We start from the raw sequence: 72,089 nt of genomic DNA, 5'->3' as shown, positions 1-72,089 counted from the left end.
TTAATCTTTGCAAAACCTCATCTCCTCAGATATATAAAGGGTCTGATGATACCCACCTGCTTAGCAGGATTGTTATGAAGATCAGAAATTATTAGCATGGAGTACAGAATGGTTATTACACAGAGGGGTAAGGGAGGGCCATTTCCATAGTCCTCCATTTAAGCAGGAGAATTTCGGAGTGGACGCTCCTGCAGGCCATTGGGAATGGGCAGAGTGAGTCCTGCACTGCAGCCTGAGAACCTGCTGTCTTTGAGTTGTGTGCCTGACGGGAAGCACACAGAATGCTCACCAGATGGGTGTTGTATAAATAGCGTCTTTGCCATGCTATTGTTACTGCCCAAACTTCCTTACCAAGAACTAGGTTGTGTCTGCACTTCTGGGTGCCCCAGCCTCTCACCATGGCTGACTGTGGCCCCTGGTCACCCTGAGGAACACGTCCCTACACATGGATTCCAGGGACTCCATGAGCTGTGAGTGGCTCCCTGGCTGCAGCAGTCTATTCAGTCAAAAGAGAGCAGCACCAGCGGATTTGGATCCAAGTGTGCAGGCGCGTCTCCATCTGGCCAAGCATCTTCTGTCTGGGACGCGACCACCCACACCATTCTCTTCTGATCAAACAGTCGGGCTTGCCATGATTCAGCTTCCATTCCAGGTCTGCAGGACCCACTCTCCTCCAAAGGACTGGAAGGCCTGTCTAATGAGCGAGCAGGAAGTGTAGGCTGTGCAGTCCTCCCATCTGAGACTCCGGGAGAGCCAACTCACATCTGAGATGTCGGTGGAATTTTTCTCCTGTCATTATTTTTAGCCTTATTAGCTTTGCATTGTTTTTGAGAGATGAAGCACAAAGACGGCATACAGAGAGGCAGTCAGGCAGCTCGGCTTCGGGTTCTGATGCTGGCTTGTGACTGTATGACCTAGGACATTTGTTTTTACTTCTTTGAGACTCAGTGTCCTTGTCTGTGCAATGCCAATAGTACTGCCTGCTCATTTTGCCATCGAATGTTGTTGCTAGACTCGAAAGAGAGAATAATGAAAGTGAAAGAGCTTTGTCAGCTGTAAAACGCCAGTGTTTAGTGGTTATAGCTTACTAACCCCTATGAAGATACTTTCTTCTTTCCTAAAACTGCTCCTTTTAGATGTCACCTGAGTGTAGATTGGAGGCAGGGGTTGTGACAAAGCCTCGAAAGATTAGAGGGAGAGAGGGAGCTGGAGTTATCGGAGTAAACAGGGGCAGATTCTAGGTTTCTGGAGTTTGCTAAACTAAACCCCTTCTTTCCCATCTTCCCTGCTCCCTACTCCCCCAGCGTTCCTCCTCACTGAGCCTCTAAGCATTGCTTTGCCAGACACTGATGCAGGTGCTGGAGACACAATGTTGTGAAATCTCCAAGGAACCAAAAGTGTAAAAGGGAGACAGAACCAAAAAGGGAACTCAAACATGTTGTATGAGGCTATCTCAGAGCAGATGCAGGATCTAGGAAGCCCAGGGAGAGAGCAACGGATCAGCTTTAGGAAAAGGAGCTAACGGAAGCCTCCTGAGAGAGGTAATATTTACTCTATTTTACAGATGAGGAAACTGATACTCAGGAAGGTTGGATGATTTGCCTAAGGTCAAAAATCAAGAAGCAATGTAGCCTGGACTCAATTGTGTTCTATTCAAAGGTTCTTCTCTTTCCATTTCACCATTTTGAGCGAAGCTGGCTTTATGGGAGGAAGCATGATGCTATTAAAATAAAATTCTGCATCAAGGTTATTGGAGTGAGGAGATAATAATCCTCTTTATAATACCCTAATTCACATTGAGAGGCTTTTTATTCTAAGGCCTCAATCCCAAGGGTAAGCCTTTAGCTTCTTAGATGAAGACCATAGCATTTCTGATGCTAGAGCTCATCTTTTATCCTCATAGACATTCTATAGACTCCATCAGGTCAGTGCTTGCAGGAAAGTGATGTAAACTTGTAAGCAACTGCTAGGCTCTACTCTGTTCTCTCTGCTCTGCCTAACTGGCCCCCAACTTTCTCCCAAATTCACGCAATGAAACTTACTCTCCATTCTCATTTTCCTGAAGTCCTGCTACCTGAGGGTTGGAGAAGTGAAAAGAACGGCCCACAGAGTCAGAGACCTGGACTCTGTTCCCAACTCTGCCATTAATAGCCTGTCAGCTTCAACAAGGTTACTGAGGTCTTTGAGCCTTGATTTCTTTGTCTCTAAAATGAGAACATTAACATTGACCCCTGTAGGCATGATGCAAGGTTCAAGTGATGTGATTTATTAGTGATAGCTAAGTGAAGTGCAAGACATCCCATTGTTACTAACACATAGTGCAATCTGCGGCTATGCTTCTGATCTGGAGGTCTCTCATTTTCTTTAAAGGAAGGACCATGTTGAATGCCTTTAATCCTATAGGCCTTAAATCATCTCTTTTGCAAAGATCATCTTTCAGGCAGATGCCCCTTGCCTTTAGGCTCTGGAAGTGTATATCAATGCAACCGCAGACCTCAGTCTGCTGGCAATCAATGCTTAGTTTTTCTTCTTCTTTTTCCTGCAAAATGTGTTTCTCTTTTCTAATGAAGATTCCCTGCCGATAGCTGTTTGGGGCCCAAGAATTCAGCACTTGGAATGAGGTTCTGTGAACACATGCTGGAAAATGTGGGCCCAATATCAAAAATGATCGCCTCCAGCACAGTCTAGACTGTAGAGCCAGCCTCCAAGGGGAAGTGGTGGTAGCAGTGCTGCCTGAGTCATTAGGCAGCTGTGCCAGAACCCAGGCTTACAGCAAGCAGCTTGCACATTGTCAGGAGCGCTCTGTAGCTAGAGGGAACCAGCACAGCACAACTTTACCAAGGTGGACTTCCACCTGTCATTTCTTCGAATCTTTCATTTGTGTGACATTGTAACTAACTGGCTGTGGTTTTCTCTGTAAAGTTTCCCTGGAAAATTTAGAGAAGTAAGCGGGGGAGCCCTCCGTTGCCAGGTTCTTTACCTACCCAGTCTTTAAGCTCTCTAAGCTTACACAGAAACATGGGGAGGGGATACACAATGCTCCCCTCCTGCTAGAAACAGAATTTGATATCTGGCATAGTTCACTGAACCCACTGGCTCCATTGTGTGTCTTGGGGGAAAGTCTGTGTAATTTCCTTTCAGCATGAGAGTAGGAGAAGGTCAGAAAGACATAGGTTTAACTGCAGTGTATACCACCTTAGATGAGAGGCCAGCCTCCCCTGAGCTTGTATCCTCAGCTGTAGAAAGTACATAATTATGTTGCATTACTTAAATCCAAGATGCCATTATTTTATGTCATCTAAGAAAAAAAAAAGCAATGCTGCCAGTTAGACTGAGACACTATTGATAATAAAATGCATCCTAAAATCAGAGATGTTAAAGTGTCTAAATAAGAAAAAAAGAAGTCTGAGAACAAATGAAACATAGCACCTACCTCAGAGGGTTCCTGTGAAGATTAATTAAGATCGTGCATCTGAAAGTGTTTTGAAAACTGTCAAGTACTGTAGATATTCTGTTATATTTCATGAAGGGAGTGCATTGTCATGGAAAAGCACCAGCTTTGAGGTCAGCCAGACTTAGTTCTAATTCCACGGATACCACTCCCCAGCTGAGGGATGTAGGACCACTCTTTTAACTCTCCTGGATCTCAGTTTTTCACTCTGCAGCAAGAAAACCTAATCCTTCTCTGTTTCTCTTGCAAGTGTGGGATCACAAATATGCAGAAGATGTGCTAACTCGAAAGATTATTTTGTTTAACTGGAAATCTTGCATTTTTATTTGCTAAATCTAGCAAACCATATAAACGAAAGTGATCAACAAATGTAAGGTGCAGGGCAATCTGGGGCACCGGAACAAGACCTGGGAACTTTAGAAGAGCAGGAAGGAGAACAGGTGAATTTATACTGATCTAAGGCTGGGGATGGATGTAAGCTTCCCGCGGTGGGCTAGAGACAGCAGGAGGGGAGCCTGAGAGACGACAGAGACAAGAAGGCACTGCCTGTGAAGGCTTCAGCCTTGGCTGGCAGGAGTCTGGAGGCGGGTGCTCAGATCCACACTCTGCCTGATGGTGTCTTACAAAAAGCCAGGAGCAACAGACTCCAAATAAATGTCTTTACAAAATGGAGATGACTAAGTGAGTAATAGCTGCGGGAAGAGAACTCAAGAGTTGCATTGAGTAAGAACATGTTCCAATGTTTTTCAATAAACCAAGGGAAAGTGTAAATTATTCATTTGTTATTTTTGTAAGGATTTCAAATCTATGATTTTTTTTTCCTGTTTTGTCTCCAGCTGTTGTGTCCACAAGAATGTCTCTCCACCATTGAAAGGAACTTCTTTTTGCAAATGGAGTCTCAAACCTCACCAAAATTGCAAATGTAAAGTTCATTTCACCCTACTCAGGTCCCACTGGATAGAATCCTAGGTAGGCTCTGGGCTTAATACCACCACCTTGTTCCAAGTAGAAGGCAGAGTTTGTGTGGCACTTGGTTTGTTTTGACTTTAAGAGTTGCTGAACTCAGGTCTTTGATATTTGACCATGTTTCAGAGCTATTAAAATAGACGGGTTTTGTCAATAATAAATGAGTGGCATTTGTGTTTTCTCAGAAGACACTCCTAGCTGCGAATGAGGGACCTGGGATTATGCTTTCTGGTTTACCTGCAGGGCTACTGCGTCCCAGGCTGCACAGAGCTAGCCCACGATCCTGCAGTAGGCTGGCGAGAGCTGGACCCTGGCCGGACTCCCCATTTCTTACTAGCTGTCTTGGCACTTCAGTTAAACCACCTGGGGCTCCATTGCCTCATCTAAGAAATACAGCAAATACTGCCTATTTGCCCAGTTGTTTGTGAAGGTCATTCGAAGTATTATGTATAGAAGGGTGTTGTATACTACAAAACAGTTTACTGGTATTAATAATTCTTACATATTTAGCTAGTTTATTAGCAGAACTGGAAGATGGATCTCAGCCTTCTCAGATAAATCCTCTGTTTACCATTTTCAACATACCACCTTCATGAAGGTAGAAGAATCAACTGTACAAAGTTAAATCCTCTTCTTATGCAGGGGTCTCTGGCCCCTTCTCTGGAGGCTTGACTTTGGAATGTACCCTTACAAGGTGGATGGGGCAGAACAAGTCTCTTTGACAACTGATAGACCAAAGTGCATGTCAAAAAGACAAGCTACAGAGAAAAATAGCTTTAAGGAAACTTTAAATCTCTCATTATTTCTTGTATATGAAGGAAGAAGATTACTCATATAAAGCAAACTATTAGGAGTGAGGAATAGTCAACAACCTTCTCAGCAAAGTGTGAGTTTTGTTAAGAAAGGAAGAAAAGGAATATATTTTTAGAAGTATGAGACTTTGTTACTAAGACTTATTTCCAAAAACTAAATATGAAAACAATATTGTCATGTAACAAATGACCATAGTGTTCTAAGACCAATACTATTAAAATATGATCCATATATGACCATTTAAAGCCAGAAGAAATCCTAGTAATTAATTATACAAACCAGGACTTGGTGTTTTACAGATTTTGAAAACAAAGTCCTAATAAGAAAGGGATTTTGACAGGGCCACATAGCAAAGAAGACATCGAGCTAGAAACAGAATTTAGGTTACTTGACTGTTAGGATCATTCATTTTTAGGCATGTCAGCTCTTTTTGCCTTTTTATAAAATTTTTATGTATTCTCCTGTTTGGAAGGTGGAGGGATTGCCTCTGATCATACAGCAATAATGCATCCAGAATCATCATCACCGATGTCAGAATTTTCTATAGAAAACTTTGCAGTGACTTTCTCAATTAAATTGACCTTATTTACAAGTCGTCATGGTTCCATCTTGTTACAAGACAGGAAGGAAACAGTCCTGCCAAAGGGAAGATGGTTGTAGCTGATCTTCCTCAGGGGTCTGGTAGCACCTAAATTGATTACTTAATTCGCAACACAGTCATCTTTCCTCAACACTCTCAGCTCTCTTAATAGCCTAACCCTCTCATTTAAATAACATCTTTAAAAGATGATGGATGGGTGCATTTTTCACAAAAGACTGATAAAAAGGCCACCCAGAGTGGTAGGGATTTGGTGGAAGGGCCATCTGCTGGTTCAGAAAAAAAAAGTACATGAATGCCTCATAGGCAAAAGTGGTTATGGCAAACTAAACAAGATTTTAGGATTAGCAAAAAGCGTGTCGTATGAGCAAAGCGCAATGAAGACAATAAGAATCTTGTACCTACTCTTTTATTTTTTGCCCCTAAAGGGTAGAAACTCAAGGCTGAAATTGTGTTCTCAATGTTCATGTCTTTTCCCAGCTAGGACATCCAGTATAGTGCAATGAACACTCCATTTTTGCCTTTTACATTGAGGTCAGCTGTTTGAGTTTCATCTTTTCTTTGTGTTATTTTGAGCTACCTGGAATCATCTTTGCTATTAATTAATTTTGAAGAAAACAATAAGTAGAATAAGCTCATAGATATCTGTATCAACTTAAAGAGAAAGAAAACATGTAATAGACCTTTGGTCTTCCCACCGGCCTGCACATTTTCAACCTGTCTTTCTGTAAGACTATTCTGCTGTTCTTTTTGATCCTGGTGGAACTGTCAATAAGAGTGCCCTGTCCCCCCTCCACAGGTGTTGACACCTGAGCACTAGCTAACTAGTAAGGGCATCCCTATACGCTTGCCTCCAGTCACTTGTCCAGAGATAGGCAAGCAACCCAAGTGGAACCCACAAGATCCTTCCCTGGCAGTGGTATATAGACATAGGGAGAGGATTTCTGCTGGAAGGTTGTAAACCTGGGGCTGCCAACAGTCATACTGTCTGTTATTTGCAGGTAAATTGTGACTGGAGAAGCCAAGCAGAGATAATCAGAATGGCAAGGCAGAGAAAAAGGGAGAAAGAGAAAGTCCTGATGTCCTCATTCAAGTTATTGGATCTTGACTTATTTGATAGAATATTTCCAATATAACATCATTTATGTGGTTGTTGTCAAGATAATTTAACTTTTTGCACTTACAGCTTGAAGATTTTCTGAGTAGTATAAGGAAAGAAGCATGAACTCATTTAGTGCATTAACCAAAAAAAAAAAAAAAAAACATTCTGACCTCAATGGCCTCACAGTAGACCTCGTGGCATCTCTGTGAAACTCTAGTACTTCAAGTATCCTATTTTAATAGGATATAAATATATCCTATTAGGATATAAATAGGTATAAATAGATATAAATAGAATATAAATAGATATAAATCGGTATAGTATGATTTATATCTACCTAGAATCAATACGATTCCAGAACTCACCAGATTGTAAACTCAGTGACAGCAAAACTGTAGCTGGTACCTGTCTTATTCTCTACCATATTCTTGCGCCTAGCGCAGTGGCTGGTTGTAAATGTACAGGTATTTTGTATGTAGAGCAAATGATGGTGCTATTTTTTATTTACATATTCTGAACAGAGTGGCATATTTCCCTTCTTAAATGTGAATTGCTTTAAGAGCTGCTGAAGGTTAATTTGGAGCACAATGCATATGATGTCTAGCACTGTTCCCTTTGCCCTTCCTCCCTCCAAACTTCAGTAGGTGTCTGTTGCATTTACTAGAATACACATGAGGTGGAATCAGACCTGTACTTTAGGGCCAGCTCCATCATGGTATCATTTTATGTAAGTCCTTCTCTTCACAGGGCCCAAATTTCTACAGTGGTGACATGAGGGGGCTGAGCTGGATGAAACCTGAGGTCCCTTCCAAGTCTGCCATTCCATGGCTTAGTATAGAGCAGGATATTGATGACTCACTTAGCAGGATAAACAAGTTCTCCCCATGTGCCGTCTGCTAAAGTAATGAGCGGAACTCTTTCTAAACAGAAAAAAATTTTCACACCAGACAGAATCCAAAACCTCTGAGGGTTAAATGAGGGGAAGCATAATACTAAGCAGATGAATCCTCTAAAATAATATTGCAACACCTCCTGGCATCCCATCCTAGTTTCCATAGGATCTCTCCTGAGCGATTTAACTGCTATGCATGGGGACACCTGAGGTCACTTCCAGCCCTGGCCCTGGCTCCACCGGTTCAGCATACCTTCTGCATTTTGTTGTTTCTGCCTATCAGGCTCATTAGGTACATAGAACATAAGGACTCCATTACAATGGACTCCCAGGGAGATTATGGGTCCACTGGCAGCCAGTTTGTAATTACACCTTTTTTTCTCCTGTAAGGAAATGTCTATCCCAGAGGTTCCCAGGAAGCAAATTAAGATAGACTAAAATGGCCATCTAATAATAATAAAAATAAAAATAAATCATTATTGGATCTCTTGTGTATACTATGCCAAGAAAACATTACATTAGGCATACACATATTATCCCCAAGTTACAGATGAAGAAACCGAAACACAGAAAAGTTAAATAACTTGCCTAACATTATTCAGCTTCAAAGAGGTGAAACCAAAATTCAGACCAAGAAAATTTTACTCTATTCCTATATTTTCAACCACTGTCCTAGTCCATTCAGACTTCTAGACACAAAATACTACAGCTTAAGTAGCATAGAAAACAACAGAAGTTTATTTCTCATGGTTCTGGAGGCTGGAAAGTCCAAGATCAAGACACCAGCAGATTCCACGTCCAGTGAAGGCCTATTTGTCATAGACAACTGTCTTCTCACTGTCACCGCACATTGCTCAAAGGGTCAGGGGTTGCTCTGGAGTTTCTTTCATAAGGGCATTAATCCCATTGATGAGGGTTCTCCCCCCACCATGACCTAATCACCTCCCAAAGGCCTCACCTCCTAATAGCATTGCTTAGGAAGTTAGGATTTGAACATATGAATTGCATCCCCTATTATGTCTACAGTACTTGTGAAGCTATGTTTTCCTTAGTATGTATAAAGACATAAGCTTCTGGATTTTTTTAAAGGAAGAAACAATTTTCTCCAGGTAGTGTAATACTGACAGTATAAGTTACGAATCTTAGTGAAAGCAGCCACTTCATTAGACCTGGGATCCAGGGGAACAGGCCCAAGTGCACCAAGTCCTGTTTAACTCCCTGAGCTCATAGCATCAGATGGAATCCACTGTAAATGTGCCTGCACTGATTCTGCCCCATTGAGGCTAGCCTTTTGGGGTGCTCTACAACACGAACATCTCAAAACTCAAGGCTCAGGCCCTTTTGGTACGTATTTTAATTTTAGGAAATTAATCAATGCTCAGGGATAGAGGTATCTTTCCAGAGAGTCTTCCCAGAAAACCCCAGACCCCATGGAACTATCTCCCTTCCTTAAGCATTTATACTCTCTGGCATGTTGTACCACCCATTTCAATGCTGAGAACATGCTTTTCAGGGTCTCTAAAAGACTATAAGTTGAATCAGGCAAAATTTATATCTATGTCGATGACAAAATTGATCCTGAGAACTTTGCTTATGATATCACTGTATGCTCTTCATAATTCTGAAAAAGGATTGTTCAGAGTTTAAAAACCAAGAAAGTGTACTTTTCCTTGATTATTAAATAATTTTTATTGATTCAAACATGATGCATTTTACAGCCAATTGATTTTCTATTTGGATAGCAGCTGCCTGAAACATACCATAGCTTCATACCTATAGGCCTTTGATACCTTTACCTAAAAATACTCATTTTTTGCCTCACAAATGCTTACTCATTCTCCAGGACTCAATTTGGCCATGATCTTTTCCAGTGAGTCCTTCTTTATCTCTGTGTAGGCTGGATCAATTCTTCCCATACTCCTCAAGTGCACCTAAGGAACAGAAGTTCCCATGGAGCACAGTGATCATGTAGTTTGTTAGCTTTTCATTATATCCTGATCTCAGGAATTTTCTGGATATTCTAGTCCTTACGCCTGTATTTCCTGTGCAATGTGTGGTGCAGAAAAGTTTCTCAGGGATATTTGCTGATTGATTCTCTGACTGAATAAATACACAAAGGAAGGGACGGAGGGAGGGAAAGGAGAGAGGGAGATGAAGTTTGAAATGAGGATGGAGGAGAGACAGAAGTATATTTATATTCAGTCCTAAGGATTATCACCTTGGATTTTTAAGCTATTTACTTTTTCCCCCTTTATCCTTTTGATCTTTTGATTTCTATTCCTAAAGTCACATATAATTATTTAATCAAGAAAAAAGTGGAGTAACAAGTACATTTATAAATATGCATAAGATCTCTGTGGAATGACATCAGTATCATGATAAATACGATGACCATGTTGCGAAAACCCCAGAACTAACCATACATGGAAATGAATTGTTTGTGCACCTACACCATGGGAGTTAAGTTACTGTTAGCAAATGGGCTGCAGGGAAACTGAGTCAATAGCTTTCATGGATGAAAACTGCAAAGCTGTGTCCAATATCAAAGACACAATTTCCAAGCCCTTCTCCCTGGGAAAGGTATTTGCAAGCCAGTAGAAACGTTGAAGACTTTGAGAGTGCCTCTTGGGACAATCTGCAACTAAACAACTCAGACTAAAGAAGAAGGCAGGGCCATATGTCAGCCTGGCCCTTTCCCCACTCCTTGATGTCTGTCGTTCTTGCACACCACGCCTACCAAGCTAATCCCATCAACAGATTATTTTTAAAATCAGGAAGAAACTTATCAATATTTCAATTTTATAAATGAGAGTTGGGCTTAGAGAGTCTGATTGACAGCCAAATTCACATATTGGGAGAGTTGCAGTAGTGAAATATGAGACATGGCTTTTTTGTTCTAAAATCCATGTTCTGTCTACATCATACTGCCTTTTAATTGCTAAGAACCACTTAAACCTCTGTAGGACTGAATGGTATGGGTTATGGAGTCCAGTGGTCTGCTCTGGCCTTCTGGTAGGTTAAGACTCACAGAAACATTTCCCATGGAGTAAAGTCAGAATCTCATTGGAGATGGACGATATGTGTATGGCTTAAAAAGTATTTTAAAAAACCATTGCAAGTTCATATTTGGAAAAGGAGGGATGTGCAAACTACAGAAAACAGAGCTTGACGTATTTCTCCTTATAATGACAATAAGCTAAAAATAAACTCTTGAGGGAAATATCAGAAAATCCAGCTAGATGGGTGGAGTTGAGAGATTAATAAACTTATTTAAAGGAGCACAGTCCCATGGGAGGCTTAGCGACCAGGAGCAGTTGCGTTTGGCCCTGGGTTGAACACCCCTGAACCGGTCCTCTAAGTGTCTCTAGAAATTTAAATCTGACTCTGGTTAACAATGTGAAAACCAAACACATTGAGACAACTTCTACACTATCCTCCTGAGAATTGTTCCTGGCAAAAAGACATCAAGACACATCCGCTTTGTGAAGGTGCAGCACTCTGCTAAACTTAATATTTGTCCATTCCACCTATATTTGTAGATGGCCAGTCACTGACCAGATCCTATGTGAAAGCTCAGAAACAAATGTTACAGCTGCCTGTTTAGGAAGCTCACATATTCTAGATTTCTATCTTTCAACTGGTATAAAGAGCTTAGACATTCAGTCAGATCATGACTATACTTTGTACTGTTTACAGCTTTGTATACAATCCTAGCTGCCAGCAAGATCCAATATATTAAAAATGACAAAGTCTCCTAGATAATAAAGAAGGCTGTGTGCAATCTCCAACTCACCAGTTGCTTTTTGCTTTCCTCCCCCATAGCTGCCTTCCTGCCTTTGGTATAACCAGCTTGGCCATGAGATTCTTATCAGACTCCCGTGCTCCAAGTAACTGTCAGACTCGTTTCTCTGGTTTGACACTGAGGATATCTCTCGTTTCTTTTCAAACATTTAACATATTTTTGATGAGCACTGCTTTGCCAGGACCCTTGTGGACCTCTGGTAATACAGAAATGAAGGCAAGCATGATTTTCTGGAGGCAGCTCCACAGCTGTCTGGAAGAATGATGTGAGAACAGCCACTATGTCTATCCCCTTCCTCAGCCTTCTGTGTCCTCATCCTTATAAATGGGCGTCCAAACTAGATTACTGTTAAGCTCCTTTGCCAGATGGGGACTATTTAAAGACAGCACCTGCATGGAAAGGCACATAGAAGACTTAAGATCAGTGGTAGTTTTTGTAGTTATTAAGGATATTATATTTTTAAATTTCTTGTTATGCCCTCAGTCAGGTTTTGTTAGATGACCCATATACTTGAAGTCAAAAGACCTGGTCCCTGACCCTGGCTCAGTGACTTCTGCAGAAGGATGATGTGAAACAGAGAATATCTCAGGCACGCTGACCTCACAGGGCAAATCTTCTCATCTCCCTGTCTCTTCTTTTCAGGGAACTGTGGGGCTAGGAGTAGTGCTAGCAGAAAAGGATACACTTCAGCAATTCTCATGCATGGATGTGTATTCCCTCTGCAACCCTTCTAGGGTCATTTCCAGGAGATTCTCCATAGGCCACTTTTCTCTGCCAGGGCAGAGGGAGGTCCTGGAGCCTCAGATTACTGCCTGGCCCATGGATCTCACACTTCCTTCCCAGAAGAGGAAAAGCTAGCCTAAGGATGTAACTCCATTGTTTCTCCTTCCTATGGGCCAGGCTGTTCCAGGAAGGATATGTACTTCCCTTTGAAGTCTTAATTTATTATGATTATTTTTTAATAAGAAATGATCATAGACCTTGGAATCCTATTGGCTCTGAAAACATAATGCCTTAAACTTGTGTCTTTCCAACTAGCTTTTAAGCCCCTTCAGAATCTGAGCCATCCCTCACATCAACCTCACACAGAAATGAACAGGACATATTTAAATTTGGAAACTATATCTTCAGGGTGGAAATTATCTTCCTAAGAATTATCTGCATTGGCATATTCCACAAATGGTGTGGATCAAGACAGCAGACCCAGGAAGGTGCAGCTCGGGTTCCACTTCAAGAAAGGATAAGTTGAGTGTAACTAGTTAGCAGCCTCTAGCAGTTCACCCTTTCAGGTCCATCTCAGCACTGGAGTTAAAATTGTACAGTTCTCAGAGTGGCCCCACCAATGACCACGTGAGGGATGACGTCACAAAGACCCTGTCTCTAAAGGGCAATATTTGCCATGGAGCTCCCTGCTGGGCTGAGAGAGACTTTTTCAGCTCTGCATCAATGTCTGACAGATCCTGCCCAGCCCTGCTTCCTCGGTTTTCTTTCCCAGGTATTTCTTCCCAGTAAGCACCTGCACATGTGATTCCAACTTAGCTTTTACTTGAAGACTCAACTGACACAGCGACACCAAAGTGGGATGATCCAAGAAAGCAAGTGGTTAGATGGATTTTGGAGACTGGATCACTTGCCAGTCTGTGGGCAATGAAGACCCCATGCCAGGTAGTATGTGGGGCACAGATAATCCCTAGCATAAAGGGGTGGCTCAATTGCTAACACCTCCACAAATAGTAACTTTAGAAAAATGTTCTGGTGAAGAGATATGACCAACACATTGATTCAAGCATTTAAAAGATATGGAAAATACAATGCATAGAAGGACAACAGGATTGCATTGCAGTACCACAGGATAATGAAAAACCAAGGACAGTTAATAGTAAACTTAATAGTGAACTTCACACTTCAAGTAAAGTGTGAAGTTAAGAGGATCTCTTGGGTAGCTTACAGAAAAGTTCTTAAAATTAGTGGATATCTTAGTCCATTCAGGGTGCTATAATAAAAATATCTTTAACTGGATGGCTTATAAATAACAGAAGTTGTCTGACATTGGAGTGCCAGCGTGGTCAGGGTCTGATGAGGCCTCTCTTTTTCTTTGCAGACAGATGCCTGAGTGTATCCTCAAGGAATAGAGGGCAAACTAGCTCTCTGGTCTCTTCTTATAAGGGCACCAACACCATTCATGAGAGCTCTGCCCTCATGACCTAATTAAAAGCCAAAGGCCCTACCTCCTAATACCATCACCTAAGGGGTTAAGATTTCAACATATGCATTTTGGAATGACATGAGCATCCAGTTTTTTATGGTGGGAAAACACAAAATGCTGAAGTTCAAATTCAGGACTTAATACTTAGTGCAGAGCGTCAAAGCAGCCAAAGATTCAGCCAACGCAGGTCTATTTTGCCAAACTCATGGCCCTACTTGGGAAAATCTGCATTCCTGATACATCTTGGTGAATTTTCCCCAAAGATTTTTAGCTCCCAGGAATCCTGGAGCCTCAAAGCCCAAAAAAGTGGCTCTCCCTTTCCCATTAAGAACTGGCATTTCTCCTGTGTACTTTTAATGGCAAAAACTGCAATTACTTTTGTACCAACTTAATAGACATTTGCAAATGCATTTCCCTTGCAAGGCAACATGACTCCTTTCAAAGCCTCCTCTTTGGTTGTCAGGTCAATAGCTTCTGTTAATAGCCTCATAACCCAGATATATAATCTATATATACATATATACATTAATAACTTCTCACTCCTTCCACCAAAGGAACTACCGTCATTCACTTGGGCAAATGTACACTAGGGAAACAGGAATATCTACACATCTCAAAGACCTGTGGACACAAGGTGGGACTGACACTGATACCAAGACACCCAGAGTGCCATCACGGCTCCATACAGCATCTGATCAGGGAGGGAAAGGACTTCTTTTTTTTCTTGAATCATAGTGGGGTGACATCCTTACTTACCATTGTAAGTTGAAAATATCCTAAGTTGGCCGGGCATGGTGGCTCACGCCTGTAATCCCAGCACTCTGGGAGGCAGAGGCATGCGGATCACGAGGTCAGAAGATCCAGACCATCCTGGCTAATGTGGATTATCCAAGTGGGCCCAATATAATCACAAAGGTCCTTAAAAGTTGAATAGAGAGGCAAAAGAAGGATCAGAGGAAGAGACGTGGTTATGAAAGCAGGGTCAGAGGTGCTGCGTTGCTGGAGAAGGGGAGTGAATGAATGCAGCTGACCTCTAAAAGCTGGGAAAGAAAAGGAAATAGATTCTCTTGCAGAACCTACAGAAAAAAGACAGCCCTTCCAACACCCTGATTTTAAACCAGTGAGACCCGTGCGCCCGCATTCTGATCTTGGACTTCGAGGCTCCAGAACTGGGAGAAACCAACATCTGTTGTTTAAGCCACCCCATCTATGGTATTTTGTTATGCCACCCAAGCAGACTGAAATCATGCTCATCCTTTAAAAGTTTTAACAGTCTGGGTGAAGAGAAGAGAGACTTTCTTCTTGAAGAAGGAAGAAGATTCAGGTGTTCAAAGGCTTCTCTCCAAATCTGGTTGAATTGTGATTAAGTTCAGGGAAAGGTGAAAAATTCATTCAGCTTCAATTATATTTTCATCTCCTCTCTGTTCCCTTGGGTCTGGGAGCTCCAGAAAACATTCCCAGAATGGGTGGGAAGAAGAGAGGGGAGGAGCTTTGCTAATAACTCCCATGTTTTAGTATTTGTCTCTCTCTGCTGAGAGGTATCAGCATGGAACAGCTTTGGGGATAGTGTGACAACTGGGTTTAAATAAAGGATTCACCATGTATTAGCTGTATGGCCTCCTCCAATTCATTTGACCTCTCTCAGGCTCACTTTACTCATGTGTGCAGCTTGCTACCTTCCTTGAAAGACTGATCTGTGAATTAAATGGATGTTGCTTCTTAAATTGTCTTTCCTTTCGTCTCTTAGGAAAGGTCTTTTTTTCAGGGTCTGGTTCCTACAGTGGGGTCATATGTATGGCTGGGGATTCAAGTGCACAGAAATGACACATACCTGACAAGGGCGATTTATAGGCTCAGTGAGGGATGCAGGCTCCAAAGCTGAATTTCATGGCCCTTGTTTGCTTTTGGGACACTGGGCAATTATCCAACTTGTATACATCTAAAAGCCATGGATGATGAACAGGCACACTTTTTAAGACATTTGATGTGTGACTGAGAATTCATAATTACTGCAGATATTATCTGATACCTGTGAAGAATAATATCTGCAAGATATTGGTCACTGAGCTAGTCACTGAAGAGGGTGGGCTGGGTCAGGGAAGAAGGCCACAATGAAAGGGACCTAGGATTGCAGTCAAAAGAGTCGGCTTAGTAAGAACCCTGGAGTTTGTGCAGGACCGTTGCTTACGGAGCTCCTGCACATTGGTCGTTCAGGTCACACTCCACTGTCTGGGTGACTCTGGGCCTTCAAAGGCCTTTTCCTCTCTAGACCTTAGTTGCTTTATCAAACGTTGTAAGAGTTGGACTTGATAGTGGTTTTCAAACATATCTCAGTTTGTTCAGGCTGTGGTAACAAAGTACCTTAGACTACATAATTTATAAATAATCGAAATTTATTTCTCCCAGTTCTGGAGGCTGGGAAATCCAAGATCAAGGTGCCAGCAGGTTCAGGGTCTGTTGAGGGTTACTATCTGCTTTAAGACGGTGCCTTTTGCTGTGTACTCACACGGTGGAAGGGATAAGGCAGTGCCCCTCAACCTCCTTTATAAGTCCACTAATCCTATTTAGGAGGACGGAATGAATCCTCATGACTTACTTCCAAAAGGCCCTGCCTTTTAATGCTATCACATTTGGTATTAGTTTCCAGCATATGAATTTTGGAGGGACATCAACATTCAGACCATAGCACATATATACAAGCGAAACTTTTTTGTTTTCCCCCTAGAAGTCTATGTAACAACTAATATGTAAAAACTGAGAAAAATGGAGCTGCTTGGGTTGTAGCAGGGAAGGGTCTCTGTAACCTCTGTTTGATGGATCCTAATAGATCCTCCATTCTAGTACCAAAGAACTCCGCCCTCGTATCCTCCTGGCTGATAATAGTAACAATCACTATTCCAGCCTAGCGAGAGCTAAGCCCTTCACACGCTTTAGCTCAGACAATCCTCCCAACAGCCTGGTCCTCATAAAAGGTAAGTAGTTCACAGCGACTTAGAAACTCAGATCCCGGGCCTGCTATCTCCCCACGCCTCTGCTGTCACTCCTGTGGCCCAGGTCCCTTGCCCTGCCCCAGGTCCAGATTGGTAGAAAAAGAATGAAGTGTTTATCCCCAAGGGGATTAGAAAATGAAAAGTTTCTATTGGCTAAGTCTTCAGACATTAATTAAGAGGGCAAGGGGGCAGGAGCTTGCTGGGTCTGGGTTCCACCAAGGTGGAAGCTCATTATATAGTGGCTTGGACTGTGCTCACTAGAACTCCCCTGCCCCCCGGCTCCCAGCAACCACAAGGGAAGGTTTAACAGTGCAGATTTAAACAGGCGTTCATTAGGCAACAGGCCCATGTCTGCTTAATCACAGGCAGGAGAAAGAGCAAAAATATTGGATCAGACTATATGTGTCATAGCAAAAGCCAATGGTAGGCTTCAATACTTGCAAAGGCTGCTTTCTATTATAATAATGTGCAGCTTAGAAACCTGTGATTGGAAGGAAATTTTGGAGCATATAGAGGCCCTCCTCCTGCAGGACAAATTATACATCCATAAACAGTAATTTTACTGAACACCTTCACATGACAGCCACCGGGTTAGGTGCCTGCCGCTGAGCCAGGTGCTAAGGACACAGAGGGAATGTCACTGAAAAATAAGCACTTTGTGAATTTAGAAGACTGGTCCAATTGGCTAGGAAGCCTCTGCTTTGGCTACATCCTCTTGTACACCACAGACTCCAGTCTTTGCAAGATCTTTTATGAACTCCATCCAGGCCTTGGCATTCACAGTGTTAACTTGGACAAGTCTGTAAATACTTGTCACACCATCCTCTCTGCATAGAGTGTCACTGCTGTTTCTCTTATTATCTAAATTCTTTTCTTCCTGGACTCTGCTTCAGATGCTACCCCTTCCAGGACACTTCCTGGCAGACCTGGACAGGAGTTGCCCATTCGATGGGCTTCCATCAATTCTGGGTGTGTGTACCCCAACACCTGATTCTACTGACTGCATTTGTCCATTTCCATGTCTCTTCCCAGCACACACCGAAATAACAAAGGTGCTCAGCAAACATTTCAGGAGGGAATTGAGCTTCTCTGGGCCATAGTTACTTCTGTTAAGTAAGGTGCTCTATAAATGCCTGTCTATCAAGCCCCTGCAACCTTGATATTCTGCGGATCTCAGACTCAAGTAAGGGCTGCTGGGCAGATGCTGCTGCTGGGAGTTGGGTGGTCCCCTAGGAGGGTTCCAATCAAGTTTGAAGTACATGGATTTTCCTGGGGAAACCATGTGTAAGCCTGGATTACTTGTGCCCTACGTAATCCTGGTTACTCCAGAGCTATTAGTACACTCTCCCTGAGAACATCTGGACTCTTAACGTTGTAGAAAGAGTAAACAAGCTTTGGGGCTAACCAGACATGGGGTCCAGTCTTGGGCCTATCACGTACAAGTTGTTTAACCTTGGACAAGGCATGCACATTTCTGGATTTATTTCCTAATCTGTATTAGGAACATAAGTCAGGTCACCTACAGTGGCTGTGACGATTCATTCAGTGTGAGCTACTGCATCCAGATTGATCGGCGTATGCCTCAGTATTATGAAAGGGAGATTCCACGTCTTCTAAGTAGGAGCAGTGGCTCACCCTGATAGGGTGAACGGCGTGTGGTGGTCACAAAGCACAGGTGGTAAAAAAAAAATCATCATTTTACAGACTCCCACATTTTAGTTAAATACGCACAATTTTATTGATTGAAGAGATTAGGACGAAAACATTAAACCAAATACAGGACAAAGCACCAGAGGCCATAGATCCCCACCATGCATGTCACCAATCTCTCCTCCTAAAAGGTACTTAAAAAATAGGGGAGAGGGAAGAAATAAAGGTCCTTCTTGTCACAGCACCATCTTCAGAATGTAAAAAAAAAAAAAAAAATTAAAGAAAACAACAAAAAAAACCTTCTCTCCTTTATATCTTCCATTAGCAAAATAGAATCAAGGGCAAATCCATGGCCGCCTTGTCTTCTGGTTACGAAGGGTGAAGCTGCCCTCCTGAGAACGTGAGGACAGGCTCCCGCTGCGCAGGCATAAAGCATCCAAGAGTCTGCACATACATGCCACACACTATAATGAAGCACAGATTCAAGTAACATTTACATACTAGAGTCCACGTGTCACCTACCCAAAAACAGGACCATTTCACAAAACATATACAGGCAGTCAAATCCAAACAAGTGAGGTACTGGGAACACAAATATTTATGCCAAAAGAGTTCTGTATCATACAGCAATAGAAAAGCCGTAATAAAAAAACATTTTGCCACTCGAAATCAAATAAAGCTATCTAGAAAAGCCAAGTAAAAGGTTATTTCAGAGACAGAAATACTCAAACAAGGAAAAAAAATTATTAAGTGTTAACTACAGCATGTAATATGTCATCCCAAGTCAACCCGTAATTGAAGTACTGGCTTAATACATCACAATGTGACATTTTCCTTAATAAATAGAAGAGTTCTTGAAAATACAAAGGTGCGTATTGGGATAGAGAGCTGTTTTATTTATATCATAGCTTTCAGCTAATTATCCTTCCCGCTTGTCTCTACTGAGGGTTTTTGTCCAAACCAGAGGGCCTTACAAGCCAAAAGGATCATTCTTCGTAAAGAAAACTAAATAGCTGCCCTGTATTTTATACATGTAGGACAACCTGCTTTGTTTCACTAGTTGCTAATAAAACAAAGACAAATGTTTAATTGTGATCAGAATGCTGCAAAAGCGTCAGACTCCAGGAGCTTGCTAAAATCTCAGGCCATTGCTGTCATCTCAGCAAAGAGGAATGCCTGTCACACAAACCCTCATCATTCAAAAGCAAAACACGTAAAAGGAGTCGGATTTCTCTTTTCCTTTCTTCTTCCCTTTTCTTTCCCCCTTTAGACTAAGATAGCAGTAACGCATCTGGACGTTCGACTTCTAATAGCTTCCTGCCATGAACCAACTGACACAAAACAGAATAGCTTGTTAAAGGACAGATTTTTTCCTCTTCAGGGAGCAAAGCATTAGCATGTCATTTCCTGACCAGGATATTAAATAGTTTATTTAGAAGAAATGAGTTGAAGAGAGCGATTAAGAGACACAAACTAGACTTTTGTTTTCTTTTAGTGTAGCACCCAGGTTTCATGTCAGTCTGTGTGCACCGAATTTTTTTTTTTTTTTGTAAGTGAACCTCATTAATTACCAGCTAGGTGGTTGGCTTGTTTAAAAGAAAAAAAAATTCTTGGCCAACTGTTCCTTCCCTGAATCCTAACAAGAAGTTAAATGCTAACAGTGCGATGCCAGGATGTGTGTCTGAGGCAGAGTTTTGATTTTGTCAGGATCTGCAACTATTTTGGAACAAAATGAAAAGTGGGGTAGGTGGAAGTGGCCTAAGTGGCAAGGGGTGGTCTCCCAGGCGACATTAGGGAAGACAAGCTCCAGGGGGGGCTCCCATCCATCTGACCCCAACCCCCATCCCACACCTCTTGCCCCCATGCTACATGGTCGGTCAGCTCCTTGAAGGTTTTCCTTCTCTGAACCAAGAAACTGAAAAAAGTGTGAGTGTCTTTCTTTGCTACCCAGCCAGGTGATTTGTGTCCCCTGGAAGAACTCCTTTCCACTGCCCTCGCTCACTCCTGGTACCTGCTAAGTCTCTGGGGGGCATGAGCTCAGTTAAAGAAAGGGTCCAAGTTCTCTTCCATGTTGACGTCTGGCACCAGCTGGTCAGACACTTCCTTAGCACCATATCCTGAATTCAAGACGCTAAAATCTGTAGAAAACCAAGGATGGTCCAGAATTTCCTGCGAGGTCAGCCGCTCTGAGGGCTCCCGCCGCAGAATGCTTCGGATGAGGCACTTGGCCTTGGGCGACAGAGTCTCTGGAATGTTGAACTGGCCACGCCGAATCTTGCTGAAGAGGGAGCTGGGTTCAATGTCATGGAAAGGGTACCGCCCCACCAACATGGTGTACAGCATCACCCCCAGGCTCCACACGTCAGCTGCTTTGCCCGAGTAGCTGCCACTGGTGTTCAAGATCTCTGGGCTTACGTAAGCGGGGCAGCCATGCTTGTCAGAGAGGGAATCGTCATCCCCCCGCAGAATGTAGGCATCTTCCAGGCTTTCCAGCTTGACCCGAGTCCTGCAAGAAAGGAGGAGAATATAAGCTCCTGAGGGTGCTCGGAGACCCATTACCACCAGCATCATAACATACCCCACTAGAGTGTTTCCAAAGACTCCTTATTCACATTCATTCATTCATGCATTCATCTGGCCGGCCAAACATCACTCAGTGAGCACCTCCTAGCTGCCAGCCACTGTTCCAGGGCTGAGGACACCCACGTGGGTGAACAAGACTGACAAGGTCTTTTCGTGCAGTTGACAATCCACTGGGGAGCTCAAACCTTGAGCAACTTAGCAAACCATAAATCAATTATTATCAGCCCTATGACAAGGGAACAGGAGACTAAGTAACTTTCTCAAAGTCACATTTGCCTAATGATAGGACACTACAGAATCCAAACTGAGATCTAACCAACCGGGAAACCCACTGCTTTGTCTACAACTTTTGGCAGACTTCTAACTAACATGACAGAACACAGTCCACAAAGACCTTTCACATTACTCACAATTGGCCTCACTACAGCCCTTTGTATTAGACATGTAGGATATTAATATCTCATTTTACAGATTAGAATATCGAGACTCAGAGAATTTGAGTAACGTCCCCAAACCTGTTAGCTGGGAAATGGAGAAACTTGATCCCACATCTTCCTAAGTTGACACTGCTTCTCCTTCTGCCATACCAGCTGCCTCTCTTTAAGACCAGGCAGGAAGCAGTGGATGTTCAGGCAGGAGTGGACTCTCATCATCTGGTCCTTCTGAGGCTGACAACCTCCTATCAAGACCAGTTTCTTTCCCTGTCCGGGCACAGTGGCTCACACTTGTAATCCCAGCACTTTGGGAGGCCAAGGCTGGAGGATCACCTGAAGCCAGGAGTTCAAGATCTGGCCAACATGGTGAAACCTCGTCTCTACTAAAAATACAAAAACTCGCCGGGCGTGATCGTGCACACCTGTAATCCCAGCTACTTGGGAGGCTGAGGCAGGAGAATCGCTTGAATCCGGGAGGCAGAGGTTGCAGTGAGCTGAGATCGCACTATTGCCTTCCAGCTTGGGTGACAGAGTAAGACTCTGTCTTAAAAAAACAAACAAACAAACAAAAAAGCAAAAAAACCATCTTCTTTCCCAGATTTCCTGCTGCCTCTGTCTTCTAGCCTGCCCTTCACACTCCCAGAGCCTGGTCCTTGACCAGGTTCTAACATCTGACTAAGGTCACCCACACCTTCTGCCTGTGCCACATATCTGGGATTCCAGTTTCCCATGTGTCTGTGTGTGAGGGGTGTGTGTGAACAGAAGCATGAGCTCAAGACCTTTCTCTAGCTATGCATCCTACCCTCAGACTTCCCCTGCCATTTAAGGTCCATCGTGGATGCTGATGGGAAAGTAGGATTCTCCAGGGTATGCTCAAGAAAAGAGGTAAAGAAATCCTGCATTAAACTCCCTGGAACCCAGCACGTATCCCTACACAGTAAGACCTGATGTCATCGTTGTGTATGAAATAAATTAAGTGCTCAGGAAATACTTCTAGAAATGAGTTGAATTCTTACCATTAGCTATACCTAATCTACTGTGAGGGCTGGGATGTACGGTGACTTGGTCAAGGCTATGGCTGAAAGTCACTGAGAGCTTCCCCAAGCTCCTAGACCAGCCTCGTCTCCTTAGCCCAGGGGTGGGCCTCCTAAGAATTCTTGTTTTCCTGCCCTAATGTTCTTTGAGTGGGAAGTTAGGAATTGCTACCTTCCAGTGCTTGAAACTGAAATCTTCCTCCGACTCGCCTGACTAGGGTGCTGCCTCGCAGAACTGTAGGTATTTCTTGGGTCTCCTAAACTCAGCTGATCTATCCCATCATCACACCTGTGGAGGCTTGCAGAGAAGGTGAGCAGGGATGGAGAGGAGTTGGAGTTAGGATTAACACAACATCTACAAGCGCTATCTCACTCACATCTCCTATTTCCTTCATCTTAAAAGTGCACACACAAGTGCATGTGCAAGCGTCTGCCCTGTTTGCCCTGAAGTGCAAAAAAAAAAAAAAAAAAAAAAAAAAAAAAGCTCAAGTAAGCAGAGAATAAGAAAGGGCTTGGAAAAACCACACTGGGTCATAAGTCAGAGCTTGTGACTCAAGTCCACCTCCTGCTCTTTCTCTTCCTCCTCCATCTGCCTGTAGGTCTTAGCCTTTCAGCATGACCACCACAGCCACTAAGAGTCACAGAAGAGGGGCAAGGTTGAAATTAACCAAAAGATTGCTACTGGGAGCTCTCTAGCAAAAGGTTTGGTGAAAACCTGGGTTGATTCTAAGACCACATATTTGGATTACAGGAGTGCAAACCTCAAGGAGTGACTACTTCCTGCATTAATTTCTACCAACAAACAAACAATAGCCGTGCTCATGGGAACAGGCACTGGGCTAAGAGCTAGGAAGGCAATTTCCAGGCTAGGCTCTATCTCTCACCTGCTGTGTGGCTATGGCTGAGTCACTCAACCTCTCTGTTTTTCAGCCCTAAAGGGAAGCATTGGACAAGGGAGTCTTTTTTTAAAAAAAGAAATTTATGTGGTAAAATAGACACAACATACAATGTACCATCTTAAACCATTTTTAAGTATACTTCATTGGCATTAAGTACATTTACACTGTCCTGCAAACATCTGGACAAGGCAATCTTAAAGTCTCCACCAGTTTTACCATTCTGGGATTCTGTAATACCTGTCTCTCCTTTTTTTATGTGCTCACCCACATTCTGTTATTATCTGTACAATACGTACATTTCTGTGTCTATAGCTAATGTTCTACCAAAACAGGAAGAATCTACATATGCTAATCTGGAATGGAGCTGATTACAAACAAATCTCTTTCGTCCTTTTGCTTTTTCTAATCTAAGGTGGCAGGTGGAACTGGCCCACAAGATTTGCTAGCTGTCGAGATGGGATGGAGGTGAAAAAGTGAAACCCAAGGGGTAGAGGAAGGGAGGAGGAAGGCGGAGGTCTCAAACCACAGGCAGGTTGAGCCCTCTCCACAGCTTCCTCTACCCCATTCTCACCCAACGCAAGCCAGACTCCTCACCCCGAGTTTCACTGTTTTAGCAGCAGAGTAGCTATGCAAAGAATTACAACTGTGGAAATAATAGAAGAAAAGCAAGCTCTCTGTGTGAAGAGGGAAGGTCCAGTGGAACAAGTGTGGATCTTGGAATCAGAGGGTCCAGGTTTTGCCCAGGTTCCTCTGCCCCAAACCTCCAGTGGTGACTCAGTTCATCCAGGTGGAGGCCTAGTGCTTGGCCATGGCTGCAGGGTGACTACCCAGGGACTCTCAACCACCTCTTGGGTCACACTCCCTCTCTCTCCATCCCAGACTGTTTGCTGTTCCTCACATGCCTGCTTGGCCCCAGTCCTTCTGAGGCCTTTGCCACAATGTGCCCCCTGCCCCACGGATTATGCTTCACCAACTGTGGGACAGCTCACTTGTGTCTCATCTCTGATGGAATGAAATTTACTAAACTTCATCTGTCCATCCTATATTATGAAGCATGTCTCCTCCTTTTTCCACCACGGGAGAGAGAGATTGTACATTGACATTTCATGATTTACTATATGTCATTATGGTGATCATTTCAGGACGATCACCTTCCTTCCTTCCTCCAAGAGCGCATGGGCATGTGGCTGATGTCACTTTGCATCAAGAGAACACTTGTTTGCTGCTGTACCTTGAGCACCTAGACAAGTACCTGGCACAGAGCAGATACGCAGTCCAACAACAATAGGGACAGTCCTGCTGTTGACCCAGAGGGAGCTTCAGTGCACTCATCGAGAAAGGAACAAGGGCCGATACTCTGCCTACCTCGCCAGGGTTTAGTGGCAGTCAAGTGAGAGCTCTAGAGAGTATGGGCTTTGTAAATGACAGCATTGACGTGTCTCCCATGGTGATTGGGGTGGGCATATCAGACATCTCTCAATAAGGGTGGGAGGTAGATATGATTTCAGGGACTTGAACTTCTCCTGGCTCAGCCTTGGCAGGGTGCGAGCTCACCACCTCAACTTTTTATGCCAGGCCAAATCTCAGGCCCTTTTCCACTCCTATCCCCTTCTAGGTCACAATTTTAGATTCTGACTTTTTCCTTCACCTCCTCCTGCCTCCAGGGGTCCCCACATTCAAAGTATCCTAACCCCTCTTTCTGGAAGCCTCAGAAAATGGTTAAGGCCTTACTCTGTCCACTGACACTGCCCCTTCCCTGCTCTGGAGTTCACCTTTCTCCTTTCCTACCTCAGATGAGCGCACAGAATCTATGCCGATACTTGATGAATTTGAGAATAAAATTAAAAGACTATTCCACATGCTGCCAGATACCAGCTGCCCCTACCTGATCTATCCAACACTTCATGCTCTAATCCTTCAGAGGCTGAAATTTTAGTGGGGAGGGCCCGAGTCTGCTTGTCACATTTGATTCAGCACATGATGCAGACAGACAACCACAGAAACCAGCCCAGGTCAGAGAGCGAAGCAGTGTCCTGAAGCACAGAGACCTGGGTTCAAGTTCAGGCCTTGAAAATGAAAAAGTACCAAATGTCAGATGTCACCTCTGTACCTAATGTGTGCAAGGCACGTACACGTATAGATGCTTTAAAGTTTAGGAGATTCATTGCCAAAGCAGGTACCATGATTCCTTTGGACAATGAGTCTAATGCTCAGAGTCTGAGCAGGCTCCTATGGCTGGCAAGGTGAGGCAGTGGCTGGGTGCTCACCTTTCTCAGGCCTGACCTCATCTACTCAAGCAGCCAGGGGAGGAAACTGCACCAGGGCTGCTCAGTTGAGTAGGTTCCATCAAGGCAGGCAGCACGTGTTTCCCCAGTGTCGGGGAGAGCCAGTCCTTGGGGCAGGAGCCTGCTCTTTCTCTAGAGGAGAATCTACATCCCAGGCAGGAGAGGATCAAGAGCAAAAAGTAGTCCAGAGAAAGGATGGGGAGGAGATGCAGCCTTGCTGGCCTCGGCAGGTCATTCTTCTGACCTTGCTTCCTTCTCAGAACACTGTGAACTTGTTTACATCACTCCTAGGCAAGGGTCGAGGCAACTTAGGGTCGAGGCAACTGGTCTGGATTACGTCTTTAAACAAGGACCTTTCAAAATGCATGCCACGTGGGAGGAATGCAGGGAAGTCCAACGGGTGGGGGTGAGTCGCAGCTCTGGTCACTGCGGACTTGCTGTGTAACTGCAGGGGAGCTGCTGAAGGTCTTTGGACCTTGGCTCCCTCCTCTGGGAAAGAGGGCTGCCACTCACGAGTCTCAAGACTATGTATGGGGAGTCCCTGGCGGGGCTCTCGCTCATGTCAGAAATGGGAGCAGAAATGAATGAACAGTCTTGCAATGGCTCACGTCCTCTCACGGTCTGGGGATTATGAATTTTCCAGGCAAAGGAGTCGATTTCCATAAAAAGCAGCAGACACATCTGTGGACCTAGTAATTCAAACGTCCCACTGGTCACGCAGGCATTGAAAAGACATTTACCGAGCATTTACTCTGCTTGAGTTCCCCAACTAGGCCCTGGGGAAGCAGACATGACAAGGAACACCCACCTTCTCAGTATGTCTGAGAATTAACTGTAATAATGCAAGTGCGGTATGTACCAAGGAGCCTAGCCTGGTAGAGCTGCAAAGAAATGGTGGCAACAATAATTACTGACCTTATTATGAAGATGAACCTTCGCCTGCACTCTAAACCCGAAAGCCTGGTGGAGAAGACAGGTGAGGAGGCATGAAATGCAAGCCCTGGACATACGGTGGTGGATGTGAATTCTCGTTCCTTCCTGGGTCTTTCGCACTTGTTCCTCCCCCGGGCTGGAATGCTTTCCCAGCTCTGTGCCCATCCCAGTCCCCTCACTTTATTCAGTCCTGACTAAGGTCATCAGGATATGCTTCCTGGAAGTGGTGGTTCCAGAGATAGTCCGAGAAAAATAAACACTACCCAAAGTGACCAGGGGAGGGGGGTTGGCAATTTTTGTGACTAAAATGCTGTTAGTGACAATGGTTATCTCCAGTAACTTCTCAGGGGAAGAGACATCTCCCAGCCAGCCACCAGCCTAGGGCAGGATTGGTTTGGCCAGAGAAGCTGGATCCCTGCAGACCTTTTGCAAACTGTGCCTGGCATAGGAAGAGAACAGCCTGCTTTGCTCTCAACCTGCTGAATGAACAAGGCTTACACGTGGGCAGCCTGTGTACTCAATGACGGCCCAACCCAGTGCCAGGCCTTGTGTTACCAGATCCCGGTGCCAGGTGAGGAAGCCAAATCCAGCAGGGTGCGGTTCCTCTCCCAGCATCTGTGGAGCAGCACAGATCGGCCCTGAAAGTCCCAATTCTCCCCTGCGCCCCCCCACCCACTCCCAGCACAGGCTCCAGAGCTCCCTTGGACCACTAATTTGAAATACCGGTGTGGCCCCTGGTTCTTTCGGCCTCAGTTTCTCTTCTGTAAAATAAAAACAAATAGCTACAGGACCTGGAAAGGGCTCGTCTAGCTTCAGAATTCCAGATTTTAAAGTTTCCTTTAATTCTTAAGCTATAGTGATTACAACATACCATATAATATCCTAATAAAAATGATAGTAATAACAATAGAAACTATGTGTGAAGCATCTACAAGATGCTGAGATTATTACAGCCTGTGTCCTTATTTCTCATAACAAAGTGAAAGACAAGTACGATATATGCATGCTTCCTAATAAATAAGGAAGCGGAGGCACAGGGAATTAAATGCCCGAGGCCATACACAGAGACACTGAAGAAGCTGAGCTCTGAATCTATGTCTGGACTCTAATTACATTGCCCTTTCCAAAGTACATTCTGGCCCTAAAATCACGGATTTACCTAGGATCAAAGAAAGAAAAACTTTTTTCAGGGTAGGGACGGAGTTTCACTCTTGTTGCCCAGGCTGGAGTACAATGACACAATCTCTACTCAACGCAACCTCTGCCTTCCTGATTCAAGTGATTCTCTTGCCTCAGTCTCCCGAGTACGTGGGATTACAGGCATGCACTCACACCCGGCTAATTTTGTATTTTTAGTAGAGACGGGGTTTCTCCATGTTGGTCAGGCTGGCGAACTCCCTATCTCAGGTAATCCGCCCGCCTCAGCCTCCCAAATTGCTGGGATTACTTACAGGTGTGAGACACCGTGCCTGGCCAGAAGGAAAAACTTTTAAAGGGAGACCCTGAGATGATGGAGACAAATCTGGTGTGGTTTATTCAGCTCTAGATCTGGTACAAAACAATCCCACACATAGCTAATTGCTATAGCTCATGGAGTAGATACAGGTAGTCAGACCTGCCCATTTATTGGGTGAAGAAACTGGGGTAACAGAATGCGGATGTGACTTGTCCAAGGCCACCTCTCAAGCGGCAGAGCTGGGATTCAAACCCTGGTTTTTAACTCCAAGTTTAGTGCTCCATCCACAAGATCAAAAATATTCTCCACAAGCAAATCATGCTGTGCTTTTAAATCTTTAAAAAGCACCCTGGGCTCCTGGCAGGAAGGTCAGGACAGGGTGGGTCAGGGTGGGGCTGAGCTGGGAGTTCAGCCAAAGTGGGCCTGGCAGGGATGGGAAGTCCAATGGCCTAAGGTCAGTGAAATCCAGAGAAGTCACTGAAGGCCGTCCGGTCAGGGGGGGCCAGACAGGCTTAAAGGTCAAGTGAAAAGGTCAGCTGTTGCCAGGTCTGACCTTGCCCTGACTGTTACTGAAGAAGGACTTTTGGCAGTCAGGCCAGTTGCAAAAGCCAGGGTCCCACCAGGGGCAACTGCTACCGAGGGCCTGGAAAGGACTACCTCGCATCATGGGCACCATCATGCCAGCATGGCAGCCGCACTGGAACTTCACAGGTCACTAAACGATGTCAAATCAACTGTCGTTCATTTAATTCTGGTTCATGTATGCACAGATTTCTCCAGCAGTTGCCTCAGAGAGCCACTTCTGCACCAGGTCTTGTAGAGTCAGTAAATCACCCCAACTCCTACCTCAAGTGGCCCACAAATCATCAGGGAGAGCCACAGGTAAGCCACAGGGGAAGCAACTCAGGGCATCACAGTGGAGGGAGAGACGTTAGAGGGAGGAATATGCCTCTCGTTACCTTACACCACCACACGATCTGGGAGGTGGGTGTGCCCACATTGATTGGATGCCGGAGACTCAGGCAGCTCAGACAGGTGCAGGAACCTGCTCGGAAATCGCACCGTGGGGATGAGAAACCCAATCTGACTCAAACACTCAGGTGTTTTCTGCAGTGCCATCTGCCCAGCCACGACAGAACCCCATCCCTGTCTGCACAGGGGCACATTCCTGGCCCTGACTCCCCATCCATGATGCCTGGACAAACAGGGGAGTCATTGTACCCGAACACCTTCCCACGCCCCCATGCAGACACCACCCACGAGCACAGCCTGCAGGCCGCACGGGCTTCGCAGAGGAAGCCCATTTCGTTGCCATAGGAACAGAAGGGGAAACCCAAGAAAGAGGATTCCATGCTGCCAGGAATTCCTCATCGATACTCCATTCTCTCTCTGCATTGAGACATTTAGCCATGGCTCCTGAAGAATCCCTCCTCCCCCAAATCAATGGATTGGCCTCTCTGCAAAGCTTCCGCAGGCTCAGTGCTGGCCAGGGGCACCCAGTGATGGGGTGGCTGCCCTGCCTGTTGGCTTAGGAGTGCTTTAGGGTCCAGAACTTTCCAGTCTTTTCCAGGTGTGAGGTGGGAGCTTACAGAGCTCAGGAAGGCCTGTATCTCTGCACCCACTCGCAGGGCCAGATGGGGACACACTTGACAGGGAGACCCACACAGGCTCGTGGAGACCTGCACTTAGGCACACAATGAATGAGGTCGAGTTGGAAAACCTGGGTCCTGCTCTTGGCTGTGCCACTAACACATTTGGAACCTTGAGTAAGCACATTCTCCTCTTCGTGTTTTGTAAAAATAAACAGGTCGAGTTTAGACCCCCACTTAGTGCCCCCACCTCTTCAATCCCACTGCCACGGTCTCAGTTTGAGCCACTTCTTCCTGGAACTCCAGCCCGGCTGCTACTAACCAATCTATCCTTTACATACGCTTCCAGAATCACAAACATGTCCCTGCCCCTGCCCTCCAGAAAAACCTTTCAGTGGTTCCTTCTGGGCTTCAGGTCAAGTTGGAGGTTAGGGGTATGTCTGTCAGGCCCTGGACCTCAGTTTTCCCATCAGCCTCATCTCTGTCCTGGCCCAGGGGACCCTCCAGCAGCACAGCCCTCCCTATACGTGGCTCTTTGTGCCTCTGGACTTGACTCATGCCTCCTGGGACCTCCCCTTCTCTACTACACCACTCAAGTCAACCTCATGCAGGAGCTCATCACCTCCCGGAGGTGACCATTCCCCACATGGTACTCCACTGTTGGAATTGTTAAATAATGCTTACAGCTAAATAACTGTTGAAGAACGATTACGTCCATTAGGCAAGGACTCTCTCGTACTGACTCCTGTACCAACAACACCTATCGCTGTAGGACAGAGTACGTGCTTTCATAAATGTTTGCAAGATAGAATGGTCTCCACATCTCAGACCCCGCTAGCTCCAACATTCTATCTGGAGTGCAGGGCATCTAGGAAAGACTGATTAAGCAGGGCAATGTCTAGAGTCCAAAGAAACTTCAAATAGACTGGACTCTGTTCCATGATTTAGAGAAACTCCCAAGAGTATTGAGTAAAAAACACATTAAAAATGAGTTTCCATCCACTGCCTTCCACCTTCAATATCGCGATGGATTTTTCCGATAATATTCATGCCATGGGGACATAAGGGGCTGTTTGTATATCTATGGCATCAATGGTCACACATTCCTAAGTACTTCCAATACTAAGTCCAGTGCTAGGCATGGGGAATAGAGAGAGAAGTGAAGCCCATTGTATGTTCCAGGGGGTACAAAAAAACCAACCCCACAGACTGGAACAACAGGACATAGGACTGCCCATGGGGCTGGCTCATTGGTGGCCCAGTCCGTGACTACTCAGGAAAACTGAATTGTGAGCCAAGTTTTGACCCCGGCTAGTCAGGTCCTCCTGGTGCACACCGATTGCCTAACTGCATGAGAAAATTCCTTCTCAGGGTTGGGCAGAAGAGACAGTATTTTACCTGTTGTCTGCTTCCTGGAGACAACCCAGTATTTGAGAGCATAGGCTCTGGAGCCAGGGGGCCTGGGTACCAACCCCAGGTCTGCCACAGGTTGGCCATTAGACTCTGAGGCTCAATTTTCTTATCTGTAAAATGGTGAATATAACAGTATCTTGCTCATTGGGTTTAAATTGATTGATTTAAATATGGTAGCTAATTAGAATTAAATTTGTGAATTACATGTTATGGGTGAAATATATGGTGGGCCCTAGATATTATTTCATTGAAATGCAGGTCTCATGAGAACAAGATTTCTGTCTCATTGGGCTCTGTACTATTCCCAACACCAAGAATAGTGCCTGGCACATAATAGGTGCTCAATAAATATTTGTCGAATAAATAAGTGAATTTACAGATTACTGGGTTATGAGGCTTAAAGACATCACAGGATGCACAATAGCAATAATGACATCTAGGTATTCAAGTATCTGCAGTGCACCAGGCACTGTGCTGGGCAATTATCAATACATTGCTTCTTCTCATGATTTCAGAGAAGGCAGGCCAAGACAGGGCTAAATGAAGTAATAAAAAAATCTCACCACTGTGCCTCTGCCTGGTTTGCTTGGGGACCCACATTAGCCCATCAGCTAGTTACTAAGCACAAGTGGTAAGCAGCCTAGCAAGAAATCCTGCTGAAGAATACCTACTATTTAGTCTATTTATGAGCATGGAACTTGGAGGAAGCTCTCCCTTCTCTAACTGTGATTAGAAAATCCCTTCATGAATAAAATTACAGCCTGCCATAGACACTGAAAACAATGTCTTAAATAAATGTCACTTTTGCATAAATCATTAAATTAAAATGGGAATGATGGGTAAATCTCTCACTAGATGGGAAACTTTGAAAATAGCTCTCTTTGAAAGGGTATCTCCATAAGGGATGTATAAGTTTTCTGGGCTCCCACTCATTCCAGGCAATGACCTAGATGCCAATGCTCTACTTACCCTGCCTCTCTCTTTCTGTCATTAGAATTCAATCTGAGCTGCTCCCATTCAAAAAAAGAGACATTTCTTCAACAAATAGCAAAGCCCAACTTGTTCCAGGAGCAGTGAACATGAGACAGCCTAGGTCCCCAGAAAGCTCCCAGCAGGGGACAAGGGCAGTCTGTAGATACACGGACCATCAAAATACAGAGATGAACTATGATGACGCAAGGGAGTGATATGGGAGAGAAAGCACTGATCCACCCTGGGGAAGAGGAGGTTCGCCCGCCCTCCCCAAGGGTTGACAATATCTTGAGTACATAAAGAGGTTCCTCATAAATAAGGGAATTCCAGGAGCTCCATTTAGCTTCAAAGCAAAAACGTAAGGTATTTTCCTAAACTACAAAGTGCCTATGACTTGAAAAAAATGTACACAGCTTTTAAGGAAAGAAAAGCTGAGCCTGGTCTCCAGCACTCAGATACCTGCCCTCTGTACTCTGTTAGATATCGAGACCTCAATGGAGGCGGGAGCATCTTGAAGATCTAAAGGAAGAGCCAGTAAAGATACTAAGAGCTGAGAAAGAGAGCCTTGACCTCGGTTGGTAGGGGAGGGAGAAAGGCCTCCACCTCACAGGGAGGCACAGGTCTGTGAATCTGGGCAGGTGGCGCTTACTATACTGAAAGCCCCCGGGGCCACTGAGTTCCTGCAAAGAGTCGCAGCTTTCACCCTGCAGAAGCGGGTACTGACTGGCTTCCACAAAGCAGAGGAAATGAAACCTGTCACGTCAAGAGATAAAGATCTTCTACCCAAAGAAGAACCATGTAAAGAGGCATGTTTCTCAGTTCACATGGGGTACTTCTGTGCAAGAAAATGTCAACCCTGAACTGAGAGTGGAGGCAGAGAGTGGCAGGGGGGAGGCAGGAAGCCTTGAACCTAGAGAGAAATCCAATGGGCACAGGCAAACAGGGAGTGCTGTGGGAACAAGGCCCCACGCACCTTCCTTGGGCAGCACAAGGGTGCACCTGCTCAAAGGGCTCTTTGCATCCAGAGTGAGCCAAGGAACTCGGCCTGTGACCACAAAGCGACACTGAGTGCAGAGGAGGCTTCAGTCAGCAGGAGTTCCGGTCCGCTGATGGCTAACTGTGTGCCAGGCATTGGGCTCACTTGTGTTAATACATTTAATTCCACGAGGAAAGTCTCGTTATTTCCACTTTGCAGATGAGGCAGTCTGGGCACAAAGCTTAGGTAACATCTCAAGGTCCTTTCCTGATAAGTGCAAGAGCAGGGACTGGAATCCAGACAGCAGCTCTGACTCTACATAGAAGTAACAGGACTTCTCGCAAGCTCAGGCCTTCCCATGAATTAAAATAGAATTGGAGGGGCTTGAAACATGGGCTTCTAAGAACAGACGGATCAAGTAGGTCATCCCAATGCCATAGTGGGGCGGGGGGGAGAGGCGGAGGGCACAGGGCACGTACTTTGGGGATGTGGGTACTGCCTTCTATCAGATTCAGAGCCCCACCGTGCAGGGGCTCTACAGGCTGGGGCTCTGAATCTACACACAGACCATCTGAGATGTTACCGCAGGAACTGTGGCTGCACAGGGTGCGTCCAGGTGAGCTCAACTAGGGTTGGCGATTAACTTCCTCAAAATGCCTCTGGGCCCTGAGGTTCTCCTTTTCAGCAGCATAAACAAAAATAACTGAGGCTCTGCCCTGCAGAAACATCCTGGGAACGAAGCAGCAGCAGTCCAAGGCCTGCAACACCGAAGCCGGTCCAGACACAGTGGGGTGCGATCCTCCACTCCCTACATGTGCCTGCGGCCGCCTACTTCAGAACACATATGGTCAATGTGGCCTTGCTGAGCCTCAGGTTCCAGACCAGACGCACTTGACCTTTGGCACCAATTTAACAATTATAATTAAACCAAACAGAGAGGAGGATGTGGCCTAAATCTGAACCCCTATATCACAAGGATGCCAGTCTTTACAGAATAGGCTACCCAAGAGAGCGACTTCATTCTTCGTGAACCTGCTGAGTCATGGGAACTGCTCTCCCATAATGGTACATTTCACCAATGACTCTAGGAACAACTGTCCCTTAAAGAGTCCGTGCCCTGCCCCATGACTCACGGAATAATCTCATTTAATCCTCACAACTGACCAACTGGAATGCTATTATTATTTCTGTTTGGAGGAAACCATAGCATAGAAAGCAATGACTTATCCAAGATCAGGTAGCTAACAAGAGCCAGAAGTTAGACCTAAAACTCAAAGTAAAATGGAAACAGAAGACTCTGAGCTGCTGCCATTTATACCCAGCAGCACAAGGCACACTGGCATCGGGTCCAAACATAACATTGGGCATCATCTGTGTCTGCCTGCAAAGCTACCAGTGGGGGACGGGACTGAAGGCTCTGGCAGTTCCACTAAGCGTGTTTCCACAGATGGCCATGGATGGCGCACAATCGAAACTTTAGGCAGGAGGAGTCATAGGCAGGTTTTGTCTCGCACCTCAGCCAATGTCACGTGTAAAACCTGCACTTCTGATCACTTTCCAGATCACCAGAGTATGAGAAGCACATCACTGAGAGGGAGAAGACTGATACGCCAAACGGAATGGTCAGAAGATGAATAAAGCAGCACTTCCCAAATTTGCTTCTGTGCTTTTTCCTCATGGGACCAATACCCAAAAGGTTAGAAAACAGACATCGACTCCATGGTGTAGCTTTCCAAAAGCCTTTAAAATTTAACCCATTGCTTCCTTACACTTTTGATGTTGCTGAGAGAGAAGGAAGCCTTAGCTCCACTTAAAGTGATGCAATTAGGATGGAAGGTGAGGGCGCCCAGCAGCAAACATACAGCCAAGGAGGTCCTGGACCCCTGGCGCTTGGCCACACACTCTTCCCGCAGGAAGTGCTGGTGATGTGCTCCACGTAGGCCACCAGGCAGGCCAAGTAAGAGAGAATTTGCCATGAAACTCAACGCTGCCAGGAGGCAGAGAGAGAGAACTACGTTGTAGGACAAAAAGCAGAAGTTTCACATTCTGGAATCAAGAGGTTAAAATACAAAACAATCAGAAGAAAAAGGTGAGTAGGCATGATTCCCCTCTCACAAAAAGTTGATAGCTGGGCTTTAAAAAAACAAAAAAGCTCCTATCAATCAATCAACTATGGTAAGAACACTCAGAATGTCCTTGAAAACAGAAGCGACCTTCTCAGAGCTGCCCAGACAGACACTTGTCATGTTCCTGAAAGGCAAGCCCACTGGGACCTCACACGGCTTGAGCTGGAGGAAGAGCTCTAGAGGAAATGACAGGATTTCTAGGCTAGCTGAACCCTCAGACTGGCTGTGCTAATTTGAGCAAGCAAGGTGACCCTGCCATGGGGCCCAGTAACCTCACTGATCAGATGCAAGAGTTATCATTTTCTCCAAGAGCATAAGCCTTTCTTACAGGGCATAAGCCTCAAGGCTGCCCATGGGGCAACAGGGCTGCACGGCCAAAGGGGCTACCACACATGCCACCATGCCGTAGGGACTATGTAGCCCAGCTCCCTAGAGTCCCCTACATTTTCTTTGTACCTTGGAACATACTCTTTAAAGTGAAAAAGGATTTTGCTTTAGCATGTTTACTCCAGGGGATCGTTTTGGTTTCACATTCACACTGGATACTCCTTTCTGGTTCTCTCTGGACAGGGTCATGCTCTTTCACAAAAGTCAAACATAACTTCCAGATGGAAAGTCAGAGACACACACTCCTAGGTTGGAAGCTTCTTCCCTGGGTTCTGGGGCATCCAGGATTTTGACTGTGCCACGACACATCATAAAGGAGAAGCAAAGGCTGGGAGTAAACGCCCTGCTGCAGCCCAGGTGAGGCCTGACGGTTCTTCCCTGGCTCCTAGATAGCTGTGTGCACTGGGGGGTGCTCTCACCTCTGGAGTTCTGCCTCCTGCGGCAAAACAAGAGAGTGCCACACAGACTCTGCAACCTCCGGGTTTTCCTATATTCTATGACTTGGGGACCTCCCCCCTGCTCTACTCATTTGCACAAATAAGTATTCACTATGGGGGTGCTATCCCTGAACAGGCCGTTCCTTCTACTCTTTGGTGCCCGAGAGTTCCTCCCTATGGAAACACAATCAAAGACAACACTTAAAAACACATATCCCTGGCCGGGTGCAGTGGCTCATGCCTGTAATCCCAGCAGGCTGAGGTGGGTAGATCACCTGAGATCAACAGTTCGAGATCATCCTGGCCAACATGGTGAAAGCCCATCTCTACTAAAAATACAAAAAAAAAAAAAATTTGCCTGGTGTGGTGGTGCGCACCTGTATTCCCAGCTACTCGGGAGGCTGAAGCAGGAGAATCGCTTAAACCAGTAAGGCAGAGGTTGCAGTGAGCTGAGATTGCGCCACTGCGCTCCAGCCTGGGGAACAAGCGCAAGACTTCGTCTCAAAACAAAATAAAACAGAGATTCCTGCGAGAGAGGTCATTTGCTGTCATCATGCCTTCCGGTAGACAAATGACTTTCTTGAGAGCTGACTTACTAGTGAATGCGGCCTTACTTCTGTTCTTTCCTGTCTGTAACTTTGGGACTTCGCCACGCTGCACTTCGGAGCACTCATCTATACAATGGACATGATGATACTTCTCCAACAGGGAGAGATAATCCCGTTAAACTTTAACCTTATGGTAAGAGGTCAACAAATACTACCTCTTACTTTTGTAGGTGCAGTTATGAAATCTCCAAGAAAGGTGGAACACAGCAGGGTAAAGAGGATACTTTTGTCAGTATCTGTTGGTGGTCAACATATATTCATCTTCCAAATGAGAATATTCAAAGAAGCACATAAGCCCATGTTATAAGTTGAAAAGACCTTAGAGCCAATATAACACACAGGAGGAAACAGAAGGATGAGAAAGATGAGACTGGTGGAGGGACGGTGGAGACAGATGAAGGACCAGACCAAGATCACACAGGGTATCAAAGGCAAACCAGGGTAAGCATCTCCAGGCTCCACCAGCAGAGGCATCTGAGCTGAAGAGGAAAGGTAAGTGCGGCTCCACACTCCAGATCTTCCAACAGCTGCCCCTTCTCTGTTTGTTAATAAAGGTAAAGGTGTCCATAAGCAAAGATCAGGATATGAGCTGGTCTCCATGTTATGTGGAGCCTCCTGAACAATTCTGGAACTACGGGTGAGCAATGAATGTAGATGTGTTGCTTCCATCCCTCTAAAACTCATATTCTTAAAAAGAAAAAAAGTGCTTGAAGGAGTTCTTATATTCAAAATTTGCTGGGAGAGAAAGCAGGGCCCCAGCAGGGTCTGCTAAATGGAAGGTAATCAGCTAACAGCATAACCTAGGTGCCTGCATCCTGTCCAGCTGTCTCTTCAAATAACCAAGACCTCTGCAGTGCCATGCATTTGCAGCAGCAGTTTCCTCACCTGGAACGTGGTCTTCCCCACATTGCCTGTAATACAGTCATCTTTCGAGTCTTGGCTCCAAAATCACCCCTCCTACAAAACCTTCCTTGATTCTCCAAGTCCTAGACAGAACTGATGTATCCCCACCACCCCAGTTCTCACCCCACCCAGCACAGACCTCTATTCTGAGCTGGTAACATTTCCTTTATAGGTCGCTGGCTATCTAATTCATCTAGATGTTAATAGTACTGAGAATTGTGACTAATACATAATATAAGCTTAGGTAACAGCTACTGAATGAGTGCATGAATGAATGAATTATAAATGACTGAACCCAGGTGCTGGGTGTTCTGCAGGTAGAATTTTCAAAGCCCTGCCTTTACTGACATTGAACATGTCGCCAAGGTTTGCAGCCACCTTTGGAATTCATGACAACTAATCATACATATTCATTGGGTCACAGAAGAGCCTGGTCCCTGCCCCTTGAGCACTGGATAACACCTTTAGAAGAGTAGCTATTTGTTTTCCAAGAACACTTGAAAACTGCAATATTCACTTCCTTTTGCCCTCCTAAGATTCCTTCCCCTCACCTGGACCACAGACAGTTAAAAAATGTCCATGCAAGACTTTTCTAGCAAGCTGTTGTTAGGAGCAGTCCATCACAGTACCCAGGTCTGGATAGGAATCGGGACCTACCTTTCTTCGTCCTTAAAGATGAATTTCCGCAGCTTGAGGTCCCGCAGCACCAGCCCCCCGTCGTGGCAGTGGGCGACTGCCGAGGCAATCTGGTAGAACAGTCTGGCTGCCTCCTCCTCTCTCAGCTTCTTGCAGGTGCGGACGAAGGAATGCATGTCCCCATAGCTTCGCTCAAAGAACACATAGGCTTTGGTCTCACCCAGGAGAATTTCAGTGATTTGGTTGATGTTACTGTGAGCAGACAGGCAGAAGCATGGTGCCAGGGATTCCTGGTAGCAGCTGATATCGAACACCTACGACAGGATTAGCAGTAGGACCAGAGTCAGAGGTGTCTCGTGTACAACCAAAACACAGAATCCTGCACCTCCCACAGGCATCAGCTTTTGAGATGACAGAAGATATGCTGAACTTGGACCCAGACCATATTGGTCCTGCCTCCTACTAGCTGTGTGGCGCTGAACAAGTCACTTGACCTCTCTGAGCCTCCAAATTTTTACGTATAACCTGGGTAACTGATACTTGACTCACAGTGTGAGGAGGATTATATGAGAAAATGAAGGTGATAGTGCTTTGTAAATTGTAATACAGTACTCAAATAATAAGTTTTATTATTTTTCTCTGTAGCCTAATTGCGTGTTTATAGAACTAAGGCAAAATTGGAGAGAAACTGACCTCAAATGACATCAACAACACTGTACTTCAAAAACAAAAAAAAAAAAAAGAAAAAAAGCACATAAACAGGCATTATACAGCACGTGAGCAATTAAGAGATTAAATAGTTAGATGATGCCTAATGATCTCTAATTCAATACTTTCATTTTACAGATATGGAAACTGAGGCTCAGAGAATGAGACAAAACTCAAGCCCCCAGTGGCAGAGGCAGGAATACAATACAATCCTTCTTAATAGGGAAACAGACTTGCTTCTTCCTCCCTTCCCTCCACAGATATCTAACTCAATGAACCAGTTATGCAATGATTTTCTATGAATCAAAATTAGCCTGTGAAATGCCAACTCACTGCAGGGTTGCTTAAAAGGAAAAGGCACCATCAATACCTTTTGAAACAGACCTAACAGAAATTAACACTACAGAGAATTTTTGAGGTTATTAAAAAAAGCGCTTTCATTCATTTCAAGACCTTCACTAAATCAGGAATACAAGTCCCTGGGTTTGGAATGTGTTTTTTCTATCTGCCTGGGATGTGGGTAAGATGAATCTATTCAGTGTGTGCGTGAACCAGGGGCATGCGTGGGTGAGCTTCGCTGGAAGGCATCTAAGGCAGGAACGCCCTAACAATACACTGCATGCTATCAGTTCACAATCATTTTGCTGCCTAAATCGCTTTTTCACCAGTTAGAACATAGTTTCTTTGATCATCATTTTGCAGTGTGGTGAGAAAAATGCTGGCCTGGAAATCGGCAACCTTGAGGCACTAATCCTGGCCCTGCCACCAATAATCTGGATGAGATGGATAAAGAGCTTAGGGTTACAGGACCTCCCTCCTCTTCACGAAATGCAGATGTTGATTTAGAAAAGTGTTAACCTTTTTTGGGGTTCTGATGTCACATAAAATCTGATAAAAGCTCTGTTCCTTCTTAGCTGACAATGCCCGTTCTCAAATGCACGCACAATTCTGGATTCAGTTTAAGGGGATTCTCAGGCTTTCTGAAGCCCATACAAGGCCACAGACTGCTATTTAAGAATCCATGAGTTAAGTTGCTCTAAGCTTCAAAAAATTGAAACAAAATCTGTGAGTCAAACAGGGATGTAAAACCTCAAGAGAGTTGGTGCTAACCCGGCCGAGGAAGCAGAGTTAACAGTAATGTTGTGAATGAACCATAATGAGGCAACTCAGAAAAGCGGCACAGCTGCTGCCACTATAACCTAGAATTTAAGAAAGAATACTGCAACATCTCCAGAGACCACAAATCACACACTGATACTGTCAAATGATGACCTAAGAGCAGTGACCTCAGAGGCCTGTTCAATTAGGAATCTGAAATGCTTGAATCAACTTTAACATCCCACGCAGGCAACAGAAACGTAGGGAAGCCTCAAAAATTTCAAGGAGTAATAAGCTTTGCAGTGGTCAACGTAAACACTGCATTATATAATGAGGATGATGTGCTCTGAAATACCATGTCGCAGCTTCTGTTGCCAGTGCTCACAGAGTTATGATTATATATAATCTACTTCCTGTTTCCAGGTGCATTTACAAAACATAAAAGGTGACTTTTGCTCAGTACTTTTACTCTGTTATTCTGCTCCACTGCTGAAAACCTGAATGGAGACAGAATTAAAAAAAAAAAAAAAAAACTAACATATTTGTGGCAGCTTCAAATGTAGCCATACCTTTTGTAGAAGAGACCAAATTCCAAGATGGTGGACAGAATATGAAAAATAAAATGAGTGCTTCTGTTTCCACATGGGAAGAAGCCAAACTTTTATTCGTAGCTATCAGAGGCATTTAGGGGCTTGGACTGATATTTAAACCATTATCTTCAAGTGCAAAATCAAGCCACAAACCTGGATGCCAGCTTCTTTACCTGTTTAATTTGGAGCCTTGGTTATGTAATGTGACAGTTCAGATAAGGCAGTAAGATGAGGCCATCATTAATAACATTTGCAAAAAAAAAAAAAAAGAAAGTACCCATTCTGCCAAGATAGTAATTATGTCAATCTGCACAGTAGCTACCAGTATTTCCATGAAAACACACAGTTAAAGGCTCCTTAAAGCTCCTTCATTCATTTGTCTAGCAAAAGTAGGCACATGGAGACAATAAGCAGCCTTGAAATGACTCTGGAATGTCTATTCCTCCAAATAGTGTCCTATAGAATTCTCTGTGCAGCCCTCTATAATAAATAGCATCTTTACATTTGATCTGTTTTCGGAAAGAATTTTTTCATTGATCAACACACAGCTAGGAAACATGAACCTTCTATTCTAAGACATCATAAGGAACTGGATTCAATGTGTAGATTTCACTGAGCCCTAAAGTAAGCTAAGAGACCACAGCATATATATCTGTCAGGGCAGTTCGTGGAAGCAGCCTTATAAAACTCACTTGGAGCTTCTAGGATGTATACAACTAGGCTTGCATAAGAAGTCACCCACATCATCTTTGGTAAAAAGTCAGGAAAACAGAAGCTGCTGTGTCTTAAAGGGATGATGACCTCTGTCAAGCAGAACAATGATACTGCACTTAAATCCACTTGCAGCCACACTGTAACTGGTGAAGGGCTGGTTCAATCTTTGCAATAACTAAACCAGCAGATTAAGTCCAATTTTAGGCCAGAGCACAAGTCTGCAGATGACACTGTAAGGTCAGCCCAAAGTGAAATACGTCTTGAAAAATCTGGAGAAAGAAAGAGCAGAGGCCAGAATCACCTCTGATTTTAAACAAAGAAGTAACCGCCAGATGCCCCTGCAGAATTTGGCTACAGAGTCTCTATACTTAAAAGCATTTCCAGCCTTTGAAAAATATTAAAATGCCGTACTGAAGTTGAGCAAAAGGAATGAAAATATTCACTGCTGGGTGATTGTGCATATTTCATACAAGAGTGGCAGTTCTGTGGAATTCATTCATTTCAAAGGATGACTATCCTATTGTGCAATCTTGCAGGACTTCTGAGAATTCAATCCAGCTACTGAATTTTGGTTAACTGGGCACAGTGGCTCTGGGTCTCCATAACTTAGAGAAGATGCAAAATGCCAAATGCTGAGTACAAGCAAAGGGCAACATTTAAAGAGTCTCCGATTTCCCCCTAAGGTCTGAACTGAACAATCGCAAAACTGTCTGGAGATCTCCACTAAACCCAAATTTTGCAATGAAATACTCCAGTCCACTATGAATTAAGACAAGTCCACAAAGTAGACCGTGGTGAATGGCAAAAGTGTGATGTGTTATTTGTAGCACAACCTTGGCCAGTGCCCATTTCAAAGGCAGAATGGATCCCCCACTCTCCCCTTCCCTCACCCCCCGCCCCCGCCCCACAAAACAACAGTGAGCAAATCTAAAATTAAGTGACAATGAATTCTTGATCTATGTCCAATCCTGGGTAGTAGTATGCTCTATTGTAATTATTTTCTTTCTTGCAACTATGTCCCCCTCATCCACTTGTCTGGGGCCTGGTGGGTGCACACAAAGATACACAGACACACATGTACATTAAACCAGTCACGGTTCCGGGTTAAAGACAAAAAAAGAAACTAAGTGTCCATCTCGGTGTTAGCACTGCGGATCCCTACCGCTCCAAACAGGAGCCTCTTAACCTTACAGGCAAAGGTGTGTGTTCAGCGGGGAACGGAAGAGGGGGATGAGCAGGCAGCGAAGTCTAGAGATGGGGAGAGAGACCAAGACCAGAGAGAAAGACTCAAAGCTTTCACTATTCACCAGAAAGTGCGACGGCTTTGATTTCCACCCCAACCCTCCATTCAAGGCTCCAGGCTGAAGAAAGGTCTTTGTAAACTCCCCTGCGCTGGGCCCCTGGGATCAGCAGGAGGGGGCACCTTTGTGTGTCTGTTTTAAAGGGCACCTTCGGAACAAAGATTTAACACCTGCCCGCTGCTAAGAACAATGGCTGCGAAAGAAACGAAGTCATCACTCCTAAAATTACCGGGGGATTCCCTAATCCTTGTTGGAAGGGGAGGGTGCTAGACACGGGAAGAAATCCCCCCGGGCAGCGAGACTCGGCCTCGAGCAGAGAGCTGCTCCTGGAGCCTCCAGAGCACGCGTGTCCGTGGCCCCCGCGCAGTCCCGCCGCCCTCCCCTTCGCGGGCTCTCCCCGAAACGCCCCCGCTGCAGCCCGCCCCATTGTCTGAAACGGTCTAAAAACTTCGCAACTTACGGAACCCGAGCAAATAAATAAGTAAACCCATTTAACATGGCCACGGTAATTAATCCCACGAATCTCCCTCTCCCAGCCTCCAGGGCCTGGCGCCCTCCCGCCCCCTCCGGCCCCTTCCAAAGACAAAAAGCAACCCCCCGGCCCTTTACCTTGCACACCAGCTCCTCTCCGCTGTGCAGATGCACGGCACGAAAAACGTGGTCTCCCTCCAGAGGTTCCAACAATAAGTATTTCCCGATGCAAGAAACGCAATGCGACAAGTTCGGAGTCTCGGGCGGGCTCGGGGAGCCGAGGTTCGGGCTGAAACTCTGGCTGGGCTCAGCGGACCTTATAGACGACAACTCTTCGAAATCCTGGGTTTTGTTCCGCGATCTCCCATATCTCGCTATTGTGATGGGGGTAGACCTGTGTATGTTCATGAGTGTGAGGATCGCACACGACAAACAAACAAAAAAAAACCCGCTGGAGAGATGAGTCGCCGGCGAGTGCGGCTGCAGGCTCCTCGGTGCCACTGGTTTTAAAAGGGATCGAGAGGGGAGGGGGTAGGAGAGGGGCTGCGCGGAGAAGAGTTAGAAGCACCCAACTGGGCGCCGCCGCGGGACACCTCGTCTGCTCCGAGCCCGGCTCCCGGGGGTCCAGGGTCGGCAAGCAATTCGGGTCCTTTTGTTACCCCAAAGCAGCCGGGGAGGTGCAGAATCGCCGCACTTTTAGTTTCTCTGTGTGTGTGTCCCCAGAGTGGGTCTGGATGAGTAACCGGGCTGCGAAGGTGCGGAGCTGCAGCTCTCGGGCTCCCGACGCGACCCCCAGGCCGGCTTCCGAATCGCAGACGGGGCGGAGGAGCCCGCGGGAGTTTGTGCAGTCTTCGGGGCGCGCACGGCGGCGGCTCAGTCCCAACGCGTTGGAAACCAAACAAAAAGAGAAAGGAAACAAGCACGGGTCTGCCGGCTGGCGACGCACGGCAGCCAGAATCCGAGCTGCACCCCCTTTTTTGGTGGAAAGGGTGGGGGGCGTGGAAGGGGGGGTGCAGGAGAGGGCAGTTACCTACGTTTTAACTGTAGATGGCGTCTGAGGCTTTTCCAAGATTCCAAGCTCTCCAAAAATTAAACAAACAAACAAACAAAAAGAAAAATAGCGAGGGAGCATTTAACTTGGAGCGGTCAGCGCTGCCAACAAAAGATGCCAAAAGCTGGGCGCAGAGTTGCGGCGCGGGCTGGGCGCAGGTAGCGACCGCGACAAAGCCCTGGGCTCGGCCCGCCGCGCGGAGGTCAGCACCGGCTCCTGCAGCGGCCGCTCGCTCGCGCCCGGGGTCTTCCTCCAAGCGCAGCCAGACGTGCAGGCGAGAACGAGGACAGATCGGCAGTCTCCGCTGTCGCCAGCACGAGCTCGCAGGGTCCTGAGGGAGCTGCAAGGGGGGCTGCGTCCCCGGCGCTTCCAACGCGCGGCAATCCGCTGCTCCTCTCCGCTAGAGAACTGGATCTCGTCTGGAAGAATTCGCAGCCACTCCGTCTTTTTCTACCCGGAGCCCAAATTTGCCCGGCGGGGTTTGTTTTGGAGAAAATTGGCGGCTCGTCTCCTCCTTCTTTGATTTCTTGCTTGTCCCCCCAGAGAAAAGAGAGGACCGTGTATTTAAAAATTAAAGGGGACGGCCGACGGTGCCCGAGGCCAATCCCCGCGCTCAGCACGCCCGCATCCCCCGGCGAGGCGGTATTAATAGTTACTTACGTGGCCGGGGATCTCGGAGCGAGCGGGGCCGTGTGTGCGCGTGTGCGCGCGCGCGCCTCGCTCGCGCTCGGTCTCCCCATTCAATGTCACCGACACATTTCCACGGAGCCTCCGCCCCCCCCGCCGCCCCCGCGACTGGCTCGGCCCAGAGCCGGCCCCGCCCCGCCCCCGCCCGGGCCCCCCTCATTGCGCCGGCCGCCCATCAATCAGCCCCGCCGCTGCTAGTCCTCGGGCGGCTCCCCGCGCCGCTGCCATTGCAGCTCCGGGCCGGGGGCGCCAGCACCGGCCTGGCAGCTCCGTGACTAGGTCGGAGAGGTAAACAAAGTGAAATATCCTTCCGCGGCCCGGGGCCCTGGGCGCTCTGCGCTCCCCGCTGCCGGCAGCTGGGCCGGGGTTACCGGCGGCGACTCCCGGGCCGTTCCCCCAAAGCTGCTCCGGCAGCGCCGGCTCCAGCTCTTCGTAGCTCGTTCATCCTCCTGGTGCTTTTCCCCAGAAAGCCAGGCAGGCTCTGAGCTTCGGACCCCAGGCTCAGAGGTGGCCCAGAACGAGGAGCTGCTCTCTGTTTTGGAAGCATGTGCTTGCATCGGTATTGCTGCCTGGAGTTTCGAGAATTTGTTTCATGGTTATCTCTCCGACATCCTTCTCTCCATTTAAAAGGAAATCCATTGCTTGCTTTAGTTGGTGACACTACCTGCCCCCGACCCCCACAACCTGGGCTTGGATTTCTAATATTTTCAGCAGAAGAGGAGTTGAAAGCATCTTTTGACTCAGGTCAAATTTAATCACGAATTCTTCCCTTCCCAGAGCATTGCCCGGAGGGCCTTGGAGCCCAAGCTAGACAAAATCTTGCACCCACACCTCCAGGGAGCGCTGTTGGCTCCCATCCAGGGTGCTGGGCATCCTGAGTCCTCTTTGTTAACCAGGTGAAGGCTACGGTTTTCCGCCTCGCCGCACCCCACCGCCACCCCCCCCCCCCGCCCCGCCTCGCGCTCCGCTCCCCGAATTATTCTTAACTTCCTTGGGAGATTCCAGTGCGCTGGCTTGGACAGGAACACAGGAGGAAAGGGGCTCGAACTCAGACAGAGCTTCAAACGCCAGCCATGATCTAAGATATCCCGGTGAACGAGAAGCAATCTAGTAGAGGACAAACTTTAAAAAAATAATAATGCCAAGGAACTGAGAAAGGGGACTTGGGGCGACTCCTGGAGCCCTCTGAGCTTTTGCAACGGTGTAGTATATTTTCCACTGGAGAAGGGGACTAAATTATTTATTGTCCACGGTAGGACATTTTCAGTAAAAGAAGGGAGCTATTTATAATTATGTCCACTTGGGACAACAGAGTCCCTCTAATGATCAGGAGTCCTGGGAAGGTGGCCAGAGATGGAGAGGACACTGACTATAAAGCCGCCACCCAGCAGCACAGAGTTAAGAGGAATGTTAGGAACTGGCCCGTGCCTTCTAGCACATCTCACCATCCTACTCCCCACAAACCTGCCTAGGACTCAATCTCAGATCCCAGGAGAATAGATCTATTTCCCTAGGTGATCACCATGACCACTGACCGAGCAGGGTCCCCTAATCCAGTCTTACCCCAGGAAGACACTTGGCCTGTGTCAGGGACAGACTTGAAGCAACCTCTGCTGTTGAGTCAGAAAGAGAGGTGCCTGGCCTCCTCTATGCAGTGGCCAAGAGAGCTTTATAATAATTGGGGTTAGGAGACCTGTGTTCTAGCCCTGGCTGGGACTCCGATTTCAAATGGAAATTAAGTGAAGACTTTGTTTTTTCTCCCTAGGTCCCTGTTTCTTCATCTGTAAGATGAGAAGCATAACACCCGCCCTGCTCACCTCATGTGGTTGCTTTAGAATTATATTTTCAATTCCAGGAAATCTACGAAGGCTTACTATAAGCCGGGCCCTGTGCTGAATGTTAGGGATCCAAGTATGAGTAAGATCTGGTCTCTGCCACCCAAGAGCGCAGGGTCTAGCCCCGCAGAAAGGCTGGAAAACAAATAATTTCATTGTGTAACAATGTGGCAATTAGAATATCAAGGCCTCAAGGGAGCATGGAGGAAGGAATGACTTTTCCTGAACCTCAGGGAGTTTTCCCAGAAAAATGTGATTTTTATTACCTTAAACTAATCCGGAGCAAATATTTATTGAAACCTACTATGTGCCAGATACTGGATATGAAGATACAATCATTTAAAAAAATATATTTCCTGTCTTCATAGACCTTGAAGTAGTCCTATGAGTCATAAAATAAAATGAATAAGAGCTTGTTGTTGGCATTTCAGGCAGAGGGAAGGAATGTGGAAAAGCAAAGGAGTGGGATGTTCTGAAATTTCTAGTAATGGCACCATATTCTAGCAGTGGCAGCTGGGGCAGTGGCCAGGCATGTGGCTGGCAAAGTGAATTGATTCGGATTTAGATTGGGAAGGGGTTGATAGATACAACTAGCAACAGTGGTGTTCCTAGTAGAGGGGATGGAAAATCAAGAGTGACACTGGGAAGTGACATGGTGGTTTGCAGGATTTAGAAGGATCCTGCTGAGATCACAGGGAGCGAATACCACTGGGCTTCCAAGGAAAGAGAGAGCAGGAATAGTATAAACCTCTAGTGATGCTGTACATGATTCCTAGTGAATATATGACTTCTGATGAAATTATACAGTGGCCATTCTCCTACCTGTCCTTGAAGGTCAAATTCATGGCTAAGTGCTGTGTTTGTTGATTAAATTCATGGAGCTATTGCAGTACAGGATAAATTAGATAATTTATATCAAGTGCCTTAAAATATTTTTTATGTCTGTTAACTCAGTAATTCTTATCAAATTGAAAGATAAAAACAAAAAAGCAGGTAGTAGGAAGATCTGGGTGGGGATCTTTATTCATTCGCTTTTTAGCTATATGACTTTAGTCAAATTTAGAATATCTTAATCTATAAAGTGAAATTACAGTAGAAATTTTGCCTTAACACATATCAATTATGGAAGATGTCTATAAAGCATCTGGCACAATGTCTTGCCTATAATAAAAATTCAATAACCAGCTATTATGATTATTGTTGTTGTTGGAATGCATCCACAGAAAGCAATCCTAGGTGAAATAATAGTAATAGATAACATGTTTACAGTATCAGCAAAGGCCTGTGGGAGTTGTTAAACACACAGTTACAGGAATGGCTCTATATAATATGCGACATTAATAAAATATGTGGCGATTATAAAAGGATTATATAATTACGAGGAGATATATTTAAACCAGTGTACTCTGTAGTGGGACAAATCCAGTTGTCTTGAGTTAGTAGCATGTTGTGTGTGTTTTCTAGAACATTCTTTATTCCGGAATATATTTAGCTGCTCCTTCATTCACTTCATTGCTTATTAGTTCATTCATTTAGGAAACACACAATGGGCATCTGCTAAATGTGAAGCCCTATACGAAGTGCTGTGTTTGTTGATCAAGTAATAACCAATGGTTTTTAAGAAGGAGTCATAAGACTACTATATCACTTTAAGGCCTTTACCATGTGTGACAACATTTCTCCTGTTTTAACTCTGACAGCAAGTAATGTCTAGACTCAAAACTCTGTGACAAGTTTCAAGGATAAGTTGTAGAGAGTTCCACCTCATACTGATGTGCATAAAGACTGTGGTCTGCTCAACTCCAGAACATTCCATTCTCGTTGAAAGCTCTGTGAATGAAACCCTGAAGTTGTGTAAAATGCAGTTGTCTTGGTCTGTTTGGGCTGCTATAATAAAATGATATACGCTGGTTGTTCATAAACAACAGAAATGTATTTCTCACAGTTCTGGAGGCTGGAAAGTGCAATACAAGGCATCGGCCCATTTCTTGTCTGGTAAGGGCCAGAATCCTGGTTCATAAATGACGCCTCCATGCTGTCCTCATGGTGGAAGAGACAGGACAGCTTTCTGGGGCCTCTTTTTAAGGACACTGATCTTATTCCTGGAGTCTCTGCCCTCATGACCTTATCACCTCGCAAAGACCTCACCTCTTAATACCATCACATTGGTGATTATATTTCAACATGTGAATTTGGGGGGACACAAACATTCTGACCAAGCAACTGTTAGGGCCTTAGATATAAACCCATTGGCCTGAAATTCAAGAACTTCCCAATGACTTCATCTCTCACTCTCGGTTACATACCAGACAGCTGCTCATCACCCCAAGGACTCCAGGCTCCTGCTTTTGGGCTTATGACTTAGATCATATCCTCCTCCATATTCGGTGCCTCTATGTTTCCCTGGAATATTTTCCAGGAGATTCCCTTCACCTGGCTGCACTCCCTCAGCTCAAGGTTACGTTCCCCACTTCTCTCATTTGGCTTTGTGGATGTCTCAGGTTTTAAATGACATGTTCAAAATCCAGGTGACATGGCTGTGCTTGTCCAGTAATAAGGAGGTTTGTGGTGTTAATGCCTGAGCTCCAATCTAGATACTCCTGATGATGGAATCTACAGATTGCTTAGTGTCAGAGTTAGTAGAGGTAGCCAAGAAGATAAGTGCTCCCACTTACTGCTTCATGCAAGATTTAACCAATCAATGCATGGGAAACTCAATCAGGATCCATCCTGCTCTGTAATGTTTTAGGAGGTGCCATATCTTAAACTGAGTTCTTCACCATTGCCTTAGTTCTACCGTTAGTGATACATTACTTTGCATTCAACTTCATATTCCCTTACAGCCTTCCTTGAATGTTCTGCTAGCTCTGTAAAGGGGTCCTGTCATCCATTTGTGCAGAGAAGAAGGAAGAGGTTCAGGGAAGAGGATGCACGCCTTCACAGCTGCAGCCACTGGTCCACACGATCCACATGATCCTTTGCTTTGCAGATAGTCATGCTGCCTAGCTGCATTTGGGGTGGTAATGAGGTCACTGGGTTGCTTCTATGCTTGGCTCATGTTAACTATATTAACTCCTTGTCATAAATTGCCCCATTAGGTTGGGAATATTTCCTGTTACTAACTTTAATAATAGTTTCACTTTAATTATGCCTTTTGAATGCTAGACCAGCCACTTTCCTTCTTTCTAGTTCTTATACAACCCTTCAAATTGTTACTCCACTTTACAGATGAAGGCAACAGGACCCAGAGAGACTAATTAATTTATTCCATGGTAGCCCATTACTCAATGGCCCTGGAGGTCATGTGTGTGTGTGTGTGTGTGTGTGTGTGTGTGTGTATGTGAGTGTGTGCACATGTATGTGTGTATTGAGAAGAAATGGGGCAGGAGAATAAGTTTATTCTGAAACTATATATATATAATATATATATAGTTTACTATATCACATTACTTGTCATTAGGCTTTCTAGAGTTGGCTGAACCCTTGGATTGAATGGCCCACGTAAAATGCTTTCATAATGGTGATTTCCGATCTCAATTGTTTTAACAGCTCATGTTGGAGAAACAGCTACTTATTTACAAGGTGCTTCTTAGTAGTTCCTATTAAAAGGTCACCTTTTAGATGTTGCCTTTTCGTGCAGACATACTTTCCTGTTTTGCAGTGGTTAATGTTGTATCTACATGAAATTCTATGCCCAGGGCCCCAATGCATGATCCAAAAATTGTCTTTGATTTAGGATGCTCTTTGGACACAGAACGTAACAGAGAAGGAAAAGGGACAAAAGGAGAAAGTCGAGGGAAGACAACAGAGTGGCAGGAAGGAGAACTGTATCATACAGAGATCGCAGGATTTTCCACATGAATGATGCTTGCTTGCTTACTTTGCCGTGGCTCGGTGGGGGATGTGCTTTGTCTCTAGATAAGTTGTCCACTGAGAAAAGACTAGTGTTTAAATACAGAAGAAATAGCAATGTTCGAACCACTTTTTTCTTTTTTTTTTTAGATTTTTATTATTATTATTATACTTTTAAGTTCTGGGGTACCTGTGCAGAACGTGCAGGTTTGTTGCATAGGTATACATGTGCCATGGTGGTTTGTTGCACCCATCAACCCGTCTTTCTAGACCCTGGTTTTGTAATTCTTCTTCTCATATAGGAAAATAGCTGTTGAGTGCTCACAAGTGAAATGAGATACAAGAGAATTGTGTTGTTGTTAAATTAGAGTGGGAAACCCAGCATATGGGAATTTTCTGAATGTTGCAAATTGTCTACCGTCCCGTTAAGTATTGCTGAGCAGCTAATAAAGAAAAGTAAAAACAGGTAAAATGAAACAGCTAGTCCAGGAAGTGCTACGAATTTACATATTATGTAGAGTGCTAAGTTACTGTAAATGATTCCATTTTAAGAGTGTTCTGCTAAGTCTAGTGCATGTTCCCACACCTAGCACACAGACCTCAAAGGAGCAGACAGACCTGGGTCCAGATTGCCCCTGGTTTCACAAGCTTGAGAGGCCTTGAAAGGTATTTAACTTCCCTGACCAACCTTGCTCTTGGGTGGGATGGAGATAGTAATACCTTCCTTATGAAGAAAATAGGTAAAATCAAATTATCACTTAATATTCTCTTCAGCTTTTACAATATAACTTTGGTGTGGGAAAATCAGGCATGTAACAAGTAGACCAATATCTGAATCCCGATGCGTTGAGATTCCATCCCATTTGGGCACCAAATCAATCATCAACTTGACCTTGGATGACCCTGAGAACTCAGATTAAGGTTTATAAGAATTAATATGTGTAACAGCCTTGCCAATTTAACAAGCACCCTTATGCATTTTATCTTATTTAATCCAGACAACAGCTCCTTAAAAGAGATTTTGTTATTGGTCTCAGTAGAAGAAGCCCGAGTCTCGAGGAATTTACTAGTCCATGAACACAAACCTGGTCATTCTGGTGGAAAATCCTGCGATCTTTTATGGTACAGTTCTCCTTCCCGCCACTCCCTGTTATCTCACCTGCACTTTCTCCTTTTGCCCCTTTTCTTCCTCTATTACCTGCTGTGTCCAAATATCATTCTAAGTCAGACAATTTTTGGATCCCGCACGGGGACCTGGGCATGCAATTTCATGTGAATGAAACATTAACCATTGCAAAATAGGAAAGCATGTCTGAACAAAAAGGCGAAATCTATAGAACAGTGGTTTCTGATTTGTGAGTTCTGTAATATAGCAAGTGTAGCATGGAGTCTCAGCTCTATGTAAAATAATCTACTCAGTAGACTATGGATGGAATAAATGATATGGCTCACCCCATCTGCACATTCTGATTACAAATATTTACACCTGCTTTTGTGGTTAATAAAATAAAAAATGTAAGCAAATAACAAAGTTCATAACTTTTTTTCATTTGGGCAATTAAAAATATATATAATTGTTATACTCTGGACAATATGAAATTTGATATCATTCAAATTGTATATGAGTCAATAAAAGAGCTTACTAACAAATGTGGGTTATACAGGATTTTGACTCCAGGAAGTAAACAGCTTTCTAAATGGCACAACTGCTCCGTGACTCCAAGGTGTGATCTCTGACAGACCCCAGGGAAACCACATCTAGAAAAGAGCTGAATGCAAAAGTCAACCAACCATCATTAAATAGGCCAGGCATTTGCCTGAGCACTTCCTCTGAAGTTCAGTAGCTGTATGGCTTTCGGTAAACTATGTAATATCCTTAAATCTTCCTTTTGGCTTCTTTAAAATGGCAGAGTAATAGTACAGACCTCACAGAATGGTTGTGAGGATTAGATGATACACAGATGAAGTGCTCACTTTCTGTCTGGTTGGCAATGAGTGTCGGCTCTTACCACCACCACGACCACTATTAGTACAAACATATTAGTTAAACTTCTCTTTCTCCTCCTGTGATGGTTAATAATAGATGTCAACTGGATTAGATTGAACGATGCCTAGGTAACCGGTGAAGTATTCTGTCTGTGAGGGTGTTGCCAGAGCAGATTAACATTTCAGTTGGTGGACTGGGAGAGGAAGACCCACACTCAATGTAGGTGGTGGGCACCATCCAATTGGCTGCCAGCCCCACGTGGCTAGAACAAAGCAGACAGAAGAAGTTGGAATAAGCTGGCTTGCTCAGTCTTCCATCCTTCATCTTTCTCTCGTGCTGGATGCTTCCTGCCCTTGGACATCAGACTCCAGGTTCTTCAACATTTGGACTCTTGGACTTACACCAGTGGCTTGCCAGGGTCTCTTGGGCCTTTGGCCACAGACCGAAGGCTGCATTGTCGGCTTTCCTACTTCTGAGGCTTTTGGACTCAAGACTACTGGCTTCCTACCTCCTCAGCTTGTAGATGACCTGTCATGGGACTTCCTTTATCTTGTGAGTCAATTCTTAATAAGCTCCCTTTCATATACACATATATCCTATTATTAATAGTTCTGTCCCTCTGGATAATCCTAATATCTCCCCTCTCCTCTTTTCTCTCTCTTGCCTCTTTCTCCTTCTCGCTGATCTTGTGCAGGGCAAGAAAGTTAAAGATCTGTTATGACCTCATGTCTTCTGGCTGCCTTCAGCCTGGTGGGAGAGGCAAAAATCTCAACATACAGGCATGGCAGATAGAAGGCATGGCAAGGATTCTTAGCCAGAAAATGGGGGTTCATCGGGAGCTGGCAGAGCCTCATGTGCCAGCCCCAGGTGCTGCTAACATGTTCCTTTTCTCCAGGTTTATTAAAATCCCTCAGGGAAACACAGGCAAAGCACAGGTAAGACTGAGAAAGCATCCCATCATAGAAGCTCATCTCCCCTCCTACCAGGGTCCCTTGCTAGGTCATCTCAGAAAAGAAAAACAAAAAGAAAGAAAAAAGTTTTACCCTGATGCTATAAGAAAAGCCCTAAATCCCCAAATGAGAGACTCATTCTGCATTGCAGACCAAAGTCTGCCAGCCTGCCAGCATCCACAGCCTGCCAGCATCTGGGGCACAGGGACTTTTGGAGTTAGGGATATTACAAAAAAATCCTGGTTAGCTTTGCCCTCAGGCCAAAGGAGGCTGCTTTCTTGATTACTTAGGTATCCAGGATCCCAAATAGGGTATGGAGAGCCAGGCACTTGTCTCGGGTGCAAATATTGAAAGGGGAAGCTAAAAAAATCAGTAATCAAGGCAAATATTTTCACACAATATTTTTAAAAATTAATATTAAAGCAAAAAGCTATTATGAAAAACATTAAGATTTTAAACAAATAGAGTGAATCAGTATGATGGATTTTCCTTTGCCACAGGCTCCAAATGTCTGGCCTGGCCATGTTACTGATTTCATCTCTCTCCCTGGGGAGGAGCAAAGAAGGAAGGGAGGAGGTAATACATCTTTTTGCATTTAGTTTATGACATGCACTTTGCAAACACTATTTCATATCTTTCTTGTGGTAATAGTGAAATACAGGGATCATTAACCCCATTTTATAGACAAGGAAAACTGAGGTTCAACAAGAAAGAGTAACTTTTGTTGGGTAGAGACAGAACTGAAATTCAGATGTGTCTGAGCCCATGGCCTGTAGCAAGTTTGTCCAACTCGCGGCCCACAGGCTGCATGCAGCCCAGGGTGGCTTTCAATAAAACCCAACGCAAATCCATAAACTTTCTTAAAACATTATGAAACTTTTTTAAAAAAAAAGATCATCAGTTATCCTTAGTGTTAGTATATTTTGTGTGTGGCCCAAGACAGTTTTTCTTCTCCCAGTGTGGCCCAGGGAAGCCAAAAGATTGGACGCCCCGGCCTATAGCTTTGTCATGCTACTGTGGGTCTACTTAGTCAACTGCACTGCCTGACTTGTCTTGCCAATGACAGCACTATTCTGCTTGGGCTGCCGTAACAATGTGCCACAGCCTGGGTGGCTTTAAGAGAAATGTATTTTCTTACAGTTCTGGAGGCTGGAAGTCCAAGGTCAAGGTGTCAGCAGGTTTGGTTTCTCCTGAGGCCTCTGTCCTTGGCTTACAGATGGCTGCCTCCTTGCTAGGTCCTAATAGGGTCTTTTTCTCAGTGCCTGAGTATCCCTGGTATTTCCCCTCCTGTTATGAGGACACCAGTCCTATTGGATTAGGAACTACCCTTATGATCTATTTTAACCTTACTTGCCTCCCTATAGACTCTTAAATATAGTCCCTGAAAATAAATTCCAAAATGATTCCATTGTGTTCTAAATGTATTTCTGCAAGTATAATCATATTGGTGGTAAGGGCTTTCAGATATGAATTTGTGGTTGGTCCCAGTTCAGTCCATAACAAACAGTTACTCTGCTTTGGGACACTGTTACTATGGACATCACAGGGCTGTGTATATCACTGCCCTCAGAATTTATAATTGAGTTGAAGTACACAATATTTGCATAAAGTAATTCTACTGAAAAGCCAACAGTAGACATTACAATTATCAAATATAAAATAAACAAAGCCAAGGAATGTTATTTGCTATTTTATCCTTGAGAAGACCCCTTGGCAGAGAGTAGGACGTATACAGATATGGAAAATTCAGAGAAGAAAAAGAATCTCGTCAGCCAGGGAAACAAGAAAGGAACATTTTTGAACTGGCCTTGAAATTTGAGTAGACTATCAGCCGGTCAAGATAGAAGCCTGTTTCTAAGAGAAGATATTGTGCCAAGCCCTGGAGGCAGGAAGACACAGGTCTGCTGAGATAAGAAACAGCAGTTAGGTCTGTGTGAGGTAGAGACAGAAGCTGCAAAGAACACACACGAGGCTGTAGTCAGACCATGAAAACATGTGATTATTGAAGTAAAACCCTAGGACTTCATCACTCCAGCCAGATGCTCCTGTGGCTTCTAGATGAAAGATCTTTATAAGCCAGAAATCACATGGGCTGGTAGAAAGTGCAGTAGACTGGAAGGTGAGCTAGTTCAATTGTATTCTTCTTTTATACACTTGTATTAGTTATATATTGCTACATAACAAATTACCCCTCAAAACTTAATGGCTTAAAACAAATCATCATCTCTGTGGTTCAGGGATCCAGTCATAGCTTAGCTAAGTCCTCTGCCTCAGACTCATTCACAAGGATGTAACCAATATGTAGGCCAAGTCTGTGGTTTCATCTGAATGGTCAACGGGGGAAGAATATGCTTCCAAGGTCACTCATGTAGTTACTAGCAGAATTCAGAGTCTTGAAAGTTGTTGAACTGAGGGTTTCATTTTCTCCTTGGATGTTGGCTGGAAACCACTCTCAGTTCCTGACCACATAGACCTCTCCATAGGTGAGCCCAAACATGGCAGCTTGCTTTATCTGGAGCAAACATATGAGAAGAACCTGAGACAGAGTATAAGCCAAATAGAAGCCACAGCCTCTTACAGGCTAATTTTGGGGTAGAGATCATTATGCTTAACAGGAAGGAGGCAGAAGCTAAAAGCTACTGACATACACTGAGACACTTGATATCTCTCTAATGCTAGGAAGATTCTTCCCTCTGGCATGGTGGTTCCATGGCTGGGTAGTGGGCTGACTCTGCCTCTCTGCCCCTCACCATCTTAGTCTACTACTTCATAATATCCAAGTATTTCCCTAGACTCTAATAATGGGCAAAAAATTCCCCAATGGGAGACAAAAAGTCTTTGAGACCTGGAGCCTGTCTTATTTCCCTCTATACTCAAAGTGCTTAGGATGGTGATAGGCACATGGTGGTCATCATCGCTGTTTGTTAGATAAATCAATATGTGGCATTCTTTTAGATGCCTGGCACTAGGGACAGAGCCTGGGCTTTTTACTGGGGCAGAGAATCCTGGGATTTACACAGAGGCCTCTGCTTTCCTGTGCCCAACAAAGACCCTCCATCTGTGCCTGTGTACAGGGGGCTGCATTTTGCCATGGAGTCTTGAAATGCTTGTTGGATGTTTCAAAATGATAACTTTTTAAGCTCACATTTCAGAACTAAAATGATTCCATTGTGTTCTGAAAATCTTCTTAATTGAATGTTCTCTTTGTCAACCCAATAAACTGCTAATTTTGCAATAAGAGTCCCCTGGCACCTTTCCTGGAAGGTTCAGTGTGAGAAATTCACTCACATAAACATATAGTAGCAAACTCCTGTCAGCTAAGTTCTGTGGATTGATCACATTCTGTGTGCCAAGCACTGCGCTAGGTGCTGGACACAGGACAGTGGGTCACATAGGAACTCACAAAAGAAGGACAGAAGCCTCTTTTATGCTGCACTGTTGTTTTATGGGAGATTTTTTTCTTTTGTTTCCTATCACATTCTTACTTGGACCGGGAATCAACAGACTTTCTTACATATATGGGGTGACCACAAGTGGAGAGATAAATATGCCAGAGTAAAGACAGCCACACATATCTGACACTTCTCCCATTAAAAATTGGGGTCTATTTCCTTCCACTTGAATATGGACTGACCTGAGACTGCTTGGACCCATAGAAAATGGCAGAGATGACATATGGCCAGTCCCAGGCTTTGCCTTGGAGAGACTTGGAAACATCTACCTTAGTCTCTTGGAGTCTTGAGTTGGCAGGAAATAAGCCCAACCAGCCACCCAGCCGGAGAAAGCACCAGGAAAGGCCCCAAGAATATGTGAAGAAGGATACGGGCCTGGTAGAGCCCAGGCTTCCAACCAACCGACAAGGCTCCAGGCATGATAAGGAAGTCATCCCAATCCTTCCAGCAGCACCAGCAGCCAACGGAACATCACTAAGTGACTCCAGGTGTGCTGTCTTCCCCAGTTCCTGCCGCACAAGACCACGATATAAAGAAGTGGGTTCTTTTACATCGGTAAGTATTGGGTTTATACACAGTAATAAATCAAGGGACATTTTACAGCGATGTCCTAGGAGAGGGGCACAATAGTGGCCCCACAGGGTGGGGTGAGACGAGTTGCTGCAGCCGTGGCATGAGACTCTCCCAGATATCCTTTTTTTGATTTTCAGAAAGCACTGATGCTGCAGTAATAATAGTAACATTTCTTAATTGCTATAATACGGCCTTATTTCCTGCCACGTTGGGCCATGCACTATACTCACTAGTAACTAATGCTCATGCCCCTGGCTGCCAGGAATAAATATTCTTATAACCTCTACAAATCCTGCTGATCATTCAAGATTCCTCTTGGGCACTAGCACCTTCAGGAACTCTTATGTCGACCTGAGAGTCTCTTTACTGTTCATAACTATCTTAGCCAAGTTGCATTTTGTGGAAATTGTCTCAATTATCTCCACAAATTTCTATTTTCCACTTGTAAGATGGTTGGAGATACAGATTACATCTTCCTCATGGTTGCATATAGGTACAGTTTTAACAGGGTCTGCACATTGTAAATGACCAACCTAGCACTTGCATGTCGTATTACAGTTTATAACGAGTTTTCATTATGATCCCTGTTGAACAGATGAATTGAGGCTCAAGGAGGAAAATGATTTTCTTAAAATCCCTGGGTCACAGGGGCTCCTCACTCAGAGGCTTGCTAATTTTCTCCTCCACGTACTGAGGATATGGAGAACTTCTTGGTGGGAGGGAGAGAGCTGAAGCCCTGTTCTCCCCATGGATACATATCCTTTGTTTTCAGTGTCTGGGAAATGCCCCAGGATTCCCTGCTGCGTTACCCTGGGAGACTATTGCTCAATCCCAGCAGCTGTTCTGGAGGAAGGAAAAAGCAGACATTCTGAATGTATCATACATACAATGCAATATTGAATTGGAGATTGCTAATGAGGGAGAACTCTTTTATTGTGTAGTCTACTTCCAGTGAGGTCTAGCTCTTAATTTTTAGTGGGCGTAGCAGGAAGTACTCATGTAAAAAATAAAACATATATATTACTAATACTGTTGCTATATAAAACAATATTTGCCCAAGATGGTTAAGATATGATTCAGTCCTTGTTCATCAAGTTGCTAAATATTATTCAGTGAGTGGAGTCACCATATGGCATAACTGAATTTTCTTGGGAGACTGGGTAAAATATTGTGTTGGATATAGAATTTGGAATTGTGCACGTCTCTGGTGGATAGAGTCTGGATCAAGCCGCAGACTGCTAATCCCATTAATCCTTCATGCAAAGACTCCAGTGCACGTGGTAAATGGAAATGGCTTAGCCCTGCATGTATCACTCTACCAGGTCTGGTTTCTTCTCAGAAACTGAGGAAGGGTGGGCAGAACCACACATCTAGACACAGATGCAATCTTTAAAGAAAAGTGTGTGTGGGCAAGTACAGTACCAGCTGGGAAAATCTAAATGACTGAAACCTATGACTCAGAAATCTTAAATTGCCTTAAAATTAATGAAGCTCTGTGGGGATGACTCATTTCATTCATGTCCTTAGCTTGCAGGCTCGAAAGCTCACAGAAGGATCCACTGTCTAAAGTTTGGAAGATCAGACTTCACATAAGGAATGGGTCGCATCCTTGGGGGTGGTCTGGGGTGCATGTGCCGGAACATGTGCTGGAGAGCCAGGTGAACTGGTTCTCATCCTTCCCAGGGACTGAGTGACCTCTGGCAAGTGAAACCTTCTCTGAGCCTGAGTTTGCATTCCTGTAAAATAAAAAGCAGAGATTGGACTTGTAACTTTTCATCACTCTGATAGTCTGATTACTCAAAGCCCCAGCAAGAAACAGAATTTGCCCTGGGTGGTTTGGATGAAGAGATTTTAGTAAAGGGACTCCACATATGTGTATGCTGGTTAAGAGAACAAACAAGGAACAGTAAGGCACCCAGAGATGAGTAAAAGCTTCTGCTATTACCATCTCCATGGACAAGACACCTAGAGAAGAGATTTTAGTAAAGGGACTCCACAGATGTGTATGCTGGTTAAGAGAACAAGCAAGAAAGAGTAAGGCACCCAGAGATGAATAAAAGCTTCTGCTATTACCATCTGCATGATCAAGACACCCAGGGAAAATGGTGTTACTGGAACCCAGTGAGAACCAGATCTCCAGAGGAGAGCCCTCCTCTGCTCCCATCCCAGAAGGAGTCATCTTCCTGTGAGGAGGAAGACCCTGCTAGAAATACAGTCTTAAGAAAGGAGGGAGCTGAGAAGAAGTGACCCGAAGCTTATTGTATTTCCCTGGTGCTCCTCTTTGGATGAATCCAACTGGACACCATTCAGGAAGGGAAGTGAGCTCTCCACAGGAGTTGGCCTCACGTGGCACAGAGCAGAGCAAAGAAGAAGGGTGTAGAGTGGGATTTAGAGTGGGTGAAAACAAAGAAAAAACAGCACACATTTTGTGCTTTTATAAATTTCATTTCTGAGTTAGGGAAAAAAGCAGAACAAATATTTTTTCTAGAATAGCTGAAGAATGACTCTCAACTAACAGAGTTTCTGAGGGTAAGGACAAGATTTTACTTACCTCTTTAACCCATCAGAATCTAGCGCAATGTTGGTCCTATGGTAGATAATCAGGAAATATTTGTTGAATTGGAGGCTGATCACAAATCTACATTGATAAACATCTACATGTGTATGGAGCATGATGCATGGTAGATGTGAAAATCTGTTGGACAAATAATTAATGTGTAAGATTCAAAACAAATTACGTAATATTTCCAATGAAAACTTCTGTATTTACTCAGACAAATGCTTGGTATTTTAGTTCTAGGAATCATTTTGAATACGATTGATAGTTGCACAATGAGTAAAATTATTGGACTATGAAAATGGGGTCTACAGGGTGAAGCAATAAATACATAGGCAAAGAACTGAAAAGAGACATTTTCTGCCTATTGTCACTGTTCAGAAGTTTTACAAGCCGGAGTGCTCACAAAAGTAGAACGTTCGGCGTCTTCAAACATACATGAGATCGCCTCTGACGTGGATATACTAACAGAGGGATGCTGTTGACAGTCAGGCTGGCCAGGGATGCACATCTAGCTATAGCATCTCTCAGCTTTTTGGCTTGAGACAAGTGAACCTCTGTTTCCTTTTAACCCCTGCCTCAGGATCCCTGTTAGGACTGAATAAGATAATGTGTGTTACATTCCTAGTAAAGAACCTGGTGTGTCTTAGATGTTCATCTCTTTGCTTCATCTTTCTACTGGGGTCATTTCTTGGAGTATGATTTTCCTAGAGGTTCATATAAGGTGTAAGACAAAGGGGTCACTGACTTTCTCAGAATTTATATAAGGTGTAAAAATAGTCACTTCTTTTGCTAGAGGGTGAATCTCTGCATGACAGAAGCACAAGAAATGGTGAAAGTTACAGGGCACATCCAAACTATCATTATGTTTCATATCTAGGAACTGATGTTCACCCGTGTCACCTTAGCATGTGGAGGAGCACCATATGTATGTGTCACTAATTCTTCACTTTAGTATTCACCTAGCTCATATGGCAGGCAGTGCTGTTTGCATAAGCAGCAGCCATTCTTCTACCTATTAGTGGTCAAAGACAATTCTCTCCATAGAAACTGAAATGCCAAATACTTATGTTTCCAGCCTTCCATGCGAATAAGCGAGGCAATGTGATACAATTCTGACCAATGGAACCTGGGGAAATTCTATCTGGGTAACATTGGGGTAAGATTTTCCTCTTCAGTAGAAGGGAGAGGTTCGTGGGGAGAAGCTCCATTCCTGCTCTGTATATTATCGTGGAAGAATATGATGTCCAGTGCTTCCACGGCATCTTGAGACCACAAAGGGAAAGCCAGGAGAACCGAAGAGACATTGGACAGAGGTGTGGTATAGCTGAGCTGCAAAATACCAGATTCCTGTCTTGAGAATTCTTGTGTTTAGAGATTCATTTACAAGCACTGATTGTTTAGGCCACATGAAGTCAAGTATTCTGTTACATGGAGCCAAAAGCAGTCTAGCTGAAAATCTGTGTTCAGATTTCTTCTAGGGAAATAATTGAGTTCTCATGTTTCTGACTCTTCTCTACAACAGGTCATTAAAAGCCTAGTGTTCAGAAACTTTGTTAGACATTTTGAATTTGTCCATCCATTTACTTATTTATCCATTCATTCATTCATTATTTATTCAATCAATTCAATATGTATTTATCCAGTATGTACCAATTCTTTTTTCCACTAATTGACTTTTGTGAACTTTTAGAACCCTGCTGTAGCATCATGACCTTGAAGTCTTCCTGGACACCCACTTTCAGCTAAGCAACCTTTCACTGCCCATACGTAGCAGTCACACATAACAATTTTTTGGCACCCCTCATGTTATATTGAAATTATTTACTTGTATATCTTCCTGACCACAATGTACTTTTTCTAAATGCAGAGATTAATAGCCTCCCTCCCTCCCTCCCTTCTTTCCTTCTTTCCTTCCTTCCTTCCTTCATTCCTTGCTTCCTTCCCCTTCTCCTTTTTCTCCCCCTTCTCTTTCTCCTGATCCTCCTCTTCTTAAGCCTTAAGTTTGGGGTATAGAAAAGTTCTTAGTCATCAATGAGTATTCAAAACTCTTTGTAGACCTGACAGAATTAACTGTGTGTCATGGGAAATACAGAGGAATCACAGAGTTAGTAATTAAGGACTGAGACTGTGCCTTTTAGCTTTGCAATACTAGTGTGTGACCCAGAGAAAGTGCTTTGCAAGTGTTTGCTAAATTTAAAAAAATTGCAATTCAGGAGATACTGTATTGAAATGACCAACTGGACTGAAGAATCATTTTGGAAATGGGTCAGTGCCGTCTTATGTAACATTAGGTAATAGTGGTATGTCATAAATATGTATTAAATAAATAATTTATGAGCATCCAGAATTTCAAATGCAAAATTTTGTATGATATGAAGTATGTCTCTATCCTGATTTTTTTTTCCAAATTGGATACTTAATATCTTTGCCCCATTTTGTGAATATTCCCTCCCTAACATTTTGAAATATCAACTTCATCATATACAAAGTACTCATATATAAAGTGGGCAATTTTTTTGAAATCTTCAATTACCTTTCAGTTGCCTTGCAGCTCACACAGTGTATGTGACTGTGTATACATTTGTCTTCCTTTCATTCTCAATGTTTTTCAATAATTCTTAGACATTTAACTATCCAGGTAAACTTTGGGCTCAAATGCTAAGCTCCATAAATATCTCAAAATTCTCTCCTAAAGTTGAGATAATATTTATAGATTATGCAATGCAATATGGCAGAGCAAATAAAAGCACTATTTTGCAGTTGAATGCCCAGAATGAAAAGGATGACTTTATAACTTTTTGGCTTATGATTTTTGTCTAGTCAATGAATCAGTTTCTTCATTTACAAAAATGAGAATAATATCTATGCACAGACTTGCTAACTAGATTAAAATAAGAAAATTCATATAAAATATTGATCCTAATGTCTGGCACAAGGAAATACGTAACAGGGATAATTAGATATTTAATCTCCCAGCATTATTCTAGAACTTTTCACAGTCACATTAGCCTTGGGTAGAAAAGAGAAGTGAATTTATCCTCACTTTTCCATTCAGTTCTTTCCAGGAGTAAAACTTGAAAAAGGGAAATGTGGCTCATTTTATTTTTTAGTCTATAAAAATATAAGGAGAAGCATAACATTGGTCTGTCCTACTCACAGGTGACTTAGCAAATCCAAGGAAGTGATATATGTAGAGATGTTTTCTACAATGAAAAGGATCACAGCCATATGAAAACTGTAATTACACTGCTCACAACTGTTGAGATTGTACCTAGAAGGTCAAGTCTTGAGGGTTGCATGAATGAATTGATACTAGATTTTCATCTTTAAATTGACCTCTTTAGTTGCAATATATTTGGGATTATAGAATATAAAACACCTTTGGAATATGTGTGTTCTATAACTAGGAACTATGTCTCAGGATCCAAAGACACACATCACTTATGCATTCCCACATTAAATTGACCTCAGCATCCTCATCTGCTCTATTTTTTAAAAGTTATTAACCTTGAAGCATTAATGGTTAATTAAAGTTACAAAGGATTAATAGAAGAATGCAGTAGGGAAGTACTCTTTTGCCATATATGACTCACCATGTATAGGAAACACTTTGTAACATGTTTACTTGCTGGGGACTACTCAGATTCACCTTGAACAACGAGGAAATACCGAAATCCCTTGGTATTTGTGTCAAAAAATAATCATAACACTCTCTAAAACTCTTTGTGACCATTTGGCTCTGACAGTCTATCACTGCATTCTGTAGCAAAGACCCTGAAATGTGTCACTTTTCCATAGACCAGTGTGACAGAATTTGAACAGGCCCGACCCAAGCGATGTGTTTTCTGGTTAGCTGGCAGCTAGCACATAGGTAATGATATGGCTTTACAGTTAGATTTTTAAAACTACTTTCGGTTTGTGATCACAAAAGAGCAACTCGTTTTTAGCCAGCTTTTTGACATTTTTTGGTAGTTAATCTAAGAGAGGTTCCATTAAATGTGCACAGTGACTTTTAAGGGCGCTTAATGACATGTAAGTAGCACGTAGTAAGCAAATCGGAATCCTACACAATCACAAGTTGTTATTGCAGATGCTTACTCAGAACTTTCTTAACCCAAATATTGGACTTTTTAAGAGTTGAAGATTAAGGGCAAATCGGGAGGGGAGTGACATTTGTATAAAAAGAATTGACATTATATTTTTTTAGAAATGTTTATTTATTGAATGACAAATTAATTTTATAATATTGGTGGACCTATAAAATAGTTCTGTTCAAACCTACTTTTGAAAGTACCATTCTTTTTAAAATTTGAAAAATTTCAAACAAATCTGGATCTGAGTATATTAAAGCAAATGTCAATACTTCTTTATATTGAATATCTGAAACATAAAAGTTAGTCTAACCTGAATAATTAGTCTTGGAATGTATTTATCTATTTTGAACCATTTGTTAGACATTTGTGTCTCCAAAACCATGTTATAGTATCTTTCTGAAATTTAAAAAGATATCATCTTATATTTAATTTTAATAAATTGTCTCTACTCCTCTTCTGAGTTTCATTGTAGAGTTAATAATTTTGAAATTTGAGACATTCAACTGAAACGTTTCTGTAGACACTATTTTTTAATTGTGAAAACATTCTCTGCAGCTGCTGAAGTATTAGGTAGGATTAAAACAAATTCTACTGGTGGAGGATACTCTTAAAAATTTTTTTCATACTGAAAAGTGTACATATTTCACATCGAATAGTGTCCCAGTTCCTATCTTTTATTCCATTCGTAGCATTGTCCTCCTTCAATCTTTTATTAGAACTTGTACGTTGTTTATATTTTTCTCATCATTCAGGTCTTCTCTTTCTCTTGCAAGGACAAAGGTAAATGTCCTGTTATTTTCAAGCTTTGCTTCAATAATTACAACTTTTTAAGAGCTTCAAAAGCTGTAGGGTTTTTTGTTGTTTACTTTTGGGCAGAGGGTGCACTTCAATTGCAGAATACCTCGATTAAAGATTCCCAACCAATTTTGAACAAAATATAACCAAATTTAAAGACCTGTTTACAAAACGTTTAATGGCATTACAGGGCACTTAGATTGATTTATAGAGTAATTCTGAATAAATCAAAAATTTCTAAAATCTGATCAGAAAAGAACAAAGAATGTAGACAAACACACACAAACACTGATTATCAAAATATTAAACATTAGCTTTGTCAAAAATTTTGTAATTTAGTTACTTAAGATGTTTATATGTATATGTATATATCTGTACATTTTAACAAAGACATTTTATTTTGATTGGCAGGTTACTGCAGCTTGTCTGAATTTTATTGTTAATTTTGTTTATCTCACAAGCAATTCCAAGGACAGTCTGTTCCCTAGATTTCTTAATTTTATATCTACATTACATCATAAAAATACATAATTTGATTTTGATATTGACCTTTCAAATTGAATTTTCAATTTATTTTAACATTCAAATAGCCTTACTTTGATTCCATAAAATGAAAAACAAAATAGATTTATTATTGAAATTATAATCTGACTTTCTATTTATAGGATTTTTAAATAAAACTGAAATTATTTAACTCTTTATGAATTTCTTCTGCAAGTAAAACCAACATATTAATAATTATAGTTTCACACTTAGTACAGGTTCAAAAATACTTAATTTTAAAAGTGAGTACAATTAATTTAAGGAATGATTTGATTTCACTGCAAAGTCATGTACTGCTAGAGTGACTGTAATCTCACCTTCTACTACTGATTTGATCTCACTGCAAAGTCATGCTCTGTTAGAGTGACTGTAATCTCACCTTCTGCTACATCATATATTAAATCATAATTGGCAGGCCCTTCCTTAAAATGATTTTGAAATGGATGCTGATGTTTCTTCAGTGCAGTTGGTCTTTCAGTTTCCCTGCGATTAGCGATATGACAACAACATGCATGGTAGAAGATAAAGCACTGCGGAGTGTTTTTTGGCATGTCATGATTCATTTTCTTGAAAAAACAGAAATTTATACTTTCTATTAATTATACTTTTTTTTTTAGCTTTGGATGTTGATATGATTAATAGCAAAAGAAAAGTGTTATCAAACAAAATCGTTAAAAAAATCAGTAGATTTACATTACATAATAAATGGCATCCTTTTTTTCCCATACTTTGTATACATTTAACCTATATATTGCTTGTTTTCTATGCTCTCCATATGACTTGTGGCCTAGGAACTTTGTGAAACTTTTAAGCTTCACTCTGGCCCTGGCCCAGTGGGTAGTATACCAGATGACTGGCAGCAGCAGCTCAAATACTTCTTTCACTACTACGCAAGACTGGGAAGAGTTAGTTCTCCCTATGTGCTAGTGTTTGAGCACATTTTGTTTTATTTGCAAGTCTCCTACATGCTTTCATTTGAAAGAGAAGTGTTGGTTACAGTTTGTCTAAAAGGGTCAAGAAGAGAGGTTATTTTTGGTCATCTTTCAGATTTAATCATAGGTTGAAGTGGGATCTCTTGATTGCACTCATTTCAACTTCACTAGGTAGGTCATAAAGGAAGAAGGTCTACCAAACCCAACTTAATTCATTTTGATGCATCAAATAATTATTACTTGCATAAATAAAACAGATTAAGAACAATGTAAAATAGATGAGACACTAAACCAAGAGGTTTAAAGTAGGTTTGTGCTGAGTAAACTGAGACACGTGGTTACAAGATGTACAGAGTAAATGTTAGTTAATATCACAAAAGTACTGCTTAATCATCCACTGCAAAACTCAATGGCATAACCCAATAGTCATTTCTTCTCCTGGCTCTGTCGATCAGCAGAGGGTCTCATTTTGCTGGGTTTACACATGCTATTTCAAATCCTCTGGGTTCAACTCACCATGGCTGGGTTCTGATCTCTGTGTCTCGAATACTCTCCTGGGATCTGCAGGCCAACTTGGATGAGTCTTGCTCAAGGCAATAACAAGCAGAAGAGAGCAAGCCCAACACTGCAAGGGCTTCTCAAACCCATGTCATATTTTATGTCACATCAAACATCTGATTGGCCAAAGCAAGGCACATAGCTAATTCCATAATCAAGGGGTAGAGAATTCATCCACTCATATGAGTAGGGAGAAAAATATTAATATTTTTGAACCTGAACTCCCACACAGGGAATTTTCAGGGAGCCCCAGTTAAGAGTTTTACCTTTTCATTTTGTGGACTTTTCTAATGCACTCTCATTTTGTGATGTGATTTACAACATATGTATAAATATATTTCTCATTTAATCATCAAAGTTCTATGGGATGGGCAGGTTACTTTTTCCAATTTACAAATGAACTGAAACACAGAGAACTTAACCCTGGACCACAGAGCTGATGGATGACAGACAAAATTCCTCAGGTGTGAATGGATTCTCAGCCTCTCCTCTTAACTCTTTTGCTAAAATGCTCTACCTAATTATTTGGCATTAAGAAAATGCTTTCCTGACTGTTGCTAGAGGCCCTGCTAGCAGCTTGGAACACATAATCATTCTCATCTGAGCAGAATATAATTATTGGTATATTTTTGAGCTACTGTAATTTCATTCTACTAAAAAATCACAGCATGAATTTGTAATATCAGGAAGACTTTGGGGCTACAGAAAATAAAATGTCTGGAAAAATGCTGCCATATGTACAGGATTCAAGTGGCATCTGTGTGTGCTCATTACACCACATCATTCTGTTTCTGTCCAATTTGTTCCTCAGGTAACTTAAACGACTCATGGGGTTGGAACCATGATGATTTGAAGGCCTTCAGCTTTTGCTTCCAGCTTATGCCCGACAAAGAATTTTATTATTATTCTGCATGTGCCATACATGCAGACAGTATTTCTCCCCTCAGGTAACTCAATATCTTCCCTAGATATGTTTTCTTTCCACTGATGATAGCATGTTTGGCATAATGCACATCAAGGTTTCCCGCCCCATGCTTCTGAAACCAGTGATATTAGCTTAGAATTCTGCTTCAAGAAGGGAATGGGTTCTAGGACAGAAATTTGGATGGGAGTGGTAGTGAAATAGATTGCTGAAGGGCAGAGGGACCCCAAAGGAAGAGGAGCAAGTCAGGGCAACCTAGAATCATACATAGTATAAACTACAGAATTTGGAACTTGCTGGTATCCTAGAGTCTGCTCCAAACTTCTCTTTTTACAGTTGAAGAAATAAAAGGTGTTGTGAATTCTGAATGATTCCAAGTGAAATGAGGAATGGCAAAATCAAATTTAACCACAATTTCTAGCCCTGTGTAATGGTTAATTTAAATTGTTAACCTGGCTAGGCTATGGATCTCAGTTGTTTGGTCAAATACTAGTCTAGATGTTACTTTGAAAGTATTTTGTAGGTATGATTGACATCTACAGTCCTCTGACTTTAAGTAAAGTCAGAGGTTCCCTTGATAAAGTGGGTGGGCTGCATTCAATCAGTTGAAGGCCTAAAAGCCAAAACTGAGGTTTCTGGAAAAGAAGAAATGCTACCTTTCTCTGCAGCAGAGAAAACCCTGTTCCGCGTTCAGCCCGCTGGCCTATGCTACATAATTTAGCGTTGCCAATTCCTTAACTTAAATGATAAATCTCTCTCCTTGTCTTTTTCATTCTATCTCCCTATACACACGAGTGCACACACATACAAACACACACACATGTTCTATTGGTTTTGTTTCTCTGCAGACCTTTGACTGACACCGAAATTGGGATCAAGAGTGAGGTGCTCTGTAGTAAACACCTATAAATGTGCAAGTAGCTTCAGAATTGGATAATAAGTAGAGGCTGGAAGAATTTTGAGGCATATTTTAGAAAAAGCCTAGATTTCCTCAAAGAGACTTTTGATAGAAATATGTTAAATGTGATTCTGGTGAGGGCTCAGACAGAGACACACAGAGTGAGATTACTGTGTGATAACAGAGGCAGGGATTGGAGTGGTGCTGCCACAAGCCAGAGAACTCCTGGGCCTACCAGAAACAGAAAGAGGTGGGGAGGGATCTTCCCTGAGAAGCGTTAGAGGAGGTGCGACCTTGCCAGCATTTTGCCTTTGGACTTCTAGTCTCCAAAACTGTGAGAGAATAAATGTCTTGTTTTAAGCCACCCAGTTGTGGTGCTTTATTATAGCAGCTCTAAGATACTAACACATCTGGAATCTGCTAGGATTCTGGAACAGTGCTAGACCCTAAGGCTACTAAGATGAGTAAAGCATAGTCTATCTTCTCGAAAAATTGATCTTCTACTTGTTCTGTTATTTACAGGTAGTATAGTAATGGGCTGGTCTAGCACACCTGTGGAGTAACAGGGAGCTGGGAGAACACTCTAAATACCAGGCTGCCACCATGGTTTGGGGATCAGATACTAGTTTTTAAATCCAATATTATAAATGAGAAGTTTTAACAACGTGCTACTAACCAAAACTACTGGGTCTATGTTGACTAGAAAGGATAGGCAAGGTTTCCTGGAGGAATTATTGTCTTAAACTTGTCTGGAATTATGGATGGAATTTAAATGGACAGAGTACAGAGAAACCCATTCTAGAAGAGCAAACTACAGGCAAACACATGGAGCCTGGGATGAATAAGCCACTATTAAGGTCTTACTGCGTATGGTGAGCTGTAGGTTTTGTCATAATTAACTCTCAAGTATTCCAATAAGATGGTTATTATTTTCTCCACTTTAAATATGAGGACATTGAGATTCAAAGGCTCACTCAAAGTCACAGGGCTGGTAAAAGGCAGAGCCTCTTTAAAGCAGAGCTCGCAGAGCTCATGTATATTCATGTGTGGTGAGGGGGCCAGTCTTGCGGAACAAAAATGCCTCTCTTCTAGCCATTCTGTGTTACACTATACCTTACTGTTACTTTCAGCACCCTATACAACACCAGAACTCATTTCTCCTATCTAATTGTAACTTTGTACCTGTTGACCAACCTCTCCCCATTTCCCATTCCATTCCCCAGACTCTGGTACCACTGTTCGCTGTTTTTATCAAACATTTTAGTTTTATTTTTAGATTCTATAAGTAAGTGAAATCATATGATATTGTCTTTGTATCTGGCTTATTTCACTTAACATGATGTCCTCCAGGTCCATCCATGTTCTTGAAAATGACTTTCATTTTTTTTAATGTCTGACTAGTGTTTCATTGTGTGTATGTGCCACATTTTTATCCATTCATTCACTGTTGGATGCTTGGGTTGTTTCCATATCTTGGATATTGTAAATAATACTGCAATAAACATGGAAGTACAGATATCTCTTTGACATAGTGATTTCATTTTCTTCAAATATATAACCTGTAGTGGAAGTGCTAGATTGTATGGTAGTTCTATTTGTAGTTTTTGAGGTAATCTTCATACTGTTTTCCATACTGGTTGCATCAATTTACAATCCCACCAACAATGTATAAGTATTCCTTTTTCTTCATTTTCCTTACTGCACTTTTCTTTTGTCATTTTGATAATAACCATTCTAATTGGAGTGAGGTTGCATCTCACTGTGGTTTTGGTTTGCATTTACCCGATGATTAGTAATATTGAGTATGCTTTCAAATACCTGTTGGCTATTGTGTGTCCAATTCTGAGAAATGTCTATTAAAGGCTTTAGCCCATTTTTAATTAAGTTCTTGTTGTTGTTGTCGTTGGATTGTTTAAGTTCCTAATATAATTTGGATGCTAATCCTTTGTCAGATGTATAGGTTGCAAGTATTTTTACCATTCCACAGACTGCCCCTTCACTTTGCTAATCGTTTGCTTTGCTATGCAAAAGCTTTTGAGTTTGATTTAATCCTATTTCTCTATTTTTGCTTTTGTTGCTTGGTGCTTTTGAGTTCTTATTTTAAAAAATCTTTGCCCAGCTCAGTGTCATAAAATGTTTCCCCTGTGTTTTCTTCTAGTAGTTTTGTGGGTTTGGGTTTTATGTTTAAGTCTTTAATCTATTTTGAGTTGATTTTTTATATGATGAGAGGCAGGGGTCTAGTCTCATTCTTTTTCATGTAGTTATCTAATTTTCCCAGTACCATTTATCAAGGAGGCTTTTTCCCAATGTATGTTGTTAGCATCTTTGTCAAAAATCTGTTGGCTGTAGGCTCTCTATTCTGTTCCATTACTCCATGTGTCCATTTTTATGCCACTACCATGCTGTTTTGGTTACTAGAGACTTGTAACACATTTTGAAGTCAGATAATGATGCCTTCAGCTTTGTTACTTTTTCTCAGCATTGCCTTGGCTGTTTTGGGTCTTTCATGATTCCAAATGAATTTTAGGATTGAAAGAGCTGTTTCTTTCTCTTACATTTGCATCAGCTGCTTTTTGGGTAGGTTAAACTAACGTGGTAGATTGTCTAAAGATACAGTGAGAAAATCACTTCCAGGCTACTTAAGCAGCACTGTAATAGTTTAATGACTATTTCAAAATATATGTAACTATGACTGAGGCAAATAGGAGCATTTTGACCATCTATTTTTATCTATTGTCCTGGCACTGACAGAATGCTATTAGTCCCAATCTGCCGTGTGGCTTTTCCCTGCAATGGAATCACTCGTTCTGTAGCACTAAGCTGAATTATATGGCCCAGCTTTATGTTGCTGTTGTTGCTTTAAGAAAAATTTGTCCTGTTTAATTTCTATTACATAATATCCAATTAGTAGTTCATTCAGGACATACCTGTGCTTGAAGCTGAGAGAGTCCAGATAAAAACCTGGAATCTGTAGTCCAAATATCGTGATGGACATTATTCTGCATTCTTTTGCTTCGTAATGTTGGGGGAAGAACCCTGTGCTTGCAGCTGGGAAATTGCAAAAATGTAGCTGACATTTCCTGAGCTTAGCTACATGCCATGCATTGTACTGAAGGATTTAATGTAGGACCTTGATTTGCCATCAAGACAACCCTCTGAAACAAGTACTACTATCCACATTTTATAGAAAGGAAGCTACGTCTCAGATTACATAGCTTGCTGCAGTGACTTAATAGAGCATGATATGGAAATAGGTATTTGCATTCAGGCCTATATCTAAATTCAAAGTCCATTCTATCAACCACTTTTCTTCACTGACCTTCTGGGTACATGGTAAGTGCTCAATAAGCAAATGGATTATCGAATAAAAGATGTTG

At 43.4% G+C, this 72,089-nt stretch overlaps 1 protein-coding gene across 1 annotated transcript; it reads right to left on the bottom strand.

Moving 5' to 3' along the window:
* Positions 1-18,533: 18,533 nt before the first annotated feature.
* On the bottom strand, positions 18,534-44,809 carry TRIB2 (tribbles pseudokinase 2). The gene is made up of 3 exons (XM_012438862.3): positions 43,162-44,809; positions 38,163-38,455; positions 18,534-20,976 (listed from the first exon to the last, which is right to left on the bottom strand). The coding sequence occupies exons 1-3, from the start codon at positions 43,429-43,431 to the stop codon at positions 20,508-20,510; spliced, it is 1,032 nt and encodes a 343-aa protein (XP_012294285.2). The 5' UTR covers positions 43,432-44,809; the 3' UTR covers positions 18,534-20,507.
* Between the last annotated feature and the right edge of the window lie 27,280 nt (positions 44,810-72,089).

The sequence above is a fragment of the Aotus nancymaae genome, unplaced genomic scaffold, assembly GCF_030222135.1.
Source record: "Aotus nancymaae isolate 86718 unplaced genomic scaffold, 86718_ANA_hifiasm-v0.15.2.pri h1tg000057l, whole genome shotgun sequence".
NCBI classification, from domain to species: domain Eukaryota; kingdom Metazoa; phylum Chordata; class Mammalia; order Primates; family Aotidae; genus Aotus; species Aotus nancymaae.
This window is presented reverse-complemented; position numbering and strand designations above follow the sequence as displayed.

Excerpts from the sequence above, each read along its gene's own strand:
- TRIB2 (XM_012438862.3), bottom strand. The coding sequence starts at position 43,431 with ATGAACATACACAGGTCTACCCCCATCACAATAGCGAGATATGGGAGA. Across the intron at positions 38,456-43,161 it reads GAGAGGAGCTGGTGTGCAAG|GTGTTCGATATCAGCTGCTA; the intron begins GTAAAGGGCCGG and ends ATCCTGTCGTAG. Across the intron at positions 20,977-38,162 it reads ATCTTTAAGGACGAAGAAAG|GACTCGGGTCAAGCTGGAAA; the intron begins GTAGGTCCCGAT and ends CCTTTCTTGCAG.